This window comes from Lepidochelys olivacea, assembly GCF_965140295.1.
Source record: "Lepidochelys olivacea isolate rLepOli2 genome assembly, chromosome: 1".
In the NCBI taxonomy this organism is placed as follows: domain Eukaryota; kingdom Metazoa; phylum Chordata; order Testudines; family Cheloniidae; genus Lepidochelys; species Lepidochelys olivacea.
This window is the reverse complement of record NC_140411.1, coordinates 160,541,111-160,593,525: the sequence shown is the minus strand read 5'-3', so window position 1 is coordinate 160,593,525 and position 52,415 is coordinate 160,541,111. Positions and strand designations below refer to the sequence as shown.

At 42.2% G+C, this 52,415-nt stretch overlaps 1 protein-coding gene across 2 annotated transcripts; it reads right to left on the bottom strand.

The window, feature by feature from the left end:
- Positions 1-3,220: 3,220 nt before the first annotated feature.
- Positions 3,221-52,039, bottom strand: PRDM15 (PR/SET domain 15). 2 transcript variants are annotated; one of them, XM_084617498.1, is made up of 25 exons: positions 51,973-52,039; positions 43,407-43,452; positions 39,866-39,959; positions 36,981-37,134; positions 34,250-34,502; positions 32,615-32,737; positions 30,490-30,588; positions 29,298-29,522; positions 27,595-27,730; positions 26,043-26,224; positions 25,364-25,458; positions 24,243-24,330; positions 21,831-21,998; positions 20,300-20,394; positions 19,235-19,366; positions 17,822-17,956; positions 15,980-16,143; positions 15,254-15,333; positions 14,186-14,305; positions 13,329-13,460; positions 12,812-12,895; positions 12,457-12,632; positions 11,066-11,146; positions 9,427-9,636; positions 3,221-8,974 (listed from the first exon to the last, which is right to left on the bottom strand). In XM_084617498.1, the coding sequence occupies exons 2-25, from the start codon at positions 43,441-43,443 to the stop codon at positions 8,498-8,500; spliced, it is 3,540 nt and encodes a 1,179-aa protein (XP_084473624.1). In that variant the 5' UTR covers positions 43,444-43,452; positions 51,973-52,039; the 3' UTR covers positions 3,221-8,497. The 2 variants fall into 2 exon arrangements, with proteins under 2 accessions (XP_084473624.1, XP_084473625.1); XM_084617499.1 differs by lacking the exons at positions 36,981-37,134; positions 39,866-39,959; positions 43,407-43,452; positions 51,973-52,039 and having other exon boundaries at positions 13,329-13,481; positions 34,318-34,496.
- Between the last annotated feature and the right edge of the window lie 376 nt (positions 52,040-52,415).

Genomic DNA, 52,415 nt, shown 5'->3' with positions numbered 1-52,415 from the left:
TAAGTTTTAGATGTAAACCAGGCCTTCAATGTAAGCTTCTTGGGGCACGAACGATCTTTCACTATGTGTTGATAGAGTGCTTAGTAGTACGATGGTCTGTGATCTGTATTGGGGATTTTAATGCTATAGTGTAGGACAAATAATAATAAAGAAGCGTTCTGTGTGGGACAGGAGGTTGTCTATAGGACTGGCATGTGTTTCTAGAATAACGTTCTGACAGTCTTCTTCAGTTCCTTCTCTAAGGAACCTTGTAACAAAAGTGCCTTTACCAGATAACTGTTTATTAAGTGACTGTCTGATCCTTCATTCCCTCTGCACCCAAAATACAAATGCCATTTCCTTTAATGGAAAATTTAGAAACATTAAATGTAACAAAACTAAATATTAAAACCCAGAACATACTATTAGAAATAAATTAAAATAATAAGTGAACCTAAGCTCCACTGTCTACAGCAGAAGAGAAGACAAAAGTTGATTGGATGTTAAGTGCAGCACATGAGAGAAGTTTGCACCGTGCTGGGAGGCCGAAGGCTGTTTCAGTCCTGCGTGTTCCCTTGTTTTAAGAGTGTTTTAAGAGTCGTTTAGCCAAAATCACGTTTCCTTATTTTTGTACCAGAAGATGACAGATGATGAGACAGAAAACACATTCTGCTGCAGTTCCATAACTGGACACCAGCTCATCTCGTTAAGGCTGGTACAAGATAAATGTCAATTCAGCCCCACTCCCTATGCAGGTCCCATCCATTGTTACGATGGCAAAAGCCCTTCACTCTCATAGTATTCCCCACATACTTGATATTTTGCAGGTTGCTGAGTGTTTGCTCCTGGCAAATAACACAGGTACCTTCAATAAAAGCTCAGTCTTGTGAACATTCAGGAGAAAACTAAAGCCCAAAGCCTCCAGCTTTCTGCAGGGCAGCAGAGGGCACCCAGCACAGCAGAACTATTGCACTTCCAGTGTGATAGGGACAGGAGAATAGGCTGCAAGGAGTCCATGCAGGAGGTGGATGTGTACTGTGGGTTTGATCCTGCAAGGTGCCGAGCACTCTGGTTCTCAGCCAGCAGAGTACTTAAGTACATTCTTCACTTTGAGGATATAAGTAATTCCCCTGGACTTCCATGAGTCTGAAGGTTAAGCACGTGCTTAAGTGAGTTGCTGAATTGGGGCCAGTGTGCTGAGCACCTTGCAGAGTCAAGCCCTGCAGCTTGGGTAGTACAGCCCTGGGAGGGCTACCGCCACAGTCATGCCCGGGATCTTTCTGGTGGTGGGTGGGGCTAGAGGACCCGCTGCTAGGCAGGGGCACAATGAGGGAGCAGTCCAGACCCTTCCTTGGCCAAACTGGAAAGGCATTACAATCCCATGTGCCACATTGCAACACCTCTTTTGTAGTCATGGTGTCCCTGGGCACCCTCAACCCTTGGGAGAAGCAAAGCAGGGAGCACCAGGAATCCCCAGTCACAGGCACATGAGAGAATTGGATCTGGGCATTTGGTGCTTCCTGGAGAAGCAGAGAGACAGAATGCAGTTTGGGTTCCCAGAACGGCTGGGCCCCCTAGTGAGGATGGTCCTCTTCAGCCTGACTGTCTATCTGGGGAAGAGCTCAGAGCTGGATGCCGGGCAGCACTAGGGGACTGCATGTGTGGATGCAAGACAGCATGCATGAGAGCACTCAGGACCGAGGATAGCGGAGTGTCAGGGGAGAGCTCAAGGGCAGTGGTGGATTTCTTGGATTCTTCAGAAAACAATCCAATATGTCAAATGTGGTTTGACTATCTTACGGATGCTTCACGTGATGAATTTCAGTTTGAAATGGAAATGTGAGTTCCGTAGTTCAAACTAGTAGTGTTTGTAGAAAGGTACAAAGAAAACATCCAAGACAATGTTCTCAACGTTTGTTTTAAAATGTGCTGTATGCTACACTTTGTGTAAGTCAGAGCCTGAAGTAAAATTTTACAGCAGCATTATAAAGGTTTCCAAATCAGGGGTTTATCAAGAAAACTGCAACTTCTTCTTACCTATTGGAGTGCAAATGGGTTAGTGGCAGAAAAATAAAACCTCTCAGAGCTGGAGGAAACAGCCTTTGGAAGACCTAATAACCATCTTGGTCTTTCCCCATGTTCAGTTGTTTCCTTGAAACTGGTGATTTTTAATTTTTTTGGACATTAGCTGGCACAAGCTTATCTGTTGTTTTTTGGGGTTGCAGAGTGATGGAGTTGCAAAGTACAAATGCCACATTTGTTGTGAGAAGTGTCTCTCCTGGTGCTCCAGGTTGCCCTTTTGCCCTTGCAAGGCTCACCAGCTCCAGTGGCCTAACAAGTATTCTCACTTTCGGTGAGATTTTCTCCTTTGGATATTGTCTCAATGCTATTTTGAACCCCCTCCCCTGCATTTTTGCAATGAATTCCGTTTAATTTCTTGATGTCCTCCAATGCCCTCTTGTAAGATCTTGTGCTTGTAATGGTATAAGGTAGTTATTTTGCTCCAAGAATAAAAATAGTAATTTGATTTCCCTTTTACCCGTGACATTTCCTCATACGTGTGACGCCCCACCAGGGAGAGTCTTCACTTGTTTCATCGTGAATGAACACAAATTTAAATTTCTAGATAATATTCAAACAGCTGGAAATTGAAATTCATATAGATTCTCAAAGTAACATCAGAATCTAGAAGAGTCTGCAGCTGTTTCTTGTTCTTTCTAGCATTGCTATTTGGCTTCTCTATGTGAAGACAATGCTATGAATGAAGTCAGTGATTCACAACTTGTTAACTGAAGGCAAAATTACAAAATTCTGCAGGCTTCTGAATGGCAGTGGGAAGCTCAGTCCACAGCAGATGCACTGAATTTCCCTTCTTTAAGGAAACCAGGAATTGGAGATGTTATGGCATCTATAGACTCTCTGTCTGTGTGTGTGAGTCTGGTGTGTGTGAGTGAGAGAGATATATGGCTTTACTCACGGTTTTCAGGATGGGAAATTCAGTTACCTTTGCATACACACACAGCACCATTTACTGGGTTGTTCTATTACACAGTGATAGGAAATCTTTTCTGAAAAATTAACTCTTGAATACCTACCCATGTGTCAACTTCAGAATTTCCAGAACTTCAAAATTTCCAGAACATTAACAGGTACAGAGAATGTGGCTATTTAGACAGATGGAAAAGCAATATATACATTTCTACACAAAATATACACCTTCTGTATTGAGAAGTCTCAAAAAAGTTTAATAGTAGACAGTGTAATAGCACTTGATACAGTAAGTTTTCCTGAGAGATCTCAGACTACAGGTGAGGAGGACTTAACCTTTTCCTCATCCCACTTCTTTACAATGGCAGTGCTGTAGTATAATTATTTGAAAACTGTACCGTGTTTTTGTATTCTGTGGTACGTACAAATGTAACGAGACATAACTTGAGTAAGCTTCTTGTCTTTAGAGCAGGCAAAGTTCGATGGTTACACTAATCCTTTTTTGCTTTTGAATGATAGCGCTAGTAAAGATTCTGCAGCTTGAGGCTCCTTTGTTTCAGTGTCCATGTGCCATAGGCACCATTCAACTAAATATTTTATCAATAGACAATTGTATGTACATGGAATGCTATATGTTGCTATTTTGGCTCCAAATAAGTCAATATTTTGCTATTATCAATGTGCAAAATTCCCAAATCACTGCTGAAAAGACAGGGAATAACTTCACATTAGTCAAAAAAGGCTGGTGATGTACTGGCAAAGATATTGTTCAATAAATGCATGTCTCTGTGCTGGATTACACACCCCTTGTATTTTTACTTTGAAACAAAAGGGCATAACTTTGGTATTCATTTGAACTAAAGACAATATTTCTTGAGCAAAGGAGATAGAGAAACTGCTCAGATAAGTAAGTTCCTCATATTGGGCCAAAGTATTAAAGAAAAATCCTTGACAAACTCTGTGGAAAAAAGTTAAAAGCAGGCCAATCCTGAGAGATAACCCCGACCACAGTAGCATTGCAAAGGACATGTTTTCACAGGGAGAATAGTTGTGAAGCTGCAGCACACACTAGCTCTCCAAGATCAGCTCATTTTCAAGATCCTCCACCCCCAACTTCTCCAAAAAGACATCAGTCGTGCTGCAGTTCCATACGTTGCATCTCACCCTAGGTACAGGGCTTTTTTGGGGGAAGTTTAGTGAAAAATAATCAAGAGAAATGCTCTGATAAATGTTATGTTTGCAGTATACTGACCCAAGTAAAACAGTTTTAAAGTTGAGGTGCTCTGAAAAATGTAGCTGAAGTTTATTTTTTGAAAAACTTTCTAATACTTTTTAAGCTCATAATCTCTTCAAGGAACTTCAGTGTTTTTGCCTTTTGTTCTCCTGCAGTGAAATGCCTTTCAGTATTTTGGGGTTAGGGGAAGGCTACTGGAGGATCAAAAGAGACATTTCTTTTGATATGATTACAGTAGATCAAATAAATGGTTGGCATGCACACATTCATTATATGATCACCCAGATAAAAAGCCTTTCCTTCTCCTCCACTGTGCCCACCCTGATCCTACCCACATGGAACTCTTCCCCACCCCCAACTTTCCTTCTATGGCCTTGCTAACATCTGGAGGAAAGAAGCTCTGCTTCATTGGTCCTCATAAAATCTGTCTCAGGGCTCTCTCTGTTGCAAACCATATAAACATCAACCCTATTTCAACATTTGGCACTTAAAGGAAAAAAAGCAGGGAAATTCACAAACAACAAACTTCAGTAGGAATGAGTTGATTTTGAAAGCATATAGCAATAGAGCCTGTCCTGTCCCACTGCAAATGTATTCTAGTGCTTCTGCTTCAAAAATCCTCAAATAGGACAGTCTGGAAATGAACAGTTAAGGGATGAAGCCACTTTCCTCATTATTTATATTGCAGAAACACCAATCTACAAGGCTCTGGAGAAATTAAAGAAACTAAATACACACTCATGCTCATTTTACTTTACTGCCACCTGATGAACTTACACCTCCTAGCCCAACCTTCAGTTTGCATAAATACATATTACTAGGAAAATGAAAGAAGGAAAAAAACCCCCAAACATTTCCTTATCAAGGGGTCTATTTTCAGTGTGATATGGCTCTAACATGTAGTACACTTTTTTAAAAGCAATACATATGTTTGTTAGTAAATGTAGGTAAAATGTACCAGTTAACTTTACATCACCATAGATCAACATATTTTGTAACTCCATAATGTTTTCTCTCAGCCACAAGGTTTTTTGCCGGTGCGCGCGCTCTCTCTCTCTCTCTCTCTCTATATATATATATATAAAAACCCCACTTTCAATCAGCACAACACACTTGCAGAAAATTCTGAGTTCCAACATAAGCAAATGTACCCTGGGGCATAGAATCATAGAACCATAAGGTTGGAAGGGACAGCAAGGGTCATCTAGTCTAGGGGTTCTCAAAACAATTTTTTTGGTGGCCTCAGAATGCGACCACCAAATCTTGCTGGTGGCCACTCTGTCAATTTTTCCTAAAATACTTAATTAACTTTAGGAAAAACAAATGTGTACAATGATTTGGACATGTGTATGTATTTAATGTAGGATTGGGTTTTTTTTGCAGACTCAATAATAAAAATAATGTACAGTTGTCTCTATTCTTTACTGGGTCTGAGCAGAATAGAAATACAAATAAGGTGCTTTGCATGTTCTTGTCCTTTTTGTTGCCCCTTTTGCTTTTTTGGTTGCTTTTTATATTTTAGACTTAAGTCTAGTCAGCCTGCTGCTATGAAAAGTGATGCTTGTATATTAATATCTCTTTTCACAGCCTCCCAGCTAGCTACTAAGTTTGTTATGAAAAGTGATATTAACAAACATACAAATATCACTTTCACTGCAGACTTATTCGGCCCTGCAAGCCTGGGGACAAATTAAGCCCTGGATGGGGAGGTGGATAGGGAGGCAGCAGGGGCCAGTGGCTGACAACCGCTGTGTGGCTGAAGCCTGGGGCCAGAGGAGGCAGCAAAAGCCAGGGGTGATGGGGGATGAGCCTAGTGCTGGAGCCTGCCACAGTGTGACTGAAGCCCTGAGCTGGAGAAGGCAGTGGGACACAAGGGTGATGAGGGAGGGCTGCTGAGCCTGGAGCTTGTCACCAAAGCCCCGCGCCTATCGGATGGGGCCTGGAGACAGAGCCTGAAGCACTACACCGGGGGAAGGAGCCCGTCACTGCACAGCTGGAGCCCCGCAGCTGGAGCCTGCCGTCCACCACTCCAGGGCCGAAACCTGCCCCCACGAAAGTGGGGAACTCACTGGCTGCCTGCTCCTCCAGCATCTGTGTCTGCAGAGGACAGGGCCCAACCCCTACTAGGGGCATGGGGAGGGTACTGGGGCGGGGGAGGGGGAGAGGCTGCTGCTTTGCCCCCTCATCCAATCATTGCCCAGAAGGCTGTGGCCACATTTGAGAAATGCTGATCTAGTCTAGCCCCCTGCCAAGATGCAGGATTTGTTAGTTTTGAAATCTTTAGTTCTAATTAAACAGAATGTTATTTCTTCATCTCACTAACATTATTATTTCAGACCACAACAAGGGTGCATAATTTAGGTTGCATGGGAAGGTGTAATTTGCATGGGGCAATAGTAACTGAAGAAAGAATATATGGTTCTGAATTTTATTTTTGTTGTGAGCCCCTTGGGGCAGGGACTCTCTGTGCTGAATGTTTGTACAGAACTTGGCACGATGGGGTCCCGCTCCTATTTCAGGCCTCTGGACAATGCTACAATACAAATAATTAATAATGAGCAAAGTGGGTGCACATCCTTTAGCTATTCGTTTCCAGGCATTCATACTTCTGAGGGATCTGTTTTTGTCTCTAAGTAGAATGATTTTTCTGTGGATATTATAATTCATTCTCTAGGGGTGAGGTAGATATTGCTGACACACACTTTCAAGTTTAACTCATTCCTCATCACGTTTTTGTTTACAAACTGAACATTTTCATTAATGTGTTAGGCACAGACAGGCTTTTCATTTACATCAGTCTGTATCCATTGTGAAGTGCGGCAATTGCCGTATCAAGGAAAATCCCTCTTAGCAAGTTTGAGTGCCTCTGTTTGTAATGCAGGGAAGGAACTTTTTCTTCATCCATTGGTGGTTTGGAAGTTTTGCCTTTCAGGTGTCCAGTGGCAGAGAGCAACTTTTACTGCTCACTGCTCTTTGAGAAAAGCAGGGCTTTGTCCTTTGTGCGAGAGGATATCATCTTCATTTTGATATGCAACAATCCAGACTGTGCACTGGCACCAACAGGAGATATGGAGGATACAGCTTATCAGGCATTGGAAATGGCAGTCTCAGCAGAGATGGGTGCATCTGTCCTTCATTTCCCGTATAGCCAGGCAGGCCTATATCCATTGGCTCAGACTGCCTCCTTGTGGCAGTGTACATGAATGTTAGATATTGCACTTTATGACTTCATGACAGCCAGTGGATGGCTATGGGATTTGGAAGTTCTACAAGCAAAATCCACACACTAATTCTGCCATGCAGAAGAATAAGGAGATGAAAAGATACATGGAACCAAGTCAGACCAGCCGTTGATACGTCAATATCCACCAAGAACACACAGTGAAATACAAAGGTTATATAAAAAATTACTTTCTCAAATGTTTATTACATGATGAAAGAAGACTAATTGGTAATTCACATCCTGAACTTGATCAAAGGGGAATGATTGCTCTTCAGGTCTCCTAGCTAAAAGCAATATTGAAAGAGCAATTTTAACAAAATTACGTAAAATCTTATCACATTATGGTTTCAGCTCATAACCGGTTTGATTCAAACTTAACTTTACTAGAAGACCGTAAAAGTTGTTTTAACATTAGACTGGCTATTTGCTTCAGGTAGCACTGACATGTTTTACTCATAAAAGATTTTTCCATCACTACAATGGAAATACTTTGTGAAATTGGGTACATTTTCTTTCACCCCATAGACCCTACTTCCAGCCCCAAACCTTCACCCTTACTTTACCAGATGTTCTGTTAGATACAAGACCGTCTAAGGATGAAAAAAACAAATCAATCCTTTTTTGGGGGGCTCAATTATATCTTTACATTTCAGTTTCTAGAAGGTGACAACCAGTGAACCCCAGCTCACTGTATACATTCCCTCCAGCTTGGAAAACGATTAAATTGTATGGCTGAAGGGTTAGTCATATTTACTATTTGTGATTTCCTCTCTTTGTGTAAGGTCTATTGTAATGCTGTTGTCAAAACCCAGAACCATCACTGCACAAAACACACCACCACACAAGGGTGCTGAATTTAGAACAAGACTTCTAGACGGTGCTGTGTTTAGAAATAGTGTGCGAATTTCAAGACCACAGCGTTGCAGGGTGCTATGCCAATTTTAGTTTACATTTCATTGTATAAACATTTTTCCAGCTCTGTTTGGTATCCAGCAAACAATTCACGTATAGTTTTCCACTTTTTTTTAAACTGTCTCATAGTCCAGTCCATTTCAAGTCTTTTCAAGTATAAATCAGTAGCTGTACATCTGCTGTTGCTGCTCTGTTTGAACTTGCTGCTGTCCTGACTGCTGTTGTGTTTGCTGCGATTGGGGCTGCAGGACATCAGTCTGAGGCACTGCCCTCCATGTCAACGGATGCTGCTCTGTGATCTGGTTCCCTAGAGGAGCAATGGAGTTCACCAGGGTTGTCAGGTTTATAAAATGCGCCACAGACTGGGGATTGGCTGCCTCTGGCTGTGGCTGTATCTGAATATCGTTTTGGCGATTGTGCAGCATGGCAGAACCACTGACAGTGTCAAATGTCACAGTAAGAATTGAATTGTCGAGCTGTAACTGGCGTTCAGGAGCAGTAAGGTGGCCCACAGCCACTGGCTGGAGGTTTGTAAATTGGGTTCCAGCTGCCGTGGTAATTGGGGTGACGGTAATATTTGTCAACCCAACAGAACTAGAAGGGGCCGTGACGTTTGGGTCTCCAAGGGTCACCACCACCTAAGGAAAAACAGAAATAAAACCTCAACCTTCCGTTGGGCTCTCTGAAATGAAATGTGTTAGCTGGATGCAGACCATTTTGGTGCCACTACTGCTGGCCCTGGATATCATGCTGAAGGGAATCTGACTGCTGCTGTAAGTGGAAGAAAGCAACTAACAAGCTAGAGACAAATGCAATATCGATAATGATCCCCTGGATTCACTCCAAACTTGCAAGCACAGCTTCAGCAAGAGGCAGTGGCACCAAATGGGCAGAAATGAAGATAAGGAGTTGAGTGGAAGTGAAGGAGGTTAAATAGACCCCTCTTCCTCCCCCATCTTTCTATATCTCTTTGAATTGTGCTTTCTACCTGCAGCTTTAAATCCCTAGCTCATTCACGTTTGCCCTTAGGATTCCAAGAGCATCAACCCCTGTTGCAATGTCTGTCCAGTAGCTTTTCATGGGAACTCACCTGCTGAATACTTTGTACGGCTGAATTGGTTTCATCTCCCACGTTCCCAGTGAATTCAGCTTCTTTCTCTGTGTATTCATTGAAGGCAGGGTCCTCAGGCACTTGTGCTTCCTCCTCTTCGCCCGGCTTCTGCTTTCGCTTATGGCCACGTTTAGGAGCTTTCATATGCTTGCCTTCGGGTAACTCTCCCTGTTCCAGGGTTAACTCAGGCTACAAGAACAGAGTTTTCAGTACAACTGAATGTCGCTGCTCAAGTCATTTAGTTCAGAGTGTCACCAGAGGTTGGTTTGCTGTCCATCCCCAGGTGAAGATGACATGACAAACTGGCTAACACCAGATTTGAGGGAATGGTTTTGCTCCCTGTAATTAACTCTTTACAATACCGGTACCCCCACTAAACCACAGAGCAGAGAGGTTATTAGCATCTCTGTAGTACTATTCAAAAAATGACCTACACCAGCTGAGCTGAGTCACTGAAAAATGCATTTCCCACCAACCATGCTGACCACAGTTAAGATATTTGCAAAGGACATAACCCTTATTTACAGTAGGCATGGAATCTGGTTTTCCTTAGATTTTTTTCTCCCTCTCTCTGCAATGTCTTTCACACTCATTCTGGATTTGTTTTCCACTCTGCCCACTCCCTCTTCTGTTTTTCACTCTATTTTTTCTTGGCATTTTTGCGGTTCCCGTTCCTGCTCCATTTTTCAGACGGTCTGATCATGTTTGTTGCCTCTTTGAATCCCTCCACTGCCTTCTGCTCACTTAACATAAAATTAAAACTCCCTGTCCTCATCTTTTGCCCAGCATTGCTCCCTGACCACCCCATCTCTTACTACTCATGCTCACTTGTTCCCTGTTGCTCAACCTGAGCACTTAACGTCCCTCTTTCATTTCCTAATCCTATTCCTCTCCGAAAACCTGGCTCAGTTGAAATCAATGGGAGTTTTTCCATTGACTTCAGTAAGGCCAGGGCTTTACCTTCTGTTTTCCTCTTCAGAATCCTGCTTCTGATCTGATCAATCTCTTCTCTTTACTGTCCCTCCTTAAAACACACGTCTTCCACAAGGCCTATAAAGCCCCAGCTCAAATCTGCCCTGTGATGCTGCTTCCACAGTTTGATTACCACAAGTCTGTTAGCCTTGAGAGCAGGGCCTCTGTTTCTGATCTGTTCATCACAGAGCCAACACACTGACAATACCGAAATGCTTAATAATAATATTTGTTAACTCTTCCCACACTCTGCTCCATTTTTCCACTGCATTTCCTCTCTGCTTCTTTTTTCACTCTCTATAAACAGAGCACAAACCCAATCCCCATTGGAGTCTCTAGGCACTACCGTAATAAGAAGCTACAGTGTCTGAGTAAAGTTTTCAAACCTGTTTTTCCACAGGAAAAGGAGTTTGTTCATCCTCCGTTAAGACTAAGCCTGTGACAAATGCAAAACACTTGCCCATAGTGCATACAGGATCCTGAATCCAACCCCAGCGCTCCTCAGCAGGTTCCAGTTTTATCCGGGGTGGCTCACCAGTGGCGGTGGATGCTATGGTGTATGTCATTCAGTGCCATGGGAACAGCATGTGAATGGCAAGGACCCAAAGCCACAGAAGAATTTAGGATTCTGCTACGGTTAGTTTACCTGAACAATCCCAATAGAGGAGGCATCAATGGTGGTAGCTTCTGGGAGCTGCTCTAAATCGTCAATTCTAACTGAAAGAACCTACAGATAAACAGATCCTGGTCAGCTTGATAAATTATGGCCAGTACAGAACAGCAATGGAGAGATCCATTGACAATAACACAAGACAAGATCATGCAACCGAATGCATTTTAATTGATATGGTTAATCAATATAATGTGTTTTACTTTCATTCATAATAATAATCTTATGGTATATAATTTTCCTTCCTCTCAGTAACACCCCAGCAACCAATTCCATAACATCTCATTGCTTTCTGTGGGAAAAAATAAACATACTGTATGGGTCACTATATTCCATATAAACAAAGGGACCACACTGCTGGAAATTTAGTTTAAACGTAACAGCAGCTGCAGTGCATCTTTTTATTCTTGCTTCCTAGGCAGACAATACCCCATTAAACCTGAAGGACTTTGGGAGGTGGTAGAATCTCCTTCCTTAGAGGTTTTTAAGGTCAGGCTTGACAAAGCCCTGGCTGGGATGATTTAACTGGGAATTGGTCCTGCTTCGAGCAGGGGGTTGGACTAGATGACCTTCTGGGGTCCCTTCCAACCCTGATATTCTATGATTCTATGGCTTTAGGAGAAGACAAACCATCATTTACCTGCCCTGATGCCTCAGTGAGCAACAAAAATTACAGCACCTCTGAACTGCAAGTCTCTGAGTGTAGCGTGCTCCACTGTATACAACAGGATCTATCAATCTCAATTCACTAAAGATCAGAAACAACCAGCTCTCCTCATTTCAGGTACTTTATTATTCAGATTGGTTTTAATGCAAAAGAGAGACTGCAAGAGTTTTGCCCCTTATTGTGTTTCCGAGCCTTCACTGGGAAACAAAGGAGATCAAGGAAGAGCAATAATAATGATAAGCGGTTTATAAAGCAAGATCTCCAAGGGAAAAGTTAGTAGAGCAGGCCATATCTGAGCTAGATTAAAGGAATTCTGAGGGAAGACATGATAGCTGTCAACAAACGTGTGAAAGGAACGCCATAAAAGGAACAGGGATCAATTATCCACTCTAGTTGATGAGTACAAAACAGAAAAATACGGAGTTAAGATGCAGCAGAAAAACTTAGCTGAATTAATAGGAAAAGGGAACTATTAAATGTTTATGAATCAGCAATTAGAAGGAATACAAACAGAGGGGCAAGATAGTTGTGGAATTGCCATTAATGCAGAAAATCAAGCCTAACACAGACACTTGGTTTACAAATAACCAAGATCAGTCCTGCCAGAATGTAAGAAGGAAGAAGTAGATGACTCACTTGAAGTCACAGCTAAGCCAAGTGAATTGATAATAAGCCACAATCCATCTGCCACAGATCTCACCTCTGGATGTTTGCGCCTCATGTGTCGACTCATTGAAGCTCTGGTAGAAACCTTTGTCCCACAGAGCTGACAACTCTGAGCTTCTACTTTATCGTGAGTTAGCTGGATGTGCTTCTGAAGCATGTAATCGGTGACGTACTTCTTATCACAGACTGAACACGTCCACTGTTTCCCCACTGGTGGCAAATGAAATGAAAAGGAGTTAGTAGATATCGCTAAAGGGGAATATTGTTATATTGCATTAAGGGGAACACCTTTTTTTTTTTTAATTACGTAGTGCAGAACGCTGACTCAGGATTGCTTGAAGCAGAATGTCAAGCTGTTGTCTTTTGATACATTGCATTAGAACACTTACCTGTATGAATCAGTTTATGGGTCTCCATTGTGTTTCTCTCACTAAATGTCTTCCCACAGAGCTCACACATAAAATCTTTGATCCCTGTATGGAGAGATTACATTTAAAACTGGAGTGATAAACAACGGTACCTAGTACAACTGTGAATCTTACGTTATGAAAAATCAGTTTCACTAGCCACTTTTTCCATTGTTTGCAAAAGTACTGTAGGAAATGCAGGCACTAATTGGAGCTGGTGCAGTGGGTGAGACATTTGTCTCTGGGGATCAGAGTTCAAAGTCAAAAACCGTACCCTAGACCCAATGGTCTATGTTAAAAAAACAAACCATGACACAGTGGGCAGGTCTCTGCTCATGAGAGGCCAAAGTCTTCACACCTTGTAAAATACTCCTTTAAGCTGTGTTGCTCATGCTCTTCGACTGCTCAGAGCAGCGTAATGTCATATATTTCCAAAACAACCATTTAACTGATTAAGTGTGATTTCTGTAGGATGACCGGTCCTCTGGGTTGCTCTCACCTGTGTGCCTTTTGTAGTGCTTCAGCATGTTGACCTTCTGTGCGAATTTACGATGGCATTCCTTGCATTCATATTCTTTAATTCCTTTGTGGAGTTTCATGTGGTGACGCAGAGCATGTTTTGTCTTCATTCCTGTGAGCCATGAAGATGTAACTGAAGACATGGTGGGAAAATTCATCCGCATTACCCTTTGCCCCGCACCCAGAGTAAGGACTCAAGATGAGCATGTTTCAAGCAGATGATCCTAACTTCATCCCTAATAGAAGATGTCCACAAATGCCCACAGCTGAGCTAGAAATGCTCTTTAACTAGTGGGTTTGGGCTTTTTAAGTAAAAAAAAAAAAAAGATATATATATATGAAAATATTTAAACAATCACTAAGGAGGGTAAGAGAAAAGCATGGAGAGACAGGGAATTTGACAACAGCATAATCTAAGGCACAATATTAGTGTCTTGCAGGGATTCCAGTTCAAGGTTGTTCAAGTAACAAAGTAGAGAAAAATGTATATTCTAACTGCTAACTCCTGAAAACTCAGCCTAGAACGCACAGTTAAACTGTGTTCTTTCTGACTCTTTTCTGGGACGTAAATGTGATGGAAATCAGGCAAGCAAGCGTTCCTGAAATTTGCAGCAGAACAGATGAAGAGCTTTAGAAGTCAGGTTTGCTTGCTGCAGGCCAGGGAACTGATGGATGTAAAATTAAGGCAGACCCCTAACATCCTGATCAGCATGGCTTCCTATTCAAAATACAAGACTCATTACTTTGAGGACTTCCCTGGTATTTAATGAAGCTATTGGTTTTAATATGGGAAATGTAACCTAAACAAAATGTCTAATTCAAAGGCGATGTCTGTACCTTTACCACATTCCGCACACAGGTATTCTCGGATGTTATCGTGGACTCTCATGTGCTCTTTTAACATGTCCTTTCTGGCAAATGACTTTCCACACTGCTCACACGCATGACTTTTTACACCTTCCCAAAAAAAAAAAAAAAAAAAAAAAAAAGGTTATTGCAGTATATAAGCAGACTCTCTGGGGAAAATGTGTGTGGTGCTAAAAGCTGACAAACCTCTGGCAATAGATTCACTGAGCAATATTCAAACTGTCTCCTGAACAGCTCCTCTCATGCAAACTGTATCCCAAAATGAATTATGAGAAATAGGCTAGGGAGAGAAGAGGTTTTCCTCTGAGTTTTGAAACAAGACTGAGGCAGAGAGAGAGAGAAGAAAGCCATAGAGAAGGATCTGATGATGAGCTGTAGAGACTTATGCTTCTCTATCAACAATGCTGAGATTGTGTAAAGGGACAGAAGAGTGAGTGGTGCTAAGTGAGCAGGTGAGGGGAGTGCATGGAGACAAGGGACAGAAGTCTGACTGGAGAGTTTTAAAAACCAAGGCGCTATATTGAATGGCATTCTGAAATGCACAGTGAGGAGCCAGCAAAGTCATTTAAGGATGAAGGGATGTGGACGTGCTCTGCTCCACCTCTGAGAAGATGGGGAGCAGCCTTCTGTACATGCTGGAGTAAGGAGCTGGCACTCTGGGATGCCAAAGAGCTGGAAGGAACTGCAGTTCTCAAGGTGAGAAGAAATGAAGGCCTGGATGAGTATTTCAGCAGAGATAACTAGAGAGTCAACATTTTTATTGGATGAAAGCTAAATAATATAATCAAGGAATCTCTTAAATCAAGCTCTGGTATCATTTACCCTCATCAATAATATATATTTATTTACTTTATGAAATTGGCCTGCCATAAAACCATAAAAATAACAATAATTGTATGGGTTCTTACTGTAAACTACCATAAACTAAACTACCATAACCAATTTCTCCCTGACAAGTAAAAGTATGGCCTCAGAAAGCATCCAGAAAAGGAAACCTTTGATATTAATAATAAAGGAACAACAACAACATTGTGTTACCTGTGTGTATAAGTTTATGTCGTTCCAAATTCCCGATGCTGTTAAAAATCCTTCCACAAATTTCACATGGGTGGATGTATCTGAAACAGAAAAGGAAGCAGACACTGCCATTCTCTTTTTGACAGGACTATGGTTTCAGTAATCTCAATCAGCAACTGAAATTTGTTTGAGATGATTGTTACTGGAAAGGTTTCCTTGAAATATAAGCGTATGGTAAAATAGGCTTAAATAAAATAAGCCTTAAAAAACACACACAAGTACATCTGAAGGCAAGTGTGGCCAGGCAGTATTGTGCTCTCATATTATACAGTCATTTTTTGATTTGATTAAAAACCTTTACTTTTTAAAAATCCAGAACTATTATCTGCCTGATGGTGTACCTGCTATATATGACATGACATATTGACAGTCAGGGGTGTATTTTAATCCTTTAGTAAACGAGGACCTGATCTTGCAGCCCTTAATGAAGCAAGATCCCAATGGGACACAATAACTGCATGACTGTATAAACCTGAGACTATGTCAGAAAACATCAGCTACTCATATCACAAAAGGAACTGAAAAAAAGACAGGATTTCTCCTGGTACCTTGACATTCAAGAGAAAAGCCTCAAGAATGTCAATGTGTGTCTATCCCTCACTAACTAAGCACCCCTATTTGGCACAACCACCACGGTCTCAAAAAATGTAGTTGTTCATACAATATTATTCAGGCATGTCATCTTACTTCTGCACATTGGGATCAGGCAGATTCTCCCGGTGAATGACCATGTGAGCATGGTAAGTTGCCTTCAAGGCGAATCGTCGATTACAGATGCTACAGCCATAGCCTTTCTCCTTGTGAACCTCCATTATGTGTTTTAGGTACTCCTTCCCTCTGCCAAAGGTTAACTGCAGAACGAACCAACAGTGAAGGCATGGGAAAAAAAATCTCTCAGGAAATAGTGACCAGTTAATGTAGTACTGGGATCTACAGCATAAATAGCCAGCAATCAGAAATACTGTCCTCACTATCAAACAAAGAGTACAGGGAAATCTATACTCCTTCCTAGAACCTGTTTTGTCACTGAACTACTAAGCATACCTATAAAGAACATCCAAAACCAGTTCCTCCACATGGGAGACTGTAGTTTGGGATGCTAGCTCAGGCTGGTGCTCCCTTGCTGGCAGGGGCTGGGAATGCTGCAGGGGCAGTCCACTCAGCCACTGGAGATGGAAAAAAATGTCTCACATTGCTCTGCTAGGAATCCTCTGATTATTTCTGGCCCTGAAGGGAGCTACAGCCAACCACCCTTAGCCATCAATGCAGCAGACCTGCAGAGGGGGAGAGTAGCTTTTGGACTCTAAGGATCTTTCCCATTTCATTGGGGAAGCAGAGAAGATACAGAGAAATTATCTCCTTGTGCAGGAGTCTCATTTTGCTAAGATTTACTTTTCTATTCTTCCTTCGGAATGCACAAAGAGACATTTCCAGCCAGGAAGAGCCTTCCCTTCCCAGCACTCACTCATCTTCCACAGCTGTTGCTGTCAGCTCCGATAGTGGATTGTTCCGTTTGCCTAGGACTGCAGGGATGCTTGATACCAGAGCCGACAAAGAAACAGCTTTCTAACCTGAATTGCGTGAATTCTCTTATTTTGAAGCCTACGTTATTCACCCGTTTATATCACGATTAGCCTGGCACAACAGGCAGCCTAAAGAGTTACCACAACGCACCACCTCAGGGGTTTCGCTTCTCAGCGGTTTAAACTGTACTGAGCTGAAAGTGAGGCACGTCACTGCTGAGGTCACACATCTTTATGATGATTATTTGTACGACGGTAGCCTCTAGAGGCCCCAAATAAGATCAGGGCCCCCTTGTGTGAGGTGGTGTAGATGGTAAGTCCCTGTCTGAAAGGGATTACAATCTAAATAGACAAGACAGACAAAGGCTGGGAGAAGGGGAGTATTATTATCCCAGTTTTACAGATGGGGAACAAATGAGGCACAGAGAGACTAAATAATCTGCCCAAGATAACAATCTGTGGCAAAGCTGGGAATTGAACCCTCATCTCCTGAATCTCAGCCCAGTGCCTTAACCACAAAGCCATTCTGCCTTTCTGACATAACCAATAATTCAGTCAGTTTAGCTGTCCTAACCAATCAGTTTGCCAACAGAGAATTCTAAGAGTCTTGAAGATGACATTTTCCCCCGGCCATGCCACACACACACACACACACTTCTTTCCAACTCCCGAAAGCCCTGCCCATCTGTGATGATCTTCTCTTCCTCCCACAGTGGATGGCTCAATCAAGTATGCTCCAGAGGCCACAAATGCCATTCCACTAGGGTCAGATGCCAGGGAGGACTGTGGCAGCCTCTCATTGCTACCAACTCTTGCTGACATGGGCGTGCAGGACCACAGTTAGGTCGTGGTCTTGAATCCCCCAGACTGTGCTGCTGCTAGACCATCAGACTGGCCCTCTCTTAGCTTATTTTCAAGATTCTGTGAAATTCTAATTATAACAACTTTTTCTTTGACAGAAGAAACCAACACACACATTTAGTTGGAAAGGAGAATTTAAAGCTACCTGGCACCTTTTGCAGCTATACTTGTGAGGCTCAGAATCTGCACTTTCATCAGAGTTGTCATCGTTTTCCTCTGATGAGATTCCGATTTTACCAATGAACTCTTCCCTCTGGTGGTCATCCATTAGCGCAATGTCCTATACAGGGTGGGGAAAGAGATTCCATCTTAATCAGATCTAATGTCAAAAGTTAATACAGCCCCAACCCTTCTGCCACACTGACTAACTACATAAACAGCAACAATAATGTGATTCAAGGTATTCTCCCATATAATGAAATCCCTGCAAAAGTTCCCCAGTTTGTAGACGGACACAATTTTGTTATTTTTTAAATGTCAAATATATGCATGTTTTATTAATATTAGAATAAATAGGGACTAAACTGCAGCAGTGTTAAATCCATAGCACCATTTTAATGGCACCATTGAAGAGCGTAATACCTTTCAGTTTGTGTTAAAGAAATTGCACCATTTCACTAAACCACTTCACTCTTAACTGCATTAAAAGGGTTTGTCAGACAGTTCAAAAGGCAAGACGTTTCCCCATGAGGATCCTGTAATACCTCAGGGATTCTGAAAGACTTTCAGAGTATGGAACACATTATAGCAAAGAGACTATTTCAGGCATGCCTCTCCTCCCATTCATAATTGCTTAACAGCCCTGGAGCAACTATAGCAATTGCTTATACAGAAAAGTAACATCAAGAAAATATTCAGGATATAGCTACCTTTTAATGCAGTTTAGCAGCTGGCAACCAGGAGGAGGAGCAGCAGCACCATGTCTGCGGACCACCAGCCTGTGCTCTGGGGATCAGTGTGACAACTGCTATAATAATTAATCATACTTCTACCCAACACTCGCATAGCACCTTCCACCCAAAGCTCTAAAAGGGATCATACCAACACTCATCAATTGAGCCTCCACACCCTGCAAAGGAGGTAAGTGTTTTCTTTGCTTTAGGTGGGTGAACTGAAGCACTGTGGTTAAGTGGCATGCCCACGGTGAGGCAGAGTGTCAGAAGCCAATCTTGGGTCCTGAACTAAGCTGTCCTCCTGACTTCCAGTTGCTTGCCATACCCATTAGACACCACCTCCTCTATGTAACCTATCCATTAATGTTTAAAGTGATGGTTCCCTCAACTCTCCTACTTCATAGTTTTCTCTCATACTTAATCACCCACAGTGTTGAAGATAAGTTGCAAAGGTTTTACCTTAAAAAAACCAAAACCCTTGTTTCCGAGATTCCAAACACCAAATTCAGGCTTGAATCGAGTAACAGACCCCTACAGAGATGTACATACAAGGCAAGGAGATGTATGTGATCCCTCTTATGTGGCCAGCATGATCACACCACCTTAGTATTCGCTAACAGGTTTCCAATAAAAAAATGCAAGTTATCAGAATATTAACAGAATACCTTAAAATGGACGTGAATATGATCTCTAAGAACGTCCACTCTAAAAAATTTACGTCCACAGATTTCACAGGTGTATTTCTTGTCTCCGTGTGTCAGGAGGTGTTTGTTCATATTGCTCCTGCATGAAAATACCTAGGGTAGAAGAACACTGAAGAATGTTTTTCATGTCATGCCTCAAGAGGCATCTGAGCTACAACTCTTCATAACTTAATTTGCGATTTAGGTATAGGAGATATTTAATACTGCTCTACCTGTTCCTGGGCAGGGCAACCTATTTGTTTGTGTTTCAGAGAAGTAAGAGCTCCCATCATCCACTCCACACGAGGCTACACAAGCTGTTAACATAGTGACTTATGCATCAATAATCACTCAAAGGATTAGCAGAGATCGGTTATGTAAAAGAGGTGGACGATTAATAAAGGTGGAGCAGAACTACAATTAATACATTTGGAGATATGTGGGGATGGTCCCTTGAAACAGGACTGCCTAAGAAGGGTGGTCTCTTCTATATACACTACACTGCAGTGACTCTTAGCTATACCCAAGTAAAAAAACCCATCATTTACTTAGAAATGAGGTTGCTTGAGTCCAAATTCCACCACCGCAAATCACTAAACATCTCAGAAACAGTAGTTAAGCCCACATTCGTGTCCACGCCATTCACATTCACACTAATCTTGGACTGCATATTTTACCACCCCACACTGCCCAATTGGACTCGTGGCTGTCATTACTACACAACACACTCACTTTCAGTTCTAACACAGAATTGCTCACAGAGCCCACATCCCGCTCCTCTCACTCCAACACAAACCCTTCACTCCACCCTAAGCCAAATAAAGAGACTGTATTAATAGACAAAGCTGGAGTGTAACAGTCTATAACTGAACTGCTCCTCGGAAAATATGAGGTTGGACTAGGGTTTTGTTTAATGCTGCTTTAAGTGAAAAGCTCCTCAGAACGTTGGCTACAGAGCTTCTCTTGGTGCATGTATAGTGCGCACTGGAGGGTTGCTGGAACTTGAATGCAAAGCTCTACCTGACATAATCTAGCAAAAAAGCCTACCTTCCCACATACAGGGCATCCCGAGGGTTCCTTCTTGTAGCGCACCATGTTCTCTGTGCTGTGCTCAAAGTCTTCTCTTTTCACACGCCTCACCCCTTAACGTCACAGTCCCCACCAAAAAAAAATAAAATAAAATAAACCACATTTTCCACACCTGCACGCCTTTTCAGTCAAATACACACTGTTCCTGTAAAGTGCAGTAAGATAGGGGAGTAGCGCTCTATGTGTAATTTTGTCTCTGAATGAACGAACCAATGCTTATTTACAGCGGTGAAAGGGATCTTAGAAATACAAGAGAGGCGTGTTGAAGATATATTTTTGTTTCCCTGTTGGTTACTGTTCCAATCTTAAAGTGCGAGAAAAGATACTTTTCTACTGCAAGCAAATCACTTTCATTATTTGTTTCAGTCAAGTCTATCCGGTGCAAGGTGCTTTATCCAGGGTGGTGAGCAGTTTAACCTAGAAACTCTTCCAGCCAGTTAGTCAATGGTGCTAAAGATGCACAGCCGCTCAACCCCAGGCACTTCATGTTTAACAAAGACCCCTATTGCCGCCCCTGCTGCTTTCGAGGGGAGAGAAGGGGTTCCCAGGTCACTGGCCCAGCCTCTGTGACAGGTGAGGGGAGACCCACGGCCCCCAACATCACTCAAAGTGGGGGATGGGGCTGTGGTGGGGGGGGCAGGACAAAAAGAGGGGCCTCTCTTGTCATGTGCCTAGGGCCCAGACTGTTTCATCTGGCCCTACTTCTAAATTACTTTCAATCTTGTCCCTAAAAACTACTAGTGGCAGTTTAAAACATACCCAGATTTCATTGTATGTTCTCATATTTAACCTCTTCTTTGTGGCTGTCATTTCCTTCAGAGGCTTATGGCTTAGTTACCAAAGGTGCTGGGCACCTGCAACACCCACTCACTTCAATGAGATTTGTGAGTGCTCAGCTCTTCTGGTCTGGTTTCATAAATGCTCTAAATGTTGTAAGGCAACATATTGTGCCACATTCAATTTATTTGTTAAATTGATAGTCAAATCCCATATTAGTCTCTGGAATGGATCTGTGTTTACTCACTGCCGTCCAATTCCAAGTGAAAGACAGCAACTCTGCCAACAAGTTTTCCAGTTACCACAGAAATTTCAGAAGACTAATTTTTAAGGCCACAAGAGATCACTGTGATCATCTAGTCTGACCTCCTATTCAACACAGACCACACAATTTCCACCAGATAATGCATGTAGCCCAGCAACTGGTGATGGAACTACAGCATATAGTCTAGAAAGATACCCAATCTTCATTTAAAAACTCCAAATGATGGAGCATCTACCACTTCCCTCAGTAATCAATTCCAATGGTTCATTATCCTTATTGTTAAAAATATGCTAACCCCCTGCCAGGACAAGCTACACCAGATCAGCTAATTAGTTTTGAAATGATAGCCAGCATCAAGTGAAAACTGATGCAGAATGATTTACTTAATTTCCCCAAGCCAACTGACACTTCAAAAGCGACAATCAGGTTCATGCCAAGTGTACTTACCTTCCAAGTGTCTCCTTTGATGATCCAACATGACGTCCTTCCGGTAGAACATTTTATTGCAGATTTCACATGCAAATTTCTTATCCCCGTGCTTCTTCTTGTGTTTTGAGAGGTTACTATTCGTGGAAAAGAACCTGAAACACATCTCACACTGGAATGTCTTGTCATCTGTAGGTAATGGAAAGAAAGCAATTATTTTAAGATAAAAAATTTTTTTTTTAAATGCGATAAATTTATTCTATAGTTAGATCTAGCATTACAAAGCACCACACATGAATCGGGGGAAAGCAGAACATGACAGTTTTTTGTTCTTACTTGTCATTTTGTCTTCTGACTAAAAAGTAAAATAAAATCAACCAATCTAGAGTCTCGACAGGTTAAGATCTGCTCCTCAAAACCAATCACAGGCAACTCTACTAGAAATTCCACCCTTGCTCCCTCGGGTTTGTCTTGCTCTATGAAAGGCAAAAGTCACCAAAAAACACCAAAATTGCTTCCAAAGTTAATTCAGCAATGATAAATATTAAAGACGTTAACATGAACATTGATTCTGGCACAATAAGTTCCTCGGCCCCACAGTCTGGCACACTCTCGTTAATTCTGTCCAAACTGGGTTCAGTCACAGGTTTTCCAAATACGATGTCCTGTTTGGAGCAGCACTGTCTGAGGAACACAGTAGTATAGGAATTGCTATTCCAGCTTCGAACAAAGGCACACCTAGTCCAGCACTTGGTTTCCAAGAGCAGACAGTACCAGGTGCTTCAGAGGAAGGTGTAAAACCCCCATAATGGACAGTTATACAACAACAGGCCTACTGGGGAAGTTTCTTCCTAACACAACAGTTGTTCAGAAGTCTGAGAGTTGTTCTATGGTCTTGCAGATGCCACAGGGATAAGACAGAAGAAAGTAGTATTAGGCCAGTTAACAGTAGGTTTAAAATGTTTTTAATTTTGGAAAGGATCAACTCTGTGAGAGAGAGCTGCTACTGATGAAGGCAGATTACTGGGAGGTCTTGGCACCATCTGTCCTTTTACACAAGCACTGCTCCTTGGAAGAAAAGTCTTAAGTAAGGTTACTTCCAGTTGTGCTTGGAGGAACAATTACCCAGAGGATTCCAGGCTGATGGATATTGTGTGTCCAAGGAGTGACTAAGGACTCTAGGGAGGAGATGCAGAGGAAAGCATAAGTTCTAGTGATCTCACAGAGGAAGAAACAACAGGACCTAGTGGGATACTGGATTTACTGGGAGAAGGAATGAGAAAGCTGGTGAAGCTGCGTGCGAGGCTGGGAAACGGGAGGCTGCAAGTCTGGAGCTGTCACCGGTGACAAAGATAAGAGGAAGCAGAGATGGATTGAGAGGAAAGGTGTGCAGTTTAGTTTTAGAAAAAGCAAGCTGGAGAAAGTGGCAGGATATCTGGGAGGAGATATCTGAGGCACAGCTGGGGACATGAAATTCGAGAGAGGGAAAGAGATAAAATACAATGCATAGGTGGAATTGTTGCTGTACAGATTGCCTGAAATAGTTTTCCATGATGTGGTAACAAATGTTTGTTTTTACAGTGCTGCTGTAGCATGAGGAAAGTGAAGTCTGAAATGACTACTCTTCCTTCCTGGTTGCTATAGAGATGAATTATGGTGTAGCAGACTTCACTTGAGGGTCCATAGGCCATGGCTCAACAGTCCCCAAAACTGTGGTATGGCTTTGTCAGGCAATCTGAGGGCCTGGCAGCTGAGTTACAGCTGTCTTCATCCAGTGTTCCCTGGGTTCTCCTGGCTGGACAAAGCGGGGAGGGAAGGGTACAGGGACCTGGGCCCTCTCTCTCCACTGGGTCTCAGCCCAAGGGGGAAAGGGTAAGGAGTATCTCAGCCCCTCTCTTGCTGATACACCAGACCAGCCACCCTTGGGCTACTTCCTATCTTCCCTATTCTTTTTTCAGTTTGGGGCAGGGTCACAGCACTCTGCTTCCCTCCCCGGGGAGGGTTGCTCAGACAGTCTCAACAATTCAGATAATCATTCAGGGCTTCGCAGCTCCCTTCGCATTGTCCAGTGATTCCCCATCAGAGAGAAGGGGAGAGAAAAAAAGGGGTGGAGCCCCTGACTGCTAGATCAGGTCTTACCCACAGTCCAGGCCCTTCCCCTGTGGATTCCTGTCCCAGAAGCTACCAACCAACTGGCTTCGTTCCTGCAGACAGTTTTTTCTTCACTGTCCTGCCTGCTTGAGTGCCAGAGTCCCCTTTTACACAGGTCCTCCATCTGGAGCAAGTTCTACGGTTGCTGAGGGGCGGGGCCCTCTTGGCCCAGGACTGCTCCATCGCTCATTTAGTCTTAGTGAGAGGTCTGTAAACACCATCACATATGGGAAATTAATAAAGCTGATTCAAGATTAGGTAATGTTGGTGAGCAGTTATCACCTGTTCTGCAATTGTGGAATTCCAATGCACTCTCTATCCGAAAGGCCTTTTCACATGTAGCACACTTGTACCTGTAGTCGCTGTCGACCTGAGGATTGCAAACAGTAAACATTTAAAAGAGGGAGAAGAAACACAAACCATACACAATGTAAAGAGAGCTTGCAAAAAATTCTAGGCTGCTTTTTTATTGTGAGAGCCATTTCATTTTCTTCAACAGAATTTTTTTTCTTCAAAACATGAGAGTACATTTCAGCACAGAATTCTGACATTTTAAATTTCAGAGCATGACTCCTAATTCTAAACTTGCTGCAAAAAATACGGTGCTGTACTTACTGATCTATAAAAGATGCATATGCACATGTGTAGGTGAGAGCATGTGTGTCTTTTTGGCTACTCTAAGCCCTGCAATGAAGAATCTGACTTAGGAAAAACAAGATGTTTTCTGACTTGTAGTCAGGCTCCACAATATTCTTGGCATCAGATGTCAGTAATCTGAGAGTTTAGGGCCTGATCCAAAGCTCATTGAAGTCAGTAGAAACACTCTCATTGCCATTAATGGGTTTTACTACCATTACGATTTGTATTGCAATAGCATTCAGAGGCCACAATCAAAGATCAGAGCCCCACTGCAAAACACACTGTACGTACACACACACACAACTGTTTCTGCTCTAGGGAGCTCATAGCCTGAACATACAACAAGAGACAACAGGTGGCAATAACCAGAGATGACACGCAAACAAGACAACAGTTAAATAATCCTACTTAGTACAGTGAACAGCAGTCGGAGCACACCTTTAGACCCTGCCCTGAGTCTCCAGCTAGCTCTGATTCAGTGACACTCCCCCTTGAGGTAACAAATGTCTGAGCACGTTTCCATAGGCAATTCATACCAGGGATCCATTCACACTTAACACGTTTCAGAGCAGCAGCCATGTTAGTCTGTATTCGCAAAAAGAAAAGGAGTCCTTGTGGCATCTTAATTGGTTAGTCTCTAAGGTGCCACTAGTACTCCTTTTCTATTTACACTTGACTGACTCACACACTGCAATCGTCAGCACTGAACTCACAGCACATTTTCATCTCTCCTCATGAAGAATCATCTGGTTGTTTCAACTCACCTCATTCCTGCTGTGTTTATAGGAAACATGCTGCTTCAAGCTCTCTTTACGGCTGAACAGCTTTGCACATTCCTCACATTTAAACAGTTTGTCACCTGAGGGATCCGTGAAGACAAAACAAAGAGTGAGTGACTGATGTAACCACCTGGGAACGCCATGTGTGATAGCTAAACAATTCTATGGGTTGCTCCAAACAAATAGGCTAGCAATCAGCTAAAACATGAGCAGCTTCAATAATTAAAAGGATTAATTCTTTGATTTTTGAAGTCAGAAGGGACCATTGTGAGCAACTAGTCTGACCTCCTGTGTAGCACAGGACATAGAACCACCCAACATAATTCCTGCATTTAGTTCTACGTGCCCAATAACCCCTGCTTGAACTAGAACATGTATTTTAGAGAGACAACTAATCTTGATTTAAAGACTCAGATTGATGGAGAACACACTACACTGTCTCACTGTTGAAAGTCTGCACCTTATTTCCAGTCTCAATTTATCTAGCTTCAACTTCCAGCCATTGGATCTTATCATGCTTTTGTGTGTTTGATTAAGGAGCCCTCTAGTAATAATGATGGAACCTGTGAAAAATATCTGCATCTCGAATATTTCAGTTCCTCTACTGAACCCCTGAACTGACTGGAGAGAACCACAGCATGCAGGGAGCTGAAGGCAAACCCACCATGAGACCGGATGTGCCTGCTGAGGTTGCTGCTGTTCTGGAAGATCTTACTGCAGATGTTGCACTGATATACCCGTTTGTGTTCCCCAAGTTGCTTTATCAGCTTTCGACGTATTCCATGTCTACTGGAGAGAATTAAACTTCTTTTGAGGGACATGGTGTTTTGGTGATGAGCAAACCTACTGGATTAGAGAAATAAAGGCAGTGAGTGAACAGCATTCCATAGTTTAAAAAACAACCAGATGAGCCCGACAATCTAGCCAGCTTTCTATCCACCTTATAGTCCATTCATCCAGCCCATACATCTTTAAATTGCTGGCAAGAATACTGTGGGAGACCGTGTCAAAAGCTTTGCTAAAGTCAAGGAACAACACATCCACTGCTTTCCCCTCATCCATAGAGCCAGTTATCTCATTATAGAAGGCAATTAGGTTAGTCAGGCATGACTTGCCCTTGGTGAATCCATGCTGATTGTTCCTGATCACTTTCCTCTCCTTTAAGTGCTTCAGAATTGATTTCTTGAGGACCTGCTCCACAATTTTTCCAGGGACTGAGGTGAGACTGACTGGCCTGTAGTTCCCAGGATCCTCCTCCTTCCCTTTTTTAAAGATGGGCACTACATTAGCCTTTTTCCAGTTGTCCGGGACTCCCCCGATCGCCATGAGTTTTCAAAGATAATGGCCAATGGCTCTGCAATCACATCCGCCAACTCCTTTAGCACTCTCGGATGCAGCGCATCCAGCCCGATGGACTTCAATTTATTTATAGCACTATGAACTAGAACCTTAAAACACCAACGGATTGATCACCTCCAAGTCTCTCAAGAAGCTAGCTTCACCGGAACAAGTTTTTAAATATGTAATTAAATGAACAACAAAGGCCTCCCTGAGGTTCTGTAAATGTCATAGATATTTTTCCCCTTTGCTTAAGGTTTATTACAAACTCTGAAATGTCATTTGCAGTGATTCAAGAGATGCGATTCACAAGTTACAAATATCAGTGAGAGACTAAATAACATGCCTGGGAGAGATTTTAACATCCATATCTTTTTTAGCACCAACAATCAATGGGAGTAACATTTAACTCTGCAGCCTCTTACGGGTTTCAAATATCCCATTGTACAAAACTGTAGCAAGATAGAGAAATAATCCTATTGCACTGCACTCTAAGGGTGAAATTTATGTCACCAGTCTCCCATCACCAGTGGCTACAACCCAGCATCAGCTTACAGTGCATTGAGCCTGCATGAATCCCCCTTTGTGGCATACAAGGGTGCAGAGACTCCTTGACCAGCTGTTCCACCAGCAGCATGCATGTATGTGCGTGCACACATACAAGGCAGAAGGCTTTGAATGGATGTGGCTGTGTGTCCAAGTTCTCATCAGAGTCATTATACTCTGAAGAAGTCTGTCTAAGGGTATATGGCTCTCATCACTTGTTCCAAATGAGCCCTTCCTCCATGCTAATGGGGGGAAACTACAATGGTGCTTTACAGATGTTAGGAGAGAAAGTTCTACCCCGTTATGAAGGATTGCATCCCACTGTGACTTACTTTGTTACTGAACTGATGTTGTTTGTGGTGCTTGGCAGCTTTCCTAAAACCAGTTCCATAATCCTCTCTTCCGCTGCAGAGGGAAGGGCTGCCTCATCAGGTGGGATCTCTGTTATAATTTCAGCTACTTGATCCACTGTGAATACATTATTATAAAAATACAATATTTACATGAAGAGTTTTAAACACACACGCACACGAGGAATAAAATTCAGAATATTTCTGAGGCAGACATTAACCATTATATTTACTTTGACACACTCTTGATCCAGAAATAAACTGAAATGGAGCTTCAACTCTTGGCATCCGACTGAGTTCAAAATAGATAGGGCAGTCAAAAATGAAGATTCAAATTCAAGTCCATAATGGGAACCTCTCAGCAGCCACCTCCAAGACAAACGAAACCATCTGATTATGTGAGGAGGGCAGGACTCTTTTGGAACAATTTATTCTCAGAAGGAACAGAAAAGAAAACGTTTCTCTTTCTCCACAGGACCCTTCTTTACATAAGAGAGACCAAGATCTCCAGACAGATCTATCTACAATAAGAATATGAACAAGAGAATTGCCACAGCCTCTAGTCAGCACCAGCAGTGTTCAGGATTCAGATGTTTACCTGGAAGTAGGCAATTACAGAAAAATCCGTAAGAAACATAAGAAATGTTTCTGCCAACAAACTCAAGTTAGAGGTTGGCTTATTTTTCCAGAAGCACGGGTTTATCTCCTTTCCAAATTTTGTTTTTATACTATTTAACGTAACTAGAGATATTCTTGTTAGCCACATAAACGTCCAATCTATTTTTTTTTTTCCTGCTGAGCTAACGGCCCCAGACAAACTTTACACCCACAGAGTAGTGTACGGCAAAGGACAAGGAGCCAGGTTGATTTTGCAGACTGAGGTTCACAAGCCAGCACTCCAGGGGCGTGTTCAAGCTAGAGCTGTTCACAGTTTGGTGTGCAGGGCAAGGACAGCAGGTGCCATGCCCTGTGTGGCAATGGCACATTCAACAGCTTCACTGACAACACAGGTGTCGTGTAACAGGAGTGCCAGACTGTAGCTGAGTCACAGCCAACGTGGCAGTCACGGGGCACAGCCTTTTAAGAACAGTGGTCTCCAGACAGGGCACATGTCAATGAAGGGTTGGCTAGCCATGCATTATGCGACTCCCTACTGGAGACAATATAAAGGAAGGCTCCTGGCTCAATCTTTGGAAGATGAAGGTCGAGGCAAGACCCTGAGGGAAGTCCCTTCATGGGAACAAGGCAGAAGGCCTAGGGGACAGCCAGGAGAGGCTAGGCAGAACGATGTGTCCTCTCCCTTCCCAGCTTGCGGAAAGCGAGTTAGGCCTCTGTTACCCAGTATTTTGTGTGTCTTTGAGTGTTTCTGCATCTTCTGCTTTAATAAAACCAGCCCTAAAGAAAGGGACTTGGACCTGAACTTGAAAGTTTGGGCTTTCTGTTGGCTGCCCCAGTGGTAAATTTGCCCACCAGCTTAAACGCAGCTCCCGCAGTGTTTAGCACTGAGGCATCTAGAAAAGAGTGACAATCATCTTCTGCAATGACACTAGGGTTTTCTATGTGAACTAAAAAAAATCTCCAGGATTCCCCTTTTAGACTCTGAACTCGGCAGACTTTGCTGAGAATAGATCATTAAGGTGGAAGCATGTTTGGCAACTACTTTTATTAAACCTCTCTCATCTCACCTGCTGGGTCTTTATCTTCAGCAATGACAAGAGGTGTTTCTGCTTTTGCAGCTTTGGGCTTTCTTCCCCTTCGTGGAGTCCTCCTGGAGTCTACGTTGGCACTAGTACCTTCACCAGTTACAGGCTGATCAGCAATGGGAGCCTCTGCAGGCGTCTCTGGAGTTGCATCATTTTGGCTTGTCTGGGGGACTCCTTTGGCTTGTTCCAGGTGACTCAACAGATGTTCTGCACGCATGTGTGTGGAGGAAACACAGACATGAAACATGAGGACAGCTCCAGCACCAAAACTTATAATTAGACCTCCTTTATTTAACTGAATCTTGCTTAGATCAAGTATTCACTGCAGTTAAAACACCTTTCTAATTAAAAGTACGCTCTCTATTATAAACTAAATTGATCATTGAGATGGATTGAAATTTTAGAGGTTTTAATATTTGTTGTTAAATTGGTGAGTGCGTGCTCAGGTCCCCCTTCTGAGCCACTCTGCTGAGGATATGAATTGTTACACACCCCAACTACAGAGCCGTGCCTTTTTAGCTCAAGCTGTAGCAGTTCATACTTTTTGCTCTGAAGGTTCCTGGTTCAATCCCTGGTGTGTCAGCCAAAATAATTACATTATATTGTACTGAACAGATCTGCGGCCCATTGATGTGCCTCAGTGATATAACAGCGTCCCATTTTACAAAATGACTTAGTAGCCTAAGTTTCATTGAAAGTCAACAGGACCTCCACTACTAAGCCTTTTGGATACTCTCAAAAATTATGCTCAATAGCTATAAAGACAAAGTATGAAAATGACAAGCTCCATTCGCTTTTACTTATAGTGTCTTTCAGCGCCAATCGCTTCATTCATGAATCACTGAGCATAAGCCTGTCACTAATTTTGCACTGTTTTGCGTATACAATTCCCTGTCATTTGACAGTCTTAATATTCATCTGATATGTTATACAAGTGTTTCTTTCGTTCCAGATCCAATAACGAAAACATTTTATCAGACAGGACGCCTACAGTCAATATCAGTTGCCACTGCAGTTTTACTCTTTTTTTCTTAGGATCTGGGAGAAAAAAAAAATCTACAGAAGTGTAATTTATGGTATTGTGAAGCCACTTCCCTGTCCATAATCTGCTGGCTTGGAAGAACAGAACTTCCAGAATATTTCTGGGTATATGTTTGATACAAATTCCCCTTACCTGTCAGCAACTGAGGTTCTGGGAAAACAGATGAACACACTTTACATATCCACTGGTTGGACTCCGCTTCAAGGGGCCCACTACTCTCTGGAGTGCTCACTAGAACATGCAAAGGAGAAATTATTACAAGTTTTTAAAATGAAGACAGCAAACCCTTCAACAACTTTCTGGGATTTATGATCTTGTTTATCCTGTAAGGAAGCCCTCAGAAGAGCAGATTACAATCAATCAGTCATGAAAGACTCAAGGAGGCAGCTACTGCTAACCTGGCACTAGTATGGTAGTCTGGTAAAGAACAGGAGGGATAAAAACCACACCTCCTCAGATACTTTAAAATGTACAAAATGCCAGAAATGACACTCAAAGACTAACGGTTAATCCATGGGAAGGCTGCAAACAGGACTTTCCCATACCAACATTTAAGGAGCCAAAATAGAAACTGGAAAAAAAACCAGGAGAGATTTATGAGGTGGGAGCCTTCCTACGTCTCTTCTGAGTTGTAGATAGGATCTCCTTCTTCCTAAATTAAATGGAGATGAAAGAAACAGTACAAAAAGCACACCTGGAGCGACCAATCTTGGGCACCTTCAAAACCGGAGTTACCCAGCTCTGGACAAACTGGGGACACAGACTGAACAAAGTACTGTCTGAAAAGCATCATGGAAACACTAACATTTGGGTTAAAGTAAATAAGGGTGGTGATAAGGAAATCATATATTTGAACAGTTTCATGAGCTGGATATTTTGCCAGACGAGCATATTGGTGTTTTGCTTAAGCAACTTCCCAGCTCTTACATACAAAGAAAGAAAAGTAGGACGTTATTTTAAGTAACATGCAACACATAATGCTATTAGGGATTTTTCAGGAAAAAGGAAAGTAACAGAATCACAAAAACTGTTAAATAATTGTGGGCTGTGAACAGAGATTAAGTTCCAAACAGGTCATCAAAGGATCCATCAGGTGGACCTGAGAAATCTAGAACATTCTGCAGATTGTTTAAGATCCCCAAAGTTGAATATTTCACAATCTATTGAAATCCCACAGCCTGCCATGTGGATAGCCAGGAATCCCAAGGGCCATATTTCATTTTGGAAACACGTTCCCATTTCCAACACAGAATATTGCAGGAGCTTAGTTCCATGAAAATGTCTTGAGTCTTAGATTTTGTCCCAATTGTGGATGAAAAATTTTCTGAAAATTTAAAATTTCTCACAGAACTGAATTTCAGTTTCCTGTCCAGCTCTACCTTCTAGCAATAACAGTACTGGAGCTAACAAAGGGGGCATGTTCTGGTGGAGTGTTTTACACTTCTACAACCAAGAAAAAGACATTTTTAATGTCAATAAGCAAAAGTTAGTGTAACTATGTTTCAAAGAACAGTCCCAGATTACTTCTTTTTGATCTGGATTCCAGGATCATGCATGCACCCTGATTTGGGTTTTTAGTGTGGCAATTTAAAAAAGTTTAATGCTTTTTAAAAAATTGCTTTGCCCCAGTTACCAGAGATTAGATTTTTTTTCTGCTTTGTGCCTATGGGAAGTGGGAGCCAATCTTTGTAACAAATTTAGGTTTTCCAAGTTTATTTAAGATTTTTAACTACATCCTTCTACTTTAGCCAACACAAGATTTAGGGGTAATCAGGGGTAACCACTGTTCTTGTTAACCCCTAAAAAAGGGGTTGCTCCCACTTTTGCTGCATCTTTTTGGTTTTCTTCCTGTATTCTACCATATTTCAGATATTATGTCTTGCAAAAAAAAAAAAAAGGACGTAACATGAAAAAAAATAAATTAAAAGCCGTCAGTGGCATTTAGGATAAAAAACATCTGCTTGAAAAAGTTTCCATGTCCCTTCACTCCTTTTTCTGTCTTCAATGGATTTTTAAGCACAGCACTCAGGAAGGTAATAAAATGAAAATCCATAGATTTAAATTCTCTCCCCGTTAACTATCAGAGATGGATTGAGCTCATACATATTTACTGTATGTCACGTAATCATAACGTTTCCATCACCTCAGAAACACTGTGCACTGAGCACGCCTTTGCTCCATCCAGATCTGCCCATACAGTGTCACTATTGGCTTCATACACCATAGACAGGAACAGAGGATGAAATATTTTATTTACCTGCAAAGTCAGCCACAGGCACACTGGACTTCTTGATTTTTTTGAGAGAGAAGACTGCACTGGGAGGCTTTGAAGAGATTTTGTTCCCTTCCTTGTCGCATTCCATCACTACTAAGCATACATCTGCGGTGAAGGAAAAAATAGTTCCTTTTTGTTATTTTCCCAGTATCTGTGTGGTACCCTTGCTGTTGTGCCAGTGTGACATCTGTGGGTGCTGCGGGCTATGCCACCCAGCAGGTCTTCGACAACTTACTCCGCAAGAGAGCCTAATCAAGGCAAAACACTATGTATGCCTGAAATCTGCAGAATAGCTTCCAGTTTAGAATCTAGGCTACAGCGGCATCGCACAGCACAGGTGCACACTCAGTATGCATACATATGGGTTTCACTGTGTGTGGATATACTACCTTACAGAGGTATGTAAGGTCTCCATATTTTCATTTGACAACAAAGATCACTAATGCTATATAAGCCACCAATGCTTTGAAGCCATTTGGAAAGTATTAACCTACAAATGTGTACATTCATTCCAATATTTAGCACAGACTTGAAGCTTGATCTAAGCTAATCAGAAAACCCGGATAGAGGATATTTGATTTCATCTCACAACACATTCACAAGATTAACCAACTCTGGTGCTTTTTTGCTTGGAAAAAAACAACCAAACAAAATGTAGGCTTTCAATTTACACCACTCAGAAACATCTTGGGGGCCCAAAACTACTTTGCCAGAAGGACCTAAATACCAATCAGCTTTACAGCACTTCAGATGGCCTGCTGCACTGTCAAGAACACAACGTTACCAAGCACACTGATGGTGCTGGCACATCACCAAACAATCATGGCTACATTCATCATCCTGGAAATTCTTCTCAACCCAGGAACCACACTGTACATTAAAGTGTTCTCAACTAAACAGCAACAATAACACTCTTGCAATGTTAAAAGGTTTGGGTTTTTTGGCTACAGAAATGTAAAGGTAGAAGAGAATTGAGGGGGAAATTATGATTATTATTAATTTTACAGTAGCACAAAGCATAGAAGCTTTAACATCAGTTTAAAGAACTCTAACAAAGCGGTCAACCTTCCTTTGCAGAAGCTCGAGTAATCATGCTGAACAAAAGCTCAGTTTGAACTCCTCTCCTTGTTTCACAGGGCCCTACACAAGACTTCGAAGGCGCATGTAATTGCTCCTAATTGTACAACACCCCACGGCAAGGACAGAAAGCTTATTCCAATTAAAAGAAAAGAAGACTGCTTCGCAGGTGATCTATTTATATGTTTGGACTGTGCTGACATTTGAATTTCTTTGGGAAGAGACAGGAAAGCTCTTCCATGAAGAACCATTTTGATGAAATTATTGATTCCTCCCATCTTGGTTCTCAAGCCGCTGCAGAACCAATTAGAACATGCATCTTTTTTTGAAGACTCAGATACCTCTTGGTGCAGACCTTAGGCTTCCTTCTTGTAGGGCAGAAATGCATCTGAGAGTCTGATTTTTTACATAATTTACAAATTCAGGGCCAGATCCTACGAGGTACTGAGCACCCTCAACCGCCACTGAGCTCAGGAGGATGATCAGCACCTAGCTGGACTGGGCCCTTAGGGAAGAAGAAAAAGGCCCCCCCAAACGTACCATTGGCAACACTAGTGACCTGCTTCAGCACTGGCTTTTCCATTTTTTTGGCGTAAAAAGCTGCATACCACACTCGCAGCTCAGTTCCTGGTGGGATATCCCGGGAGGTGGTGAAGTAAATATCATTGTCATGCTGGAAGGCAGTCAGGTTCTGGTGTTCATATTCAGTGGCTGCTCTCACCATCATCATCCAATTGCAGTCATCTTCGTTAGAGGTATCAAAATAAACCAGAGGTCCATCCTTCTGGAAAACCTGTGAGCCACCCATACAAACAAAATGCATATATAATACAAACACGATAAATAATACATTAGGGCTGTCAAGCGAGTAAAAAAATTAACCACGATTAATTGGGCAATTAAAAAAAATCAGTTGTGATTTTTTGCACTGTTAAATAATAGAATACAATTTATTTAAATATTTTTGCATGTTTTCTACATTTTCAAATATATTAATTTCAATTACAACACAATACAAAGTGTACAGCGCTCACTTTATATTTATTTTTTTATTACCAATATTTGCACTGTAAAAAAAAAGTATTTTTTCAATTCACCTAATACAAGTACTGTAATGCAATCTCTTTATCATGAAAGTTGAACTTACAAATGTAGAATTATGTACCAAAAAAACTGCATTCAAAAACAAATCAATGTAAAACTTTAGAGCCTACAAGTCCACTTAGTCCTACTTCTTGTTCAGCCAATCACTCAGACAATCTCCTGTTTACATTTGCAGGAGATAATGCTGCCCTCTTCTTGTTTACAACATCACCTGAAAGTGAGAACAGGCGTTTGCATGGCACTTTTGTAGCCGGCGTTGCAAGATTTTCAGTGCCAGATGCGCTAAAGATTCATATGTCCCTTCATGCTTCAACCACTATTCCAGAGGACACGCATCCATGCTGATAATGGGTTCTGCTTGATAACGATCGAAAGCAGTACAGACTAACGTATGTTCATTTTCATCATCTCAGTCAGATGCCACCTGCAGAAGGCTGATTTTCTTTTTTGGTGGTTCAGGTTCTGTAGTTTCTGCATCAGAGTGTTGATCTTTTAAGACTTTTGGAAGCATGCTCCACACCTTGACCCTCCCAGATTTTGGAAGGCACTTCAGATTCTTAAACCTTGGTTTGAGTGCTGTAGCTATCTTTAGAAATCTCATATTGGTACCTTCTTTGCATTTTGTCAAATATGCTGTGAAAGTGTCCTTAAAACAAGCAACATGTGCTTCGTTATCATCCGAGACTGCTATAACATGAAATATATGGCAGAATGCAGGTAATACAGAGCAGGAAACATACAATTCTCCTCCAAGGAGTTCAGTCACTAATTTAATTAACACATTATATTTTTAACAAGCACCATCAGCATAGAAGCATGTCCTCTGGAATGGAGGCCAAAGCATGAAGGGGTATACGAATATTTAGCATATCTAGCACGTAAATACCTTGCACGCCAGCTAAAGAAGTGCCTCGTGAACACCTGTTCTCACTTTCTGGTGACATTGTAAATAAGAAGCGGGCAGCAGTATCTCCTATAAATGTAAACAAACTTGTGTCTCTTAGCATGGCTGAACAACAAGCAGGACTGAGTGGACTTGCAGGCTCTAAAGTTTTACATTGTTTTGTTTTTGAGTTCAGTTATGTAACCAAAAAAAAAAAATCTACATTTGTAAGTTGCACTTTCACAATAAAGGGAATGCATTACAATACTTGTATGAGGTGAACTGAAAAATACTATTTCTTTTGTTTATCTTTTTTGCAGTGAAAATATTTGTAATAAATAATAATAATATAAAGCGAGCACAGTCAACTTTGTATACTGTGTTGTAACTGAAATCAATATATTTAAAAATGTAGAAAATCAACCAAAATATTTAATACATTTCAATTGGTATTCTATTGTTTAACAGTGCAACTAAACTGCGATTAATCGCAATTAATTTTTCTGAGGTAATCGCATGAGTAAACTGCGATTAATTGACAGTCCTATAACACATTATTGTTATGAATAATAAATCAGACTGTGTATTTTGTGCCTTGATGGTGCCTTTCATCAATGAGTCTCAAAACGCTTTAGAAACAAAGTCAGCCTCAACACTCCTGCAAGGTATATATCACATATGCTTTCAGATGTGTAAACCGAGGCACAAAGACTTGCACAAGGTCACACAGACAGTGGGAGAAGATCCCAGGAGTTCTGACTCAAAGTAAGCTGCTTTAACTTCTAGATCACAATTCCTCCCTCAAAACAGAAATGCCATTTAACTTGTTCACCTATCAAGGGTAAGGGAAAAAAAATCCTGAACGCTTATTACCCTTGAATTTGGTTTCTAGATCTTTATTGCTCAATCAGATATTACTGTGATGGGAAGATTGCACTGAAACACCCAAAGTAGTTTTTTCACTGAAACTTTTCAAGGGGAGAGAATGAAACAAAAATGAGAAAACAAACAAACTTTTCTTCTGCATGTTGTATAAACAGCACCACCACATCTTATGTACTTGTCAAGGCAAAAGCGTACTGGCTTTTGTGACTACCTATTAGAGAAGTGGGATCAAATTGAACCCTTCATTAAAAATACCTGGAGCACCCTACAGTTCAAGATCTGACTCCAAGTTTTGTGGTTTGAACCCATCTCTACTTATCAGTTTCTTTACATCATCTGTAGGTGATGACCTTAAAACTAATGTCATGTCAGTATCATTTTGCTGGTGCCATACTGTACCTTCAGTGGAAATGCTGACTCCTTTTCCAGTTTGGCAACTCTCTTGGATTCAAATGGGCCAAACTGGGTACGTTTGACAAGCTGCGTCACTGCAAATACTCCTTCAGTCCCATCTTGCAGTTGTCTGATCTCCAGATTGGAAGGAAGGGATGACCTATTGAAAACAAAAATGAGAGAATCTAAGTACCATGTAAAGTAGCTGTGCAGAACATAAGTCTTGCAATGTCCAAAAGAAATCAGCACCTATTTCTCAATGCTGCAATGACAGGAGGTTGTTATGCTGAATAAAGCTAGTTTCCATTGGAATTTAAAAAAAATAAACAATGGAAACATTTCTACTGACCTTCAATTCTATAAAAGCTGATTTTTAAAAAAATCTATTTTTTGGTCCAAATCTGAGCCACCAGTATCTTTTCATAGATCATTTGCTTTCACGATATTTTCTTTTTTAATCAGAATCTTTCCCATCTCTGATGTCAAATCCTGTCTCCCTTCTAAATCCAGAGGTTAGCAGTAGCTTTCCTTCAGATCATAGGTGCCTTGGTCATTGGTGTCTCACCATTTTTCCAAATCTGTTTTTAAGAGGAACCGTACCCAAACGTGACAAACATTTGAAAATAACTTCCTGTAACGAGAGCCATCATGCAGTTTAGGTAATAATTGGATGGGAACCTGATGTAAGAGACTGTAAACCATTCTCCATTGTTCTTCGACACTGGTGTAGAAGAAAAATATGTTGGCTTGTAAGAACCCTAAGCATGCATTTATATTCAAGTGTTGCAGCCACACCCAGTAAATCTGTTTTCCTATTTAACTTATTGTGATCCAAATTTTAGGCATAGAAATGGAGAGGAGGGACTGTATTTTTCTATACTATCCCTCTTCCAGCCCCTAATTGATGCCTTCAGTGAGAGCTGTGCTGACAGGGTTTTGTAGAAGGGTAAGGAAAAGAGACCAGGGAGGGGCTGCTCTCCACAATACCATCCCTTTCTCTGGGCTCAGATTTCCTCATGCAAATCTGGGCAGCGAATAATACAGCTGGTGCTGTTATTACCTCCCACTGAATGGCCCTCCTCACCCGCAGGGGGACTGAGGCAATGGCAACTAAGCTTCTGTAACAGCTGTGTTACAAAAAAGAAAAGCCAGCGAGTTCCTTTCCCTCCACGCTCCCAAGTTTTCCAGATGTGTGGGGTTGGCTTGGGGCAGAGCTTTCAAAATCCATGCCCCTCTCCCTCCTCAATACCTCACCTCAGAAGGGAGGGATGAGGTACATGGGGTAATTCAAAGTTTCTCCCCCGCATAGATTCCCCCCATGCGTTTTCCCACTGGAGGAGTGATCTGACCCCGTGCATTTATAGAACTTTAACCTTCAAAAAGTTATGCTGGCCAGTCAAATTTGGCCCAAATATAAGTTTTACAAACGCAAGTTGTTACAAAGCCTATGCTCAAGGGAAATGGTTTCCAAACATTTTTAAATTTCCAATTAAGTCAAGTTTATAAAAAGACAAACATTCCCCTGCATTGTTAGCTACCCCAACTTTTCAACACTGCTCTAGTGCATGAGAACCTGAGAATTAAATTGGCTAGAAACCAATTATAAACAAAGGTGAATCTGACCAGTCTATTTTCACTGTCAAGGCTGAGAGAAATACAAAAAGTAAACCAATTAGTCTTTTAGTGAAAAGCAAAGGAGAATTGTAAAATTAGTTTTAACATCCTAAGAGATCATGTTATTATAAGAGAGGAAAGGACATTTGTCAGCATGGTGATCTTGTGGTTAAGTCACTGGACTCAAGAGATCTGTGTTCCAGTGCGCCTGCTCTGCTGCAAGCTTCCCATTGGACCTCAGGCACGTCAATCTCACTCAGCCTCAGCTCCCCAGATGTAAACCAGGGATGGCAATATTTCTCCCACTCTTTGCCTATCGTGTTTATTTAGACTGTAAGCCCTTCAGGACAGGGACCATCTCCTCTTATAATACATTTATACAGTGACCTCAGTTGGGTCATCTAAACATTAGTGTCACTGCTGGTGGTATGAGGGGGGTGTTTGTCCACCAGCGGCGCTACGAAGAAGAGAAAGTTGATATGGACAGTTTAGCTCTCAATGAGTCAGTCTGGTACTGATCAAACATTCACCGCATTGCCCCCATGCCAAATGTTAGAGATCAGTATCCTTCTCTGAGTTCTACTGTGTGTCAAAATTCCATTGTAAGTGAACTCTCTTTCCCATAGCAAAAAATCAAACATTCCACATCAGAATATAATTCCAAATGGAAACATTTAATGCTTCGATATAAAGTTTACTCCTATTCCTAACTCTCTATTTAATTTGTTCATTTCTTTTGCGGAGCACAAATATTTCTGCTATTTTATTATACACCTAGATTTACTGACAAAACTGGGATTGATGATCACTCTTTAGACGACTTACAAAGATGGAAATGTTCCGAAGTTTTGCTTCTCACAGTAGACGAATTACAGAGGCAGTGCAAAACTGTGTAACTCTTATTAACGCCATGGGAAATTCCCATGAACCATTTTGAATTTTGAAAATCTAGTGCAGTACGTGTAAGGAGAAGGAACGGGATAAATGTCAAACATTTTCAACCAATATAGGAAACAAGTCTCCACCACAACTGGTACTATCTGACTCCTTTGTCGGCAATCTCTAAGAGTTGCCAAGGAATGCATAAACAGAGCCTCTCTTAGGCCTTGATTCAGCAAATCATTTAAGCATGTGCTTTGATTCTTTGTTTAATTGAGGCTGTATCTATTTTGTCGACAGAGGACTTCATTTTTCAGCTGTCAGTCTGGTACCTTTCACAAAGACGAAATTCTCTTTAAAAAACAAACAAGCCATGTAGTCACGCTAAAGTTACTTACCTTGCCCTGCTCAACACAAAGGAGTCTTTGACTGTCACCACTGGGCCCAGCTCAGGACACTCCGAATCATGGTACTGACCACAATCCTCGCACCCTGTAAGTAAACAGCACATAGAGCTGCAAGGTAAATGCTGTCATCGGGCAGTGCTCTCTCAGTCAACAGACACATAGAAAATTTAAACACCAAACTAATGACATACAATAAAGTAGTAATTTGTACTGCCCCAAAAGATATACACAATTGAATCAAACGTATCATTCAACACATACCTAAGACTACCAGAAGACACTTTAAAAATGTAAATATCTTCCTAAAGAAAATATTTGCTAAACAAAACTCCAGTAAATGTTTTGTTTAAAGGTAGGAGGACTTAAAAAACCAACCAACCAACCAAAAAAAAACACAAACCCCCACTGCGCTAGCCTCTCTCAGCTAAAAAAATCACTATTCTGTTCACTGGAGTCCAGGGTTTAAAATGCATAGTCAAAATCTGATGGGCTCTCAGAGACTGGGAGTGAAATCCTGACCCTACTGAAATCCATGGAAAACTGCCATTGGATTTCCCCCTGGGTCCCAAGCTCCGCCCACAGTTGTACCTGTGCAACCCTCCCTTGCAAGTGTATGGCTGGGTGGGGGGGGGGAATTTGGCACTATGGCAACAGCTCCTCTGGACCCTTTCCAATACAATCTGGCAATTCTTTATTACCGGGCAAAATAATACAAGCTTTCAGTTCCCCTAATTTGACTTTTATTTTAAAATACTGTAAGTTATCCAGGGCTAAAGGGATCCCAAGAAACAACCTTTGCCCTGGATAATGATAAAATAAGAGTCAATTTAGGACCAGTCGAAACATACGTTTCTATGTCAAAGAGTTGTCAAAATGTTACTGTGAAGCCAGTTGATTGGATAGGGACAAGAAGTCATCACAGAGAGGATATTCCCCAGCTGCCAAATTCTGCTCCATGTCAAACGTAGGGAACCCTGAGGACTTCAGTAAGGTTGCACAAGAATATTATTGCATACATGTTGCAAATTAACACGATACAGAATTTCATTCCAGACTGTAACTACTGAGAAAGAACACCTTGCTTTTACAATGGGAAACTAAACTCTCACCAGCAGTGTTCACATCTGTGAAACTTACACAGCACTTCCTTAGAGGATTTGCTGTAGCTGAAGCTTTCACTCAATGTTCAGCATTCAAATTAAGAGTGCCTGAAACTTGTGCAAAGATAGTATACAATGTACATACAGCCTGTGGCTCTCCACATTTCTTATTGTCCAGCACTATTTAGGAGTACAAGAAGCATATATCATTTTCTTTAATATCCTGGTGGATGAACAGTCATCAAAGCGGGGAACACTAGCGTTTTTGGACATATGTCTCTGAAGTCTACAGAATCTGTACAGGATGCCTCATAGCAGACCCTCCCCTGAGTTGGAGTACTCACCATGTGTGATACTTAAGGGCTTACGACCACAGAAGAAATACAAAGTCAGACACAAAGAGATAAACCATAGATTTCTCAAAGGGGAGTATATGAGGTTGAGCTTTAGCAGTGAAGATCCCTTTTAAAAGTGAGTTTATGGCTGAAGAATAATTCTAATCAATAAATATTTTAAAAGTACAAACCTTAATAATATTTTGCATTTATATAGTGCTTTTTATTTAAGGATCTCAGAGCACTTTGCAAACAACTAAGTCTCAGTAACATATGAGGCAGGTATTATATCCATTTTGCAACTGGGTAAACTTTGGCACAGTCACTGGGAGAGTTATGAACAGAACACAAGAAGTCTGCTTCCAATTCCCAGCTCTAACCACTAGACTATAACTCCCTCCACTGCATATTCCTATTCCCTAATGATGGCTCAATCCTGCTCCCACTGAATTCAAAGGTAGAATTCCCTGCTCCCACTGAAGTCCAAGTACAGGACTTTATGTGCATCTTTTCAGTCACATGTGCTTAGTTTGCTGGCAGAAAGGAAAAAGTGTCACTGCTGTTGGCACTGCAAAGTTGTCATAATTGCTGAAGAGCACCACATGTTATATTTGGCCTTAGGTTTACCAACACGACTGTCAAACCCATATTTCTGGTGGTGCTGCATGCAACAGAAAGAGACAGCCACAATTTTCAGGCCCCAGACTAAGCATGGAAGAGCTGACATTTTAGAAACAAGTTGTCTGGCTTATAAACTGAGGTAACTGGATATGAAACGCTCTGATGGTCAGTAACTATGGAAGCCCACAATGTCAGATCTAGACATTCACTTTTCTGAAACAGAAGAGGCCCCTAAATTCTGTGGAAAAATCTCACATAGGAGGCAAGAAACTTCATGAATTCAACATTCCTGTCCCATCTGGGGTGGGGGTGGGGGGTGTTTGACATACACCATCTGTGGAACTGGCAAGATAACTTGCCCCCCTAAACCCATAGAGGTCAGAGCCTTTTTCTCTGCTTCCTGGTCCTCTCCAGCTTCTACGGCTCTTCTGAGGAGGGGAAGGGGAAGAAGGCTCACTGTGGAGCTGAACAACCCAAGTAGGACTATATCAACTGAATCAGCATTACTATTTAGGGGGGAACTCCAGCAAATTTTGGAAAGAGAGAAGATGTCCCAGTCAGTCCCGTCCTGACCTGTGGAGCCCCAACCCTGAAGTGCACCTACAGGGACTGTGAGAGGAAGTGACTATGACACATACCATCAAGGCAGCACTCTCTGCTCTTGATCTCCCCAGGTCAGATTGGCTAGATCTAGGTCCCGTCCACTTATGTAAGTGTAGCTCACTGGCGAGGGTGTGTTCCAGTTCCACCTCTGTGCCATATCCACAGAGGATGCAAGGCTGTCACAGCCCCAGCTAGAGAGTCTTGACTGTTAAGCCCAAGCTGTAGCAGCTCAAGCTTTTAGCTCTGGAGCTCCCCGGTTCCTTCCCCAGTGTGTCAGTCAAGATGGCAGCAGTCACCTAACCTAAAGGAAACAATTTAGCCATGGATAACCTTTAGGCTTTTAGGATATGTCTACTGCAGTTAGACACCCACAGTTGGCTCGTGCCAGCTGACTTGGGCTTGCGGGGCTCAGGCTAAGGGACTGTTTAGCTGCGGTGTAGACGTTTGCGATCTAGCTGAGCCCCAGCTCTGGGACCCTCCCATCTTGCAGGGTACTAGAGCCTGGGTCCAAGCCTGAGCCCAAACATCTGTACTGCAATTAAAGAGCCCCTTAGCCTGACTCAGCTGGCATGAGCCAGTCACAGGTGTCTAATTGCAATGTAGACATACCCTTAGTCTCTTGGAGGCTAGCAATTAAAAAGCTGAGCTACTAATTCATATCTAGCCATTTCTTGCATTTCCCAACAAAAAACTGAGAATTTGTATTCTTAACTTTGGTGCAATTCCCTCCACACTGCCATAAACTATTTGGGTTTCCCTTAAATAATCACCTTTAGGAAAACAATATAAGAGTAAGTTGGTTTGAACTTCAAAATTAATGCTCTGTAAATACACTTCACATTACGACTCCATCATTATTCTTCTAATACTTACAAATAAACATGGTCTCATTGCTGCCATCTTCTGCCATTTCTGAAACCTGTCAAAATACAAGGGAGAAAACTGAGCATAATGTAAATGCTGCTTCCTGACACAGTTCTAATACACAGATCTAATAAAAGAGTTACCTACTGAGTGATAATATTAACTGACCCCAATGCATGTGCAAAGAGACTACTGAACCCGAGCAGAGTATATCATACATAGAATGTAAAACACAAATTAAAGCGGTTAATGATCCACTAATGCCTTTATTAAGGGTGATATCAGGTGCCTTGCAAGACCCCACCTATGATAAATATGATGCTTTTCGTAACCACTCTGGTTCATGCAGTTTTTTTTAATGAAAACAGCAGAAATACATTATTTCAACCCTTAATCCTTACAGAAGCATGTATTTAAACAGTTCACCCCCAGCTCATGTATTATCACACCTTTACAAGCAGGCACATAAACACAATGTAACTTTTTCTTTTACTGCCAAGTATTTTTTCCCTTCCACATAATTGCTCACTACGAATAAACAGCCACTAAACAATGTGGGACTTTTATTCCATTTCACTATAAACTGACCTTCTCTCTGAGTTTACTCTAAGTGCATTCCACTGTACATGACAACAGCACCTGTTAGTAATGTGCCAGCTAAGGCAAGATTCACAAAAAAGGGGGCAGAAATGTTTTAAGCGTGCACCAACTATTCAGGAATTCATACCTTCTATCATCTAGACAGTACAGCACATGGTACATAACCTCACAATGAGCTCAGATCCCACAAAACTCTCAGTCATAAAGAGTCAAATTGAGCATGAAGTAGAAGATTCATTTCTCAATGCCTTTGCTTCACAAGCCTGAAATGAGGTCTGCCAGCTTTGGTGTGGTGCACAGTCACATCACATCATTCCTTCCTCCACCTGCAAATACTGTTCTTCTGAGCCAGAAGGATGTCGAAAATGACAAGAATCCATAAAGTCAATCCTATGTTCACTAAGGAGATTGGACAGAGCAAGCAGAATGGAGAAATGCTGCAATGTGAATCTCAATGCTCAAGTCATGACGCTGGGTTTTTTGGTCATGGGTCAGAGAGCTAAGGAGCTGGGATTCTAAAAACTACAATCCCAGCTGCAGAAGACTGATTTTATTTGATTTATTTTTGGTATTACAGCACAACAAAGGAAAAACTCTGAGAGAGGAGAGTTATTTCTTTGATAAGCACCAACCACGAGCTTGGGTTAAATTTTGGCTGTAAATCATTCATGCCTTTGCACATCTGGTCCAGAGAGGTCGCACGCTTTGATAGAGAGGATACAGTACTATTATTACTGGGAGCCCCAGTCATGGATCAGGATCCCATCGTGGTAGACGCAGTACAAACACAGAACAAAAGACAGTGCCTACCTCGGAGAGCTTACAATCTAAGTACTGGGAGTTAGAAAACGCACAATCTAGTCCACCGACTTTGTGATTGTACTTACTCAAGTCACCTGACCTCTATGCAAACAGATCTTCCCTCACCAGTGAATGAGGCTAAGAACCCATACCCTCACTTCTAAAGCACTTTGAGTGTTAACGGATGAAAAGCATTGGATAATTGCTTTTCACTGATGTCTAAATAACCTAAATGGTCAATGGCTGGTTGTTATAACTGGACCCTAGATTTTGTTAGTGATTATCTGGGGCTCACAGCAAAAAATTGGGCAAGCACAAACAAGGTCAGGAAGATCATTTCTCTCCCAACTCCGAGAGGTCATCCTGGTCCTCTAATGACATATCTAGAGGCACAAGAAAGAGAAGCAGAACCCCCAAACAAGGGACAGACTCTTCCCAGAGCTGAAGTGGGAGATGAGAAGGCAAAATGATCAGCAGAAGAACTAAGAAAGGAGAGAAAGAGGCTGGATGCATTTGAGAGAGGATAAATATAGAAGAATGAGAGATTAAAACTGCAAACTGAGGGAGGAGGGAGAAAGACTAAACACACACCCAGCAGATGGTATAAACAGCAAAGCTAGTCTGTTCTGAGAATCAAAAGGTCTTCATGCTGCCATAGGAAACGCTCACCAAAGATACATCTAGCACAGCAGTCACCCAGGATCACTGAAGAGGCAGAGACCCCTCATGACAACAGAAACACTGTCCCTTCTTGTACAAACCAGATTTATTCATGCTTCATGCAGTTTGCCTGTCCAGAAAATAGAAATATCCAAGAACCATCTCAGAGTCACCAGCAATTGCTTCTGAATGGAGCAATAGTCATTCTGGGTGATGGCTCCTAAAATGCGCATGGGATAAGCATGCAAGTTCCATCAACAGCCCTACCATGTAAATGAGGTCAACTCATGCTCAACTCTTTCTGTTGAGCCTCAGGGATATTTTTAAGACTTCCCTGCAATTCACACTCCTAGCGCAATAGCCCAAGCTGCAGACTTGCCAGTACCACATATATGTATCAGAAGGAAATATCAGATATTTCCTCTACAGCTCTCAGCTGCATTGATGATCACTGAAACTCAAGGTCAGCTCTCCACAGAGATACTAAACATGTTCTTCCTCCTTCTGAAATCAAGAAGCTACTTCTGATTAATTAGACACAACATTGTTTCATTACCAAGTGGATCTGAGCCAGCACTCCACTGGGCAAGTTCCATAGCAAGAAAGAGAACAGGGTGGGCCACTATTGTCCAGTCACTTGGACTCCTCCTGGATCTGTCCTCCGGGCAACGTCCCCCGGGACGATAATCTGGATATCCTCAGTCTCCTTATGAATTCCACCAGATACTACTTCCAACCATTGTCACCCATTCAAGCTTTAATGAAATGTGCTTCTAGTGCATTGTTTCTCAACCCACAGCCCAATCAGCACACAACTGCAGCCCATGTGACATCCTCAGGGCCATACAGATAGTATATATATATATATTGTGCGGCTGCAGCTCACATAAACAGTGAGCTGCATATGTAGCCCACAATGGTAAACAGGTTGAGAACCACTGTTCTAGTGTAAAAGAGCCCATACAGCTTCTCCATCGTGTGTTCAGTGCTGACAATGGCTGTGACACTTGTGGAATTCTAGGTCATACATAGTCTATGCCCTTGCAATGGTTTCCATACATCGTGTGGATGGGTCCTAAAGTAATCCCTATAGAATAGGGCTGAGACTCATTGGTGTAGCACACTGCCTGTGTCAAACCTGTTGTGCAAGCAACTCTGGCTTCAGGACTATCAAAATGGCATTTTTCACAAACAGCAGATTAAATCAAAACATGTTTTTCATAATAATGAGGATGCAGATGTGTACTGTTGTGCAAGAACCAAAACTGCTATTTGTTCTGGGAAAGTGAGAGTGATTTAACAGAGAAAGGGGAGAACACAGTAACATCATAATGCTACCCTTTAAGGAGATGAGAAGAGAATAGAAAACAAATACACTTCATTAATTAATTGATAAGGTGCTAACTCTCAGTAAATGTTTTACATCAACTTAATATCCACCTTTCTAAACAAGTGTTTTTGTTTCTTACACCGCACAATGGTTTCTGATGCATCAGAGGTCTTTTCAACAAGTTTAGCACAATGACCTACTGTATTATGTTGAGCAAAGACAGAACAGATAATGCAATATGTAGAAGGCTTCTGATTTTAGGTTTCACCAACAAACACCAATGAAACACTTAAATTGCTGTTTATCCCATTAACACCAGAAAAACACCAGAAGTGGTTACTCAATTCGTGTTGACATCATCCCTTTCCAAGTGCAGTTTGTTTATACAGGCGATGTCCCCGCTCCCCAGCTTGTATCTAATGCAGTGGTGGGCAACCTGTGGCCAAACCACAGCCACTGGGAGCTGCGGGAGGCCGTGCCTGTGGACAGTCAACATCAGCAAAATGTCTCACGGCCCACAATCAAATTACCCTGATGGGCCGCATGCAGTCTGCAGCCCACAGGTTGCCCACCACTGGTGTAGACCCTGCTGGGATGTACTAAAGGTTCCCTACTGCGCTTTAACATAGTATTTTTGAAACAGTACTACATATATGTACAAAGAGAAAGCCCCTCCCAAAAAACAATTTTGGACATCTACATGAAACTCAAAACTTACTAAAAACAAGCCCTGAAAAATTAAATTAAAAAATCCTGAAAACCAGAAGCTGTAATTATACATCAAGTAGACTCAAAACTGCTGTGTAAATATATCCATTGGGACTGAGCTAATAAAATTTGCTAAAGGAAACACCTCAGGTGCAGAGAGAGATCTCAAAGACTACTGTACATTACTATATGCACTCTCATGATACAGATTTCTGTCTAGTCTCTACAACTTTGGTATTCCCAAATTTGAAGAAGGAAGCGTAACCCTACAACTGGACTGATGATTCTTCTTTGCATTCACATAGAACTTTTCAGGCAAGGACTTCAAAGGTCTTTGCATACCTGAAGTAAGTTTTCGTAATACCCTTTTGAAGTATGTTTTATTATGCCCCTTTAACACATGGGTAAATGAGGCCCAAAGAGGTGGAAAAACTTGTACAAAGTCACACACAGCTGAAGACAGAACCCAATAGTTGTTACTTCCAGTTTCTGCTCTAACCCTGAGACCATGGGATCCCTGAGACCATTTCCTCCCTAAGATACTAACATTCGTACAAGCAGAGAAATCTATTAAGTTACTCATTCCACTGCACATAATTATCGGCTTGTAGAAGTGATAATGAACTTCTGTAAAGCCCAGACATTTTTGTACGAGACTGACAGGAATAGTTCCATGGTGACTAAGCAAATGAACAGCAATGTTCCCATCTCCATGCATGAGGAGTTCTGCAAATAATGTTTCAGCTAAGCGGACAATGGCCATTAGATCACAGGTGCAGAATGTACTCTCAGCAATGGAGGAAGGGCAGGACAGTATACCCTTTAAGTAGAAAGAGTGAGGAACTCACATCAGCTTGATAGGTGACTTCTGACTTACCAACCTGCGCTTGTTTTTGGGGTCAAGGGTTGAAGAAATGATGTGTGAACAGCCCAAGTTTCTTTAGCAAATTGTCTACACCGAGGAGCATATGAGTTCTGTCAGCCCACAAATAGCAAGCTATCATCAGCTCGATGTACTTTTAATATAATAGTTAGCGAAGAGAATCTGTTGGTTTGTCCCTTCAATTACCAATATACATAACTATACCCAAGTGATAGATAGCATCCTATAGTTATATGTTAAACCAGTTAAGATTTTGCAACTAAATGGGAGAATTTTAACCACCCCTCAAAAGTTTGCAGCATTACTCTAATAATCATCAGCAGATTGTAAATGTAGGTGACACCTATTTTCTGATTTTACACCTAACTGAGCAATTTTGTACATAAGCAAGAGCTCTAAGCAGGTAAACTCCCTTTTTCCAACTGTGCTAAGGCTACAATCCTGAAAGCTTTTCCGTATTCACAACCTATAAAATCCACGTGGAGCTTCATTTAAGTCAGCCCCACTGAGGCACAGGGTGCAAGTTGCAGGATCAGGACCTATGCATTTAAATTGCACTTATAAAAATATTTCCATTTATCTGAGCATACGAGAGTGAGAGCACATTGTTACATATTTAAAACACAGAGTTGGAAAATGTAGGTCATAGTGGCAAAATGCGCAATTTTGGTTTCACAAATTGAACTGGTAACCTAGATATAAAGGGAAACGATATAATTTTTTTAAACTCAAGCATAAGATGCGTAGACTCAAACCTTTAATTCTGCCTGAATTTATGAGGATACCTGTCATTATGAAAACAAACAAGGATGAGAGTATATGATACAGGTTTCCCTTTCTACATTACAGTATAATTTCACTAATTTGCACAAATAACTGGACACACTACAACTGAATGAAGGTTGCAAATACACACATAAAACAAGAAGAATTCATCAAAAAATTTACTTTGTTCACTTATTTCACTATGTAGTTTACATATAATACTTTTTACCATACTAAAGATTTTTTTGCAGTATATTTTGTCAAGTAATAAAGTTTTAGTAACACAAGGCTTCAGTATACAGTTCTACTGTTAATTTTTTTGCTGAGATGGGGAAAGCATGTCTTATTTTTTATGCCCCAATCACTTAGAGTGCAGATTAGCAAAGTGTAAAGTACTGAGTTTGTGCTGTTTTAAAAAGATACAGCACATTTTATTTAGCCCCTCTATGAACATGATAATCACTTGTGTATACTAAGAAAAAGTAAACTTCAAAGTGTATTTAATGAAAGGCATCAGCAAGGAATGAATGTTTTATAGGAAAGAGCACTGAATGCACCATGGAAAAGGACATTTTTCCTTTATAATTCAACCTACAGCATCACACCTTGTTCTTAGTTATAGGCCAGCACTTATAAAGCAGAATCAAAATAACAGGGCCAATATGTTTTATAATGTAAGTGGCTTGAAATAAAACCAGAACATTACATTGTTAACGGCCATCAGAAAACTCAAAGTACTTCCTCATAACATGAAATGTTATCCTGCCCTCCCCTAGTCCTGTCTTCCTGACTTCATCATGCCTTTAAACCCCATACTTTAACAATAAATTTAGGTATCAGATACATTCATTTATACCATTTGATGCACCCCAATAAGCAGATAAATGTTTCTGAAGAAATATAGATGGGATATCAATAAGGCCACAATATTACATTTTAGGCTAAAATCTGTTACTAAACAAAATAAGGTTACTGCAAAACTTTCAAGTGTCTTCCATTTCCACAGGCCAGAATGACAATACAGAACTCACCATGACAGTTACAGGGTGGAGAGGACCATACCACTTTCATCTTCACCACCACTGCCTGAAAAGTACATTTCCCTTGGAGGCCAAGAGGGCTGGGCTATTTTAAATGTAAAGCTACTAAGAAATTTATATATCAATATCATGATGGCAATGCCTGTATTATGTAAATAATACTTAATAATTTCCTAAATGAGACCACTTCCCAACCTGCTTACAAAGGGCCCGATCCAATTTAACTTTAAGATTGCTTTGGGCACAATCCTATTTGTTAACATTGCCCAAGAAGATCTTGTTTACATTAAATGCAAAAGAGTAGTGAGTCACACTTCAAAAATATATAAGGGACCAATCAGAAAAAGCCCCACTGCCTGGTAGAGGTGGTCTTTAACGATTGAAGGAAATAGAGATATTATGAAGTGGCTTCTTCTGAATGCATTCGATGAAGTGAGCTGTACCTCACGAAAGCTTACGCTCAAATAAAATTGTTAGTCTCTAAGGTGCCACAAGTCCTCCTTTTCTTTTTTCTGACAGCAGTGGTTTCCCTCACTGGAGGTGGGGTCTTTAGCACAGATTTCACTTTCTGTGGCAAAATAATGCTTTGTCACAGCTAACTCCTTTCAGGTCTAGGTAATGTACTAGACCCTAAGACAGAACAAATCCCTTAAAATTGGAAGTCAAAACATCTCACTTATTCACAGAGCTCAAAAAGGGCTTGTGTATCCAGACACAGAAGTAACAACAACCATCTCTGGATATATACAATAAATCCTGCCTCGCTGTGGACGTGCAAAGTGTTTTCAGCTTGTATTTTAACATGCTGTTTAAATAACCAGCTTGCGCATTTATGGACAGGAAGGACTCACAAAGAGTCTGTTCATCAACACCTAAGTTACGTTTCAGAGTAGCAGCCGTGTTAGTCTGGATCCGCAAAAAGAAAAGGAGGACTTGTGGCACCTCAGAGCTTAACAAATGTATTTGAGCATAAATAATGAAATGAGCTGTAGCCCACGGAAAGCTTATGCTCAAATAAATTCGTTAGTCTCTAAGGTGCCACAAGTCCTCCTTTTCTTTTTACCTAAGTTATGGTGATTTCACCCCTGAGACAACAGATACAATCTCTCTCCGGTCTCAGCAGCGAGTCTGTGTCGGGCTCTCCAGGAGGGGTGCGGGGGGCTATATTTAAAACCGGATTTACTAGCGTTGAGCTCCTGCCCGGGCTTACAGCGGCGGCAGCCCTGGGAAGAGGTTGGGAACCAAGGGGGGCGGGCGGGGGCGAGCTGCGTGCGGGGTGGGGGGGAATCGTTTACACCCCGCGCTCCGGAGAAATAATGGGGGGAGGAGGGGTATGCACCACGGCTCCTCAGAGAGCGACATGGGGCCTGCAGGCTCCCGCGCCCCCGGCACCTGCCCAGCCCCACCCCAGCCGGGCTCCGCGCGGCCCCTTTCGGGGCTGACCCGCGCGCTCCCGGCTCCGGGCTGCAGCTCCGAGGCGCCGGCGGGGGGGCGGGTGGCTGGGCCGGGATCGGCTCCGCCGGGTTTTGCCTCGGACCCGCCCGGCCCCCCCGGCAGCGGCGGCGCGGCCGCTGTAACAAAGAACAGGCGGCCTGGAGATGGAGATGGAGGCGGCGGCAGCGGCGGCGCAGCCGGACCGGGGGCCCCGCGCGCCAGGGGCAACCCCAGGGGGGCGGGGGCGGCGCGGCGCGCGGCGGGGGCGCGGTGGGGGTGGGGGTGGGGGTGGGTTTCGCCGGCCAGGGGCAGGCGGTGCCGCGCGCCGCGCTGGAATGCGGGGATTTGCGTTACCTGCTTTTGGAATGTTCCGACCCGGATCGAATCCGGACTCCAGGTTCCGATCCACTCCGGAAACCACGCGCCACCGGAAGCCGGCCCGGCCGCCCGCCGGCAAAGCACCATGGGAGTCGTAGTTCGCGGGAGGGGCGCCTACTCTCCCGCTGCGCCGCGCGGGGCGGGGCTGTTACCCGCCAGCGCTGTTGCAGTCGCGCTTCTGGGCCCTCGGTGCAGGGCGCTGTACGCCCGGCCGGGTCGCCTGACAGAGCTCAGCCACCACCCCTGCAAGCTCGCTTGCAGCCCAGGGGGGTGGGGCGCGCCTGCCCGCCCCCAGTTTAAGGGACCCTCCGTTATTTCAGTGCTTTGTAGCTGGCTTGGCAGCTCTCCGCGTGCCTGTGCAGCGACTCCCCTTATTCTTGCCCCCGCGCTCGCTGCACAACTGGGGATCCTGTGCAGCC

Bases quoted from the DNA above. Each gene is read 5' to 3' on its own strand.
- PRDM15 (XM_084617498.1), bottom strand. From the start codon at position 43,443: ATGGCAGAAGATGGCAGCAATGAGACCATGTTTATTT. The intron at 24,331-25,363 runs GTGAGTTGAAAC...TGCAATCCTCAG, and splicing joins ATAAACACAGCAGGAATGAG to GTCGACAGCGACTACAGGTA. The intron at 12,896-13,328 runs GTGAGAGCAACC...CTCTCCATACAG, and splicing joins GCACTACAAAAGGCACACAG to GGATCAAAGATTTTATGTGT.